The sequence below is a fragment of the Prunus avium genome, chromosome 5 (genome assembly GCF_965620075.1).
Source record: "Prunus avium chromosome 5, drPruAviu1.hap1.1, whole genome shotgun sequence".
Lineage (NCBI taxonomy): Eukaryota > Viridiplantae > Streptophyta > Magnoliopsida > Rosales > Rosaceae > Prunus > Prunus avium.
In genome coordinates, this window is record NC_142288.1 from 30,677,835 (window position 1) to 30,734,708 (window position 56,874).

At 38.3% G+C, this 56,874-nt stretch overlaps 5 protein-coding genes and 2 pseudogenes across 17 annotated transcripts; 2 read left to right on the plus strand and 5 right to left on the minus strand.

The window, feature by feature from the left end:
• The first annotated feature begins 1,864 nt into the window (after positions 1-1,864).
• LOC110745751 (Endosomal targeting BRO1-like domain-containing protein) lies at positions 1,865-10,365 on the plus strand. Of its 2 annotated transcripts, none has more exons than XR_015835960.1 (13): positions 1,865-2,320; positions 2,900-2,949; positions 3,386-3,657; positions 3,744-3,818; positions 3,905-3,963; positions 4,099-4,234; positions 5,236-5,332; positions 5,432-5,498; positions 5,709-5,807; positions 6,737-6,826; positions 8,754-8,908; positions 9,554-9,666; positions 9,822-9,964. XR_015835960.1 is itself a non-coding variant. In XM_021945886.2 (13 exons), the coding sequence occupies exons 3-13, from the start codon at positions 3,405-3,407 to the stop codon at positions 9,970-9,972; spliced, it is 1,284 nt and encodes a 427-aa protein (XP_021801578.1). In that variant the 5' UTR covers positions 1,869-2,320; positions 2,900-2,949; positions 3,386-3,404; the 3' UTR covers positions 9,973-10,365. The 2 variants fall into 2 exon arrangements, 1 of the variants encoding a protein (XP_021801578.1); XM_021945886.2 differs by having other exon boundaries at positions 1,869-2,320; positions 9,565-9,666; positions 9,822-10,365.
• A 278-nt stretch (positions 10,366-10,643) lies between these two features.
• Positions 10,644-14,430, minus strand: LOC110745775 (Cwf18 pre-mRNA splicing factor). The gene is made up of 5 exons (XM_021945914.2): positions 14,280-14,430; positions 13,348-13,507; positions 12,466-12,589; positions 12,239-12,353; positions 10,644-10,939 (listed from the first exon to the last, which is right to left on the minus strand). Exons 2-5 carry the CDS (start codon positions 13,503-13,505, stop codon positions 10,881-10,883), a joined length of 456 nt encoding a protein of 151 aa, XP_021801606.1. The 5' UTR covers positions 13,506-13,507; positions 14,280-14,430; the 3' UTR covers positions 10,644-10,880.
• Positions 14,431-26,842, plus strand: LOC110745740 (uncharacterized). 3 transcript variants are annotated; one of them, XR_002524866.2, is made up of 5 exons: positions 14,431-14,798; positions 15,148-16,048; positions 16,584-16,750; positions 17,797-18,061; positions 18,569-18,840. XR_002524866.2 is itself a non-coding variant. In XM_088253383.1 (4 exons), exons 1-4 carry the CDS (start codon positions 14,584-14,586, stop codon positions 26,624-26,626), a joined length of 1,521 nt encoding a protein of 506 aa, XP_088109509.1. In that variant the 5' UTR covers positions 14,431-14,583; the 3' UTR covers positions 26,627-26,842. The 3 variants fall into 3 exon arrangements, 2 of the variants coding, with proteins under 2 accessions (XP_088109509.1, XP_021801567.1); XM_088253383.1 differs by lacking the exons at positions 17,797-18,061; positions 18,569-18,840 and adding an exon at positions 26,389-26,842; XM_021945875.2 differs by lacking the exon at positions 18,569-18,840 and having other exon boundaries at positions 17,797-18,287.
• Positions 18,829-20,363, minus strand: LOC110745766 (NDR1/HIN1-like protein 6 pseudogene; annotated as a pseudogene).
• On the minus strand, positions 21,043-26,265 carry LOC110745850 (alcohol dehydrogenase-like 6; annotated as a pseudogene). Its single transcript, XR_015835941.1, has 11 exons — positions 25,334-26,265; positions 25,132-25,288; positions 24,866-25,002; positions 24,126-24,163; positions 23,905-23,935; positions 22,903-23,076; positions 22,742-22,817; positions 22,586-22,646; positions 22,228-22,323; positions 22,086-22,104; positions 21,043-21,603 (listed from the first exon to the last, which is right to left on the minus strand). The product of XR_015835941.1 is annotated as an alcohol dehydrogenase-like 6 (transcript).
• Positions 26,843-33,399: 6,557 nt separating the features above from the next.
• LOC110745784 (alcohol dehydrogenase-like 6) lies at positions 33,400-38,335 on the minus strand. Of its 9 annotated transcripts, none has more exons than XM_088253248.1 (12): positions 38,018-38,334; positions 37,751-37,887; positions 37,013-37,050; positions 36,768-36,792; positions 36,162-36,276; positions 35,943-36,014; positions 35,275-35,357; positions 35,114-35,189; positions 34,954-35,015; positions 34,596-34,691; positions 34,311-34,472; positions 33,400-33,714 (listed from the first exon to the last, which is right to left on the minus strand). In XM_088253248.1, exons 1-12 carry the CDS (start codon positions 38,067-38,069, stop codon positions 33,598-33,600), a joined length of 1,035 nt encoding a protein of 344 aa, XP_088109374.1. In that variant the 5' UTR covers positions 38,070-38,334; the 3' UTR covers positions 33,400-33,597. The 9 variants fall into 9 exon arrangements, with proteins under 9 accessions (XP_088109374.1, XP_088109372.1, XP_088109369.1 ...); XM_088253246.1 differs by having other exon boundaries at positions 35,943-36,050; XM_088253243.1 differs by having other exon boundaries at positions 34,608-34,691; positions 35,943-36,276; positions 38,018-38,335.
• A 441-nt stretch (positions 38,336-38,776) lies between these two features.
• LOC110745842 (S-adenosyl-L-methionine-dependent methyltransferases superfamily protein) lies at positions 38,777-42,741 on the minus strand. Its single transcript, XM_021945993.2, has 5 exons — positions 42,316-42,741; positions 40,510-40,652; positions 39,950-40,134; positions 39,204-39,317; positions 38,777-39,131 (listed from the first exon to the last, which is right to left on the minus strand). Exons 1-5 carry the CDS (start codon positions 42,631-42,633, stop codon positions 39,004-39,006), a joined length of 888 nt encoding a protein of 295 aa, XP_021801685.2. The 5' UTR covers positions 42,634-42,741; the 3' UTR covers positions 38,777-39,003.
• Between the last annotated feature and the right edge of the window lie 14,133 nt (positions 42,742-56,874).

Here is a 56,874-nt window from a genome sequence, read left to right on the forward strand (position 1 = left end):
TAGGTGTAAAAATAAAAATAAAAAACATAGCAAAACAAAGGGAAATATTAATTAAGAAAAAAGCATATGAAATAGCTGATTTGTCTACCTAAGACTAAGACTAAGACTAAGATATGGAATGAGTTGAGTTGCATCTCGAAGAGGAAACTCTTGTATGTTTTGCAGTTAACTGACTCAGTCTCAGTGTATCAATCATCAAACGCTTTCTTATGCTAACGACAGTTATGACACAAAAGATTACATTTTGATGCACAGAGGTCCCATTATTAACTCATGTCCTTTTTGAAATGTCTTATTCCTACGTTACACCTATTGTTACGTATTGTATACATGTCTTAGTCAATCAAAAGTGTACAACTAAAATTAACTATCTCCATACTGCAATGCATCCATATCTCTCTTAGTTTATGGACACTTGTCAAAACCCAATGACAAGTTGATTCTTACCCTCACACTCCTCAAACTCTGCTTTCATAGCCCCAAGAGAAATATCACAAGCATACAAGCATACAAATTTCAACCTAATTTTGTTTTAAATTTAGAATGGTGAAGAATCAATATGATTTTTTTATTATTATAATACAAGTGATATTTTAAATTAGTCTAAATTAATCTAATATGCAATAAAGAGATTCGAACTTGGATGCAATGCAAGGGGTACATATTCATTGTCCTAGCCAACCGACCTAACTCACGTATGCATGAAAAGGTTGATGTTTCAATTGGATGGATAACATATATACTACATTTAACTATGTAATGTGAATTTGATGATGTTGCCTCATAAAAAATGAAAAATGAAAAATGAAAAAAGAAAACTAAAATGGTTATCAAACAGATCCTAAAAAACTATACAATGACTTATAAAAGAGGTGGTCACTTCCTTATTGTCAATTAGTTTTGGGATTGCAATCTCAACTTCATTCGTGATATTAAAGTTGAGGGCCTTTATTCATTACCAATTGGTTTTGACTGGAGCAGACTTGTTGCATCTTCTTTCTCTTGCTTTTTTATTTTTCATCTAAAGAAGTTTTTGTTGACCAAAAAACAAAAACAGATGCTGGAGATGGAGTGCAGTTGTTCATGCATTTTTGGTGGGGAAAAACGAAAAACTAGTACGCAAATTAAGACCCCCAATGATCAAACTTAAAAAGCCCCGAAATAATCACAAGAGAAGAGAGTTGCAGGACACATCGATCCCCCAATAATTAAAAAACTCAATTAAATCTGTTACCTTGCAATGATTATAAAACTTGATAGTTTTGTTGACTCCCAATAATTAGGAGTTTGGTGTACCATTATTTGATTGACACTTGTCATTTCTTGTGTGAGATATTAGTCGTAGACGACTCGGTAATGACGAAGTTGATCCAAAGTCAAGTAACTGGCTTTCTTTTCTTTGTTCTGGAAAGACGAAAGAGCAAAAAAGAAAAGAAGAGTGCATTCCAATTTCAATCAACACAGGTTGGTTTGTCCATTCATAAATTCATATCATATGATATGCTGCCGCGGATTTAGTAAAAAATTGGTGAAAAGGTAAACATACAAGTGAAAAGTAAGTGCAGCAGAAATGACAAGAATAACAGACAGTTGTTGTTGACGTAGGAAAAGAGGGACCGACCGACTGATGGGTTCGGTGATGATGTCTGTATGATGATGAGAGAGAGAGAGAGAGAGAGAGAGAGAGAGAGAGAGAGAGGAGAATAGGAATTTAGGATTTGGGCAGAGTAATAGTACAGGGCGCCATTCAAACGCTATAATTAATTTAAAACCGGAAAAGAAAAGAAAAAAAAGAAAAAGAAAAAGAAAAAGGAATATATATATCATCATATATATGAAGAAAAGAAAGCGACTGTATGCCGATATATACGATACAAAGCTCCACCAAATTTCTAAAACCCACCCACCCAATATGCTGTGTTGAGTGTTGAAGTCGAACCCGCTTAAAGCTAAAAAGCTTTAGCCTTTAATAAGAATAAGAGAGTAGAAACAAAATCCCTACTATTTTTTATTTTTCCATTTCCAATACCCTCTTTGGCTCTTTCTTCTCCGGACGACTAAGGAAAAGGCTTTTCCTTTTATTATTATTAATAATTTTTGTTTTGAATTGAGAGTCTGTGATCTTCATACTGCACACCAATAAGCTTCGCGATGATTATGGTCCGTAGGGGTTCTGCCTAGGAAGGAAGGCATCTTTATGTTTAGGTTTGAGTTTTATTTGATCATCGAGTGTCTCTCTCTCCGACCAGGGACCTGACCTGACTTGAAAGTTGCAAATTTGCAATTGCCAAAACACAAACTAGTGGCTTTATGTTAGTTGGTAAGTATACAATTCTACTCTTTGGTAGTCAGAAAAGATGTTTCTTTTTTCTTCTAGTTACATTCAATTGAATTCTCAAGTTTTTTTTTTCTTTTGCTGTCTTTTGTGTTTCATACCCAAGACCCAGATAATGAGCATCCTCAAATGTTATTACGTTCGCTTTGCATTTTCTCATCTCCTCACTTTAATAAATAAATCTGCAATTGCTTGGAGCTGGAATTCTGGGTTTTCTTTCTTTTTTATTTTTATGATTTCCTCCAATTGTTGCTTGCTTGAGCTTGTTTGGAGAACCTTTACTCATAATCTTCAGCTCAAGTTAACTTTTTCGTGAGAGGTTACCAAATACCAAATGCCAATCTAGTTCAATTTGAATTCCTTTACTTCCACATTTCTACGTAATTGGTTGCACGAGAAATCACCCTCCTTATAAAGTTCGGTACACTTTTTCTTTTCAACTCTCCTACAATGTCATGGCTCATGCCTTTCATGTGATTCTCTTGCCTTTAAAGAAAATAACCTTCATTTTTCTTCTTTTAGCTCTAACCTCGAATTGTGGTATTCATTTTTTTCTGGGTGCAGAAACAACCAGAACTTTTGACCAATCAGTCAGCCATCTGTTAAGAAAGAAGGTGGGTTTAGATCAATTTTAGCCAATTGTTATTTATTTGTTTACTCAATCTCAATGTTATCAAACTAGTCCACTTTTGGAAATATAGAGATATAGTGTTTTAAAACACCAATTAAAGATATTAACATCTCAACTAGAGTTATACTCAGAGCCATTTGGGTGTCGCTCGTGAGCAACCTACTACTTGTGCTTTGTTGGTTGACATTTAATTACGGCTTGCCTACTGTTTATGCCCATGCCTATCTCCATTCTTTGGACTATAATATTTGAACAGCTATCATTTCTGGTTCATATACATTGGAACCTAGTTACCTGCACGCTGTTCTGAAATCACCACTGTTTCATGTAAGAGAGAGTTTACATACACGAAGCTGGAAATTCATTTACAGCTTCAATAGTGCGGATGCTGATTGACTAAATTTTATTTGGGTTGGCAGATATAGCAAGTCTTAGGATATGGGATGCCTGGTGTCAACACCGAAAGATACAGTAGGAAATAGGAGGAGGCCGGCAAATATTGGGGAAGTTTCTGTCTATGTTCCCGGTTTGCGAATCCCTAAACCTGTTGATTTCTCTCAGTCACTCGGTGATCACTTATCCAAGAGTTTAGTAGAACGCCTATCTGCTTTAAGAACTCGTATAGTTGTAATGGCTGGCCAAGAAGGTCCTACAATTACAAGAACAAGGAGAAAAACTGCTACCCAACATGGTTTGTCATGGAATCAAGTTTGTTGATTTTTCCTAATGATATGTGAACTCAAGTATTTCTACATCTGAATGAATTCTTGTCCTCAGGTGGTTCAACATTAGCCGATCTTCAGCAGGCTCTCGAGGATTACTTGCCTGTCCTTTTGGGATTAATGAAAGATGGTAAGTCTTGATCTCATGTCATCTCATTAAACTGTATCCACAAGTTTAGTTAAATCCTAAAGGCGTTTCTTATTTCTAATATGAAGGAAGCCAGCTACAACACAAGGTACAATTTGTGTGGGTAAATCAAGAGGATGATGCAGAGGTGGGCATGTGGCAGAGCTCTTAAGTTCACATTTCTCTGTTATGCATGTCATATATTTTTCTTTCCTCAAGTAGGGTTTAGATTCCATCATTTTGTCAAGGAAACCTGACTTGATTTGAATGAATAATCCTTCAGGAAACAGCTATGTCTAATGCATGGTACGAGGTGCTGTCCATCTTGCACTTAATGGCAATGCTATCGTTCTCACAAGCTAATTTGTTACTTCTTCCAAGAACATCTGCTGATGGTTATCAGCCAAAAGTAACAGAAGGTATTGTTATTTTTTTGGGTCTATGGAAGGTAGCATTATTGCATGAGACTGAGCCAGAGGCAATTAAATCTTGTGTTTTTCCATTTATCATCTCATTTGTTTTCTTACAATAGCTTGCTATATTAATGAGAAAGTTGTGTTGTGGGCACTTTCTAGAATGATTGTGGACCTTTAATGGTCATGAAGTCTTCTCTTTACTGAGCACTTTCTAACTTAGTGCAGCACTAAACCTGTCTGCTGAAGTTTAGAATCAGATGCAAACTGCAGTAAACTTTTCTGCTGACTAAATTGCATACTTTCAAGTAATCTGTCTTTGTGGTAGATTCATATGGTAGATAATAAGCATAAATACACATCTTTAGTTATAGGTTTAATACGTGTAATGTGTAGTTATATCCACAGAATATGCAGTCATATATTTATTGCTTGTTTCACTCCACTTCCCGGGCTTCATAAAGTATAAAAGTCTGGATGAAGTTGTGGAAAAATGAGATTTATCAGTTTTCCTTATCTTTCCTCTACATGGTTTCATGTGCTGACGGTGATTCACACCCATCAAAAGTATCAGTTTTGGATTGATCCTAGTATGGTTGACATGGAAATTGAATGACAAATAGAAAAAATTAGAAAACTAGAGATAGAAAACTGCAAATTCATTAGATTATGTCATTAGACCTTTAAAACAGAATTCTAATATGTTAAAAGGAGATGACTAAAACAACTGAAAAATGGGTTTCCTGATCAGTATACTTAAATCAAGATTCTTCTGTTTGATACTTCGTAGTAAGTTATTTGTTCACCTGTTTATGTTCTGTTATGCTGCTTGGGCTACTTCTTTTGAGAAGATCTTTTTTATTCACAAAAAAAGAAGAAAAAAGAACAAAAGAAGAAGAAGAAAACTTGTATATGCAGTAGTTGGTCATCAGTCAACCTTTTGGCTTTTGTCATGCTAATTTCTTCACTTGGTTGTGCCTCACATGACTTCTTTTGCTTTTTCACAGAGAGTAGACGAGCTTCAATTGATATTTTCATAAAGGCAGCAGGATACCTTGATTGTGCTGTCCGACATGTTCACCCACAGTTGCCTACTGAGCTCAAGTTTGTATCAATTGAAAATTATACTGATTTCAACTTCCTGTTTGTTAACATGTTCCTAATGCTGTTGTTCTTAATCTTTTGACTATTGATTGATTGCAGGAGAAACCTGCCAGTCGACCTAGCAGAAGGAGTTCTTAGGGCGCTTTGCCTACAAGCATTAGGACAGGTATTTCAAAGAATGGGCTGATCTGATAAACTGTTACATTTTATGTTTCAAACTTCATGCCTGAAATTGGACCAACCATCTAAAAGGCATATTATGCTACTATATAAAATTATGTTGGAACTTTGTGTCTTCTGATCTATGATCTTTCGCTTACCCTTTTTCTATTTTTCTTTGCTTTTTCTTCTTCATCTGTTCCAATGTCTACTGTAGGGTGTTGATATTCAACTTGGGATGGCAATTGATAGCACAAAAGCTACTCTTGCAGTGAAGCGAAGGCTTGCGTGTGAAATGGTGAAGTATTGGCAGCAGGTAAGAGATTTCTCAGCATTGATGGTGCGCTCTTCTCGATTAGTAATGTCATTTGAAGTCTCGGATTTTTGTAATAAATGTTCCATTCCATGCTTCCATTTGAAGTCTCCCATATTTCTTCATGTTTTTTTGGCTGTACATATATTAAAAATCTGCAATTTTTGTGAGTTAGAAGAAGAAAGATTAGTCCTACAGCCCAAATTACATCAGTTCAGGGTCTGAATTTGGATATTCTAGGTTTGAGGAGTAAAATAGTGATCCTAGAAACTCGTTGTGGGTACATGATGGATTCCATTGCACAGTGCTAAAACCAAAAATGTCAAAGTACCACTGCAGAACATTGATAATTAAGACACACCTCCATTTTTGGTTGATCCCCGACGACAGCTTACCCCATCTATACTTCTTTGCTTTATTTACTAGTGAGTGTGTTTGGTTCAGTAGTTTTTGATAATGTGCCATATTTGGTTTGACTTATGCTGTCATGCCTTTACGTGCATATCTGACACATGCACACACGGCCACATACCCAACATTTAGGATGGGCAGAAAAATATGAATTTAATATTCTCTGAATACCCCAAACAAGGGGATCTAACCATGTCCACTTTGTTCTTTTTGCCTAAAATATTTTCTTTATTAAATGTTCCTCTTAGTCATATAACCCTTTTTTTTTGGTTTGTTACAATTTCAGATTTTCTTTTGCCTTTCCTGATATTGGGTTATTTTGGCCATTTTCTATTCACAGTAGTAGTGAATAAGTTCCTCTATATTCCATATCAGTTACATGTCATATTTAAGTTGTTAATTCTGATGGTTCACTATGTTCCTCATGATTACACTTCTCATCCCAGATATGTTTGTTTAAATCACATCAAAATTGGTGATCCTGAACCATATATTGCTTTCTTTATGTCATTTCTTCACAGGCTCAAGATAACATTATGAACCTTCCATTATTAAATGGTTGGGGTGAAAAGCATCGGCTCTTTGTGAAGTGGAAATATGTTGAGGCAAAGGTACGCTGCAATTTTTTATGGGTCTTTGCTTATGCGCTCGCTGCTATCTGTATCTCATCTTCTGAGTTTTTGTTTCATTATAAGCATAGTATTTCTCAGATTCTTATTTTAAGGGAAAAAAATTATTTACATGTTGTTTTCCCTTATGGAGGAAAAAAATTGACTTCTAGTGATTCCTCTAGAATTTTTTTCTTCCTAATTAATGTTTTTCTTCCTAAAAAGATACCAAGTTGGTCACTTGTATTTTCCACTTTGGTGATTACTTGTTAATGCGGTTTGTCTACCCTTGGATTTGTTAAATAACTTGCTGCTGGATCTTGTTCTTTAATGTAACCAACGGCAATAGGCTAAACTAGCAAATATTAGAAAACTTAGACACACAAGAATTATACTGGTTCGGCAGAACTTTTGCCTACGTCCAGTTGTGATTTCTCTAGGTAGAGAAATCACCGCTCCTTTGATTAATAATAGAGATTACAGAACTTTTGCAAACCCTAGAACTAATCTCAAAACTCTTGGCTGTCTCTGGCTGTTTTCTCCCTCTCCCAAAATAAGCCTTGCCACACCCTATTTATAGATATAGAGTTGGCTTACATGTCCCAAGGCTGATTGAATTCCTATTCCTAAGTGGATTAGGAAATTACACTTATCCAAAACCAAATAGGCTTCTAGAAATCCAAATCTAAATTGAATAAGGAAAACTGAAATTCTTTCCTAATCCCTCTAGGACAAGAATACCTCTAATTTTCCTAAAACAATCCTAACCCAACTAGGACATATTTGACGAGCCAAAATCCTAACAATCTCCACCTTGGTGAGTCAAACCAAGTCTTGATCATTGCACCCCAGAGTATCTTTGAACCTCCTTGAAGCAGCTTTGGAAATCTTCAAGAGTTTTCACCTTGGCAATCTTCTTCTTGCCTCATTGCACCTCAAGTGAGGAGGTGCTCCACTTTAATCAATCAACGAGATTGATCAAGTTCAAGCAATGCTTGAACTTCTTGATCGGCACTATCTTTGTAAGGAAATCTGCGGCATTGTCATCCGTATGAACCTTTTCAATCCAAATCTCCTTAGACTCCACCCAATTTCTGATTCTGTGATATCTTGCTTCAATGTGCTTTGATCTTCCAGAAAATACTTGATTCTTTGCCAAGTAAATGGCACTTTGACTATCACACTTCAGCTTCACACAATCTTGGGTGATTCCCATTTGACTTACCAAGCCATTAAGCCAAATTGCTTCCTTTCCAGCTTCAGCCAATGCAATATACTCTGCCTCTGTGGTTGATAAACCTGTAATTGGTTGCAGTAGTGCCCTCCAACTGATTGGTCCTCCTGCGCATGTAAACACATAACCAGAAGTTGACCTTCTCTTGTCCAAGCCCCCTGCATAATCGGCATCTACATATCCCAACACCCCCGCATTTTCTTTTTGCATTCATCTTTAGGCTTTTAGAAATCCAAACCTGAATTGAATAAAGAAAATTGAAATTCTTTCCTAATCCCTCTTGGACAAGAATACCTCTAATTTTCCTAAAGCAATCCTAAACCAACTAGGACATATTTGACGAGCCAAATCCTAACAGGATTAAATTCTGTGTACGCTGATTTTGATACTTGTTCTTGGTTATGGTACGGTATTGTCTTTTCTGAGTAAGTGACTGCCAAATGAGAAGTAATATTGGAGATCACCACCATAGACTGTGCCAGTCTTTCTTTCACTAAAGTTATAATTTTCCATCAGAACTGTCTAACAACTTAACTATTCTTGAAGAGTTGTATGTCAATTGATTCCTCTATGTTGATCTAGCTGATAGAGAGGGGTCTTCTGCCACTAATGTTCAGTATTTGATTTCATTATGATTGAAGTTTGTGTTTTGCACAGCTGACCAAAGCTCATCTTTTTTACTCCAATATTAATCAGGCTGCTGCATATTATTATCATGGTTTGATCCTTGACGAGGGTAACACCGAAAAATTTCATGGGATGGCTGTAGCTGCTTTGCAAGCAGCAGATGAGTATTTTAAAGAAAGTAAGAAAGCATGTGACGCATTTCATGCTGCTCCTCCTTTGTCGAGGTAGGTAGAGCCCTATTTTCTTGTTCATTTGTGCTGATAGATGGATTATTCATCTTGTCGCATCTGGTGGAGTATCTGCTCTTTTTCTAGGATAAGTATCTAAGTTATCAGTTATCTTCAGAGCACCAAGTTCTTCACCTTTGAGAGCATGTAGACTATAGCAGCAACGAAGTAGTGTACTCCAGTTATTCAGCCAGACTCTGCTCAGGACATTGGGTTTGTGAAGCAGTTGTTTTTAGGCCGACTTTCACACGATGAGGATTTTGGGTCCAACATGAGCATGCATCCTTTTTCAAGATCAAAACATTTTAGAATTTATTTACTCATTGGTCATCTAGCTTGGTTCAGCTAGGTGAACTGTTAGCTCATAACTATTTTCCTCTGAAATAAATATGTTCGCTTCTTCTCCTTGCAATCACCATTCTTTTGGTTTTCTAGTCCTCCTTTTTTTATCTTCCTCTCACCTAAATTATGTAGTCTCTATTCCAATCTCTAGATATTTGTGTGCGTGTGTGTACTGAACCATGTGCAAGATCTATTATCTTGTAGCTAGCGTTGGTGGATTGAAGATTGATGTGTCATCAGTTGATCAGTTTCCTTCTTCTTTTTAATCATTTTCTTATTGAGTAAGTGCTTAATTGATAGACATTATGCAGAAATCCACCGCTCTGGGGAACCATGAAATATCTATCTGAAAAAATTCCAAAAGATACTTCGAGCAAAGTGCGGATAAACCGTGACCTCTACTCACACGAAAAGTATGTCCTACTGGAGAGAAGTATAACTGATAATATTTATGCCCAAATGCAATTTCCTTTTCACTCTTGGCACCTAATTGTAATCTCGTTGTTCTTTGTTGATAGAAGGAACCATAAGAATAATTAACGTCTGATTTTGGATATCTTGACTGCAGAATCATGGAGACAGCACCAACATTGCCTGACTTTGCTTTGGCCCTGAAACCGGATGAATACCAACTTCCTCCGGTGGACCCGTCTTGGAACATGGAGCACATGAATAAGGGACAGACTGGTTCCAACCAGCTCAGGAATGAAAGAAGATAGCCAAGCCATATATGATAGTTTTCTGCATCACAAAGTAACAGGGGCCGATCCAGAACTGTGGATGACCATTCAATTGTAGCGCCCAAGGTCCACTTGAGCTGTCCTTTTGTTACCCCCCTTCTTTTTTCTTCTTCTCCTTTTAATCCATTTTTCCTTATAAATTTCTTTTGTTCCTTCTCCCCATGCGCAATTTACTTATAGAGCTCTGTATTTATGTTTTCTGTTGTGTGAAAATTGTTAATTGGCTGCTACGGGGGAAGAGAAGAAGAATGACTTATATGCAAATTACCAAGAACGGGTATTTGCTCCATCAAAGTTGAAGCCAGTCCTGTCCGATTACGTTTGTCCATCTGTTTCATAAGTATCGTGTTTCATAGAAAAGCATTCTTTTTATTTGTTGTTTTCCGTATTTTGTTGGTATACTCTCTGTCCACACACATAAAAATATTTGAAGAAAAAATCAAAAAAAATGTTGAAGGTGTTGTGTCTGGCGGAGTTAGAATAGAATTCGTTCATTTGGTGCGCGCTCGCACACACGCTCTCCCTCTCTCTAGGTCCAAGCTTACATGTTACGGAAAATAAAGGATTCAAATTCTGAATTTTTAAATAAAACGCCCCAATTAATTGGATTCAACAGCGGGTATTTACTTTTGAAGGGCAACTTGTAAATATTTTGACAAATTCAAAATTAAATTTGTAAACAAAAAGCCCGAGTAACAAAAACTAACAAATAATGTTAATACAAACATCCCTAGGCCTAGCAAAACCAACAGCATCATGAAGCAGAGATCACAAATATCCTGAGGTGGAGAATCAAAGACCACACATCGCTCCAGGCTGGAACTGCAGCTGGTCATTCTATCCACTAATGCCGTTCGTTACATGATGCCAATTTGCAGCTGGCCATGCTAGTCTTCTGCACCATTTCTGCCATCTTCATCCAATTGCTTTTGCTTCTCTTGTTCCTCTGCCAAAAAAGAGACAAAACAAGAACCAGTAAAGTGAGTTCAATATGACTCTACATCTAATCTAAGTTACAGCTTTTTAAAGCCACCGAATTAAGCATTTGGTTCTCATTGTCACAAGGTGTAGGCTAATTAGTGTAAAGTGAAAAACACTTGCATTGCATGCTTTGCATTACAAACTTTGAACATGTTGGTCTAATAACTTCCATAAAAACGAAAAACATAAGCTAGACTAACAGGCCATAATAAAATTATAGCATACAGTAACTTAAAAGATATATCCTCTTATGGCACGTTTGGGTGAGGGTCTTGGAGATTGGATTTGAGGTAAGTGTTACTTCAAAACTCCATCTTAACCAGATTTGGCTAATTTAAAACTGGGACCTAGGGCGCTGAACCTTAGCTCTGAGACCCTGGTCCGGGTACCCAGTTCTCGGGAAGAGGATCCATGGCCAGAGGTCCAGGTCCAGGTCCTAGGCATGGGATCCTGAGTCCAGTGTCCTCGGTCTGAGGTTTCAGGACCAGGACACAAAACCTAAGTTCCTAATTTGCATTCCATGACACTTTATACGTTAACCAAACAAGTAAAACTGAAATCTTGGGACTTTATATCCCATCACTTTAAAATCCTGTCATTTTGCCATCCCTTGGCACTTTCAAGCCCCTCATTCAAACACAAGGTCAACAAGAATGAACTGGAAAACGCCACCAAAAATATAACATATTCTTTCATACAACATATAGCTTTTGTTTAGCCAGAGAATATATTCTTAACCAACTAGGCTCAGAGTGTTTCGAAGGCAAGATTGGGCCCTAACCTAGATGAAATGCAAGATATGCTTCCTAGAAACCTTTTCCCCATTTTCTAAACCCAAACTCACCCTCTACTGCATTGTTAGTCTGTTTACATTGTGGGGCAAGCACATCAAAGAAAAGACTGGATGTTTTAATGGAGAGGGCTGAAATGAGGCCCCAAAACTATGGTTCCGAAACTATTTACCCCCAGACAATGCAACAGGATATCCAAGGGGCCACCATTTGAGGTTTGATATAATTGCCCAGTAGGAAATAACAATCCAAATCATGCAGAAAAATTTCAATATCAAGGAATATGAAAAGAAAATGAAAAAAATCGAATGCTTTGTTTCTGAAAGTAAAAAATGGTCATAAGTTTTTAAACTTACGAAAACCACTCAACTGTTATCTATCCAACCAATTTAAGAAGAGATCTTTCATGAAATGCGTTCTGTTAAATTTTTCTATGGAGGGAACATGTTATTAAGAAAATGGTAATTCCATACCCATAAGTTTACACATTGCCTTTTGGGTTCGCCTTTCAAGCTTATCAAGCTTCTTCTGCACATCCCTGCGAAGTTCCCAGTTTGGTTTTTTAGGAGCAATATTCACAAACGGGTCCTGAACATTAATCAAGAATTAGAACATGTGACATAATGGACAATTCACCATGAAAGACACAGAAGCCAGTGATTAAGAGACTGAGTAAAGAAATTCAAAAGTAATGAAGTACCTCTTTCTTCTCTGAGGGAGGAGGTACTGCTGCAACAGGGTCTTCAAACTTTGGTAGGACAGGTGGAACAAGCTTTCCCTCCTGAAGCTTCTTATCATGAGGAACATAATTTCGGAATTTCATGCTGGTGTTATTGCACAAGTTGACAGTTAAATATTAAAACCTCATTTGAAGTATCCCTTGCCAATAAAATTACAGAACTTGAAGAACATAACAACCCTTTATGTATCATTAAAATATGACCGATCACATCCTAACCATACCTTCTAATATAATTCATAATCAACTATCTCATTAAACTAAATAATTGCAGTCATGACATGAAGTCAAATCCTATTACTACTACAAGTGAAGATATAGGTTTTGAAAAATTGGAAGCAGAAGTCTCTTATGCGTATGTGAAATTTCTACTTAACCTTCCCAAACTTAATTCAACTTCCCCTTTTGGACACTATTTCAGGTTTACTGTTTTCCTTATACTTAAAGATCTTGTATTCATGTTTTGAACCCATAATCCATAGTCATGCTAACCACAAAAATGAGAAAACCATAAAGCACCTGCATACATTGTTGAGGTATTTAAAGGATTAAATATAAACAAAAACCTTTGATGTATCATCTCAAATGACATATGAAAGCACAGCACACATATGCCTATAATTACAGAGTGGGTATGGGGGTGTTGGCAACATCATGGGATAAATATTGTACACAAATCTCACCGCACAAAATCATGAATTTGAAAGGAAGATGCGCTATAACACCTTCCAGGGCATTGAACTGAAATTAAAATCATGAACAAAACCCTAAATAAGACTAATGGAGAATTGGAGGGTGGTAAGTAAGTGATATTAACATACAAAAAGAATAGGATCTACTCACGTTTCTTCACTAGTTTCATTGTCTTCGTCAGCATTAGAGTCAACTAGAGAGGAATCCTCATCTGGAGTGTTTAACAGTTCCTGCGCAGCTTTAAGGGCTCTTAGCCTCTCTTGACGTGCTGCAACTGCTTGTTGAACGGACTCCTCTTCAGCGGCCATTGCTTCAAATGTAGAAGAAACAGTTAATATTTAACAGATCAGCAGTTTCATCTCCAAATGTGGCTTATCTCCTCTCAATAATGAATAATGAATAATGAAATGACATCAGCAATATTTTGCAGAGATCAAATGCAAAAGGCACCACTCTGTACAAGGTTTCCCATAATAAGGCATACGACATTACATGCTCAATTGGAGCTATAGCATCAAATACTCAGCCCTAACTCATTAAAAAAAATTATTTTCCACAAAAGACGTTCTTGAAACACCAAGAATCTATCTGGAGCAAATATACATAGACGCGAGTAGAAATATTTCATGAAAATTTTAGTCTTTCAGTACAAGCAGCGAGTCAGACACAAATAGTTCAAGAAGATTAAAAGCAAAGCCATTCCCAAAAAAAAGAAAAAAAGAAAAAAAGAAATGGTTTCTTGTTTAAAATAAATTTAAATAAAGTTTTTTTTTCCTCTCATATAATCAAGACCCACCAATATCTTCTTCAAAACAAAAGAAATTAGTAAATTGTTAGAACTTCTGATCCCCAGACTACCGAGCAAACCAACCCATATTCATACAAGCGCTTAGCATAATCAATCTAATACATAATTGATTCCTGAGTTAGGTTTCAATAAAAAACGAAGAGGAGCAGAAGAACCAGATACAAGACTGAAAGTGCGAGTTTTCTTCGCACTTGAGTCTCGAGTGATATATTTCTGGGCCCTTTTTTATAGTTACGGAACAACAGATAAAAGAAGAAGAAGATAGAAGTATTACCAGAGAAGAGAAGAGAAGAGAAGGTTCCGGAGTGTCGACTCGTCTGCTGCACTGCTCTGTCTGTCACTGAGGGGATTGAAGAAAAGAGAGTGAAAGTTGGGAGGTTAAAAAGAAAGAAAGAAAGATCGCAATTATTAGTATAGGCTAAGGGGCCTGGCCAGTCCAGTCCAACTCCAAGTAAGTAAAATGAAGATCAGAAGCTATTGGGCTTGTAATGGGCCTGTATGTCTGTCAAAAGCTATTGCTTTTGTGTCTTTGTACAGCACTAGACTAGCAGAAGCGAGAGCACGATAAGGAAGGAAGAATGAGGAAGGAAGCAGAAGCACAAGTGGAACTGGCAAAAAAGAGATGCAGAGATGTGATCTACCGAATAGAGGGATTGCCAGATTCCACCAAGATCACTGCTTCTTGCAGACGCACTCTTCTCAAATTGGCCCACTCCGAACTCACTTTCCTCTCCCGCTGTTGCTCCTCCTCCTCCTCCTCCTCCTCCTCTACTTCCACTCCCCTCAACCTCAGGTTTGCCCATTCCTTCCTTCTAACTTCTAAGATTTAATTCTAATGCACTCCTCCTCCTAATAATAATAAAATATCTTCTTTATTTATTTATTTATAATTTACTGCTCCTTTTTTGCTTAGGGTATCTTAAAATGAAATTGGAAATATAGGAGAAAAGGATATATATAAAGTTTATAAACAAATGAAACACAAGTTATCTGCTTTACTTACTACTCGTGTCGTGTCGTGTCGTTGTAAATGTAAAGTGCATCAGCAATCAAACGAGTTGGGTTGAGTTCTTGTTTTGAATGAATGGCAGTGTCTGTCTTGTTTGTAAACTAAATAGTAAACTAAATAGTAATTTTGGCAGTGTCAATATCGGGCACCTCGAGGCAGTTGTTCACCTTCTCCAGCAGCCTTTCATCACTGGTGTTTCCCGCGTTTGCAAACCAATTCCTTTGTCAACTTTAGCCCCACATCCACATGGGCAGAAAACCGACCCTTGTCTTAAAAAACTTGTCCACGTTGATATAGTTTGTACTCTCCATAGGAACCCTGTCTGGATTATTGTATCTGATAGGAACCCAAAATACATTACTTGGAGTAGCAGCAGCTGCGGATCCCCTTACAACAGGTATAAGAGTAAGGGCTTAAAATTGCGTATTCAGCAAGTCACTGCTGCTGCCCGGTCAGCTGTGGCACTGAAACCTTCCTCAATTATTCTCTTCTTTTCAAACCAAAATGGACTTAGCAGCATTGTTTGTGATAAACTCAAAGATGAATTTGGGGCCACTGAGTTTCAATTGGATTTTCCTGTTTTAGATTTTAATTTTGATTTATCCAAGGAAGCAGGTGAATGGACTAATGTACTTGTTGCGAGAACATATCAAGAGGCTTGTGCATTCGAAATAAAGGTTATTGATGCAAGGAACGCTGTTTTGAGTTCAGAATCTGATGTGAAGGATTCAAGCCTGGGAGAGGCTGCTGATACTGAGAAAGATCCGTCCGTCTCAACAGAGCACACAGAATTTTGCCATGCTTTCTCTAATCTTATTTCAAGAATGGAATTCTACTCATTGTATCTAAAAAATGGGGAATCCGCTCAAGTCGGGAGTCTTCTGGGTCAAAGTGAACTTATAAACTTTGATACAACTGCCTTGATTGCTCTTGTATCAGGTATTAGTAATGGTGGCACTCCAAAACTTTTGGCTACTCCAGAAAGTGAATTGAGGCAGCGGTTTAAGGGTAACTACGAGTTTGTGATTGGACAGGTTAGTTCTTCCTGATTGCACCTTTTGTTTGGAGTATTGGCTATTTCTTTCCACATTGTCAGAGAGGTCCCAAGTTTGAATCCTTCCTCCCCCAATTCAGAAAAAAAGGGATTGATATTATTAATTATACTTAGCAAGCGTGATAATAGCAGTTATTATAGTAAAGTTTTACTGCTAAAATCTTTTGTTACATTTTATGCTACCTATAAAGAAATTAATAAGTAGAAGATCATATTGCTCTCTCTCTCCCTTATTCCTCTTTGCCCACGAGCAAAATAGTCAAGTATTAAGACTTGGCAGTATGTTAAAATGACAACTTTTAAGATTTTAGTCACTGGTACCCAATACATTGAACTTCTGTATTCTGTTGATTAATCTTTTCCTAAAATGTTTCTTGTGGTAATAACTACCGTGCTGACTCACAAGGTTTGTTTATCTTCAACCATTTTTTTTTTCTTCTTGAAAAAAATATTGGCTTTTTAATAGATTTAGTTTGCATTAACATCCAGGGTACGGTTTCTTGATCTTCTGCCAGGTGGTGTCTGAAATTCAGAATCCAATTCTTGTTGAACTTGGTCGCACAATATCTGGGAAGAGAGGCATAATCTGTGAAAGTGTTCGTTCAGAGTTCAAAGAGTTAGTATTGATGTGTGGAGGGCCCAATGAGAAGTTGAGAGCTAGTCAGTTACTGAATTGTCTTACGTGAGTTTTTGACCAGTTTTTTCTTTTTAACTTCTTTGAATATTTGTTGTTGTCTGCATTAATTTCAAAGGGAAATAAACACTGGCATTATAGTGAGAAAAAAAAAACTAAACTAGTCAAAGTTGAGCATATGATCAACAAGGTCTGCCTTAATTGCATTGTGTGTAATATAGTTATTTTATTTTGTATGACGTTGTTCTTTAAGTTAATTATTTAAAGTAGCATGGTTATTTTATTTTGTGGTTCACATTTAAAGATGTTCTAATACAAAATAGTTTAGTGATGTCCTTCACAACAAACTCTTTTACTCCCCTTTAAGTTTTAACCTTTTACCAGAGGACCAAAAATAGCTCATTGAGGACTAGGACAGATTTGGCCAATTTGGGTTTCCTCAGAAGTTTGCTGAATTTTCTTATTTATTGCTGTCAGGGTTAATTTCTCCCAAGGGTTACTTATGTCCTACCTCTGGCCCCTGCAGCCTTGCCTTTGCAACCTCATTCAGTTAGTAGTTGTCGTTCTTTTGGGCTTTCTGTGCATGTGTGTTGTCTCTAGTATACTTATTTCTTAGAACTTCAAAAAATTTCGCTGATATAATTCACCTTAGGTTGCAGAATGCTTCAACTTATTTGGTGAGTTAATCTTGGATTCATGATTTAGGTGACCTTCTTAGATTGCATTTGGAGAATTACACTTACATATTTGCTTCCAAGGTTGGTAAAGTATGTAGATTCTGTTGCCCTCAGTCTAGGACATTAAGCATATATCTATAGGGTTTTTTTTCTTCTTCTATATATATGTAGGAAACGAAATTTTTTGTAGAAATAGGGAAACAAGCACAGTAGATATTTGTGAGAACCAACCAACCCTAGTCTGCAATCTGCATCAAGTCCAAACAGGGTTAAGCCTGTTCGAAAAAATTCGAGTTTCATTGACATTTTGTTTGATCTGTTTGATGATTTTTGCTCCCTTATATATCTATGGTTAATAGTGGTTAATTTTTTTTTTTTTGTATTATCCTGCACTAATAACCTTTAGGACTGGTATAGGGTTGTTCCTGATAGTCCTTCTGAACGCATGATGAACCTTCCAACCACTAGAAAACTGGCTTTGAAGAATAAGGTTGTTTTTGGTACTGGTGATTACTGGTGTGCTCCAACTGTAACGGCAAATATGGCATTTGTGAGAGCAATTTCACAAACTGGGATGTCCTTGTTTACCATTGAGCACAGACCTCGGGCTTTGACTGGTGATTAGTTCTATGTTGTCCTCAGATTAAGAAGTGAAGCATGCTCCCATGGATGGTGATATCAGGTATAGTTAATCCACGTTAACTATTGAAGTGATTGAATCTGTATCTACATTCATTAATAGCAACCTTTACACTTATAGAGAAACAAGCAAACACATTATCCATTCTAACTGTTACATCAAATGTGTGTTGAAACTGATTATAGGAATATCCTCTAAATAAATGTACATCTAGAGTTTTGTGAGAGTAATGGTTAGTTGGTTGCAAGGGTATGCAACTTTTGATGAATTGTTTCCTTCAGTCTGCAAAGTGGCTGAATTTAATTTCACACATAATTGTGGCTGCTAGTAGTAAACAGATTCTTGAAGAAATGAAAGGTAAATGCCATATATTATTTCAAATCCTTCTGATTATTTCCTAGGCCAGTTTAGCAAGAACCCAAGTTTCGTATGGGAATGGGCTATGGTTTATGGAATGACTCTGTGGCTACTTCTTGCTATATTGGGGTTTGATCTATGATGAGCTATTCCAGAGAGCGTAAAAAAGAAAATTCATTATTTCCTCTGTAGGTCATTGAGGGGTTTGAAGATCTGCTTGAATTTGGGGGGTGGCATTTTTGTCAAACGGGACCTGCTGGATCAGCTGAGACTTGAACTGATCAGAACGCCTGGTGGTTTGTGGCGCCCTTATTTTCGAGTCATTTGGGTACATCTAGGAGACAGTGTGTTCTCTGATCCTTCTAGTTATACAACTCAAATTATTGACGGACATGCCACTGTCATGTAAACCCTATAATAATGCAGGTTTGTAAAGCAGTTTTTATAAGATGTTTCTTTAGCCACACGGTATTGTGATTTTCATGCATTCGAGGATTCTCATCTTACAACAAGATTAAAAGGAGAGCAATGTGGAAAACAATCAAATTCAAACCTTCCATCTCAAAAAACAAAAAGGAAAAAGAAATAAAGAAAGAAATGCAATAAAGAGAAGGGAAGGGGAGTAAAACAGGTCCCATCCCATCTCCAAAATTGTAGACAGACAGACACAGACTTGATGCCGGATTAATTCAATCAAAGCTTCAATCTAAATCTACAATTATTAGCTTTAATGCTAATCAAGTTATTAGCAGTTAAGCTATCCACCACCAACAAGCATTCCCCCAAGATCCTTACCTTCCTGAGCTTCAATCTCCCGAGTTGGATTGCTACGGGTGCATCAACCTTAAGATCCAAGGGGATGCGTCCGGTTTGTTGTTGCTGTTGCAGTGCATTCATCAAAGTATTTCCGTACTGCGTTTGGCCAGTCAACGCCACGTTGAGTAGTGTTTTGTTCTGGTGACCTTGGTAAAACTTTGGCAGTGTCCCTTGGCAAAGCTTCATGTTTGTATACCACACGCTCATCAGGCCACCTTGCTCGTAGTGAATTCCGATATTTTTGTTTGGGTTATTGGCTGTTATCTTCACGTCAAATTTAGCATATAGAGTCATGCCCAAATTGAGCCTTAGATCGCTTATTTTCAAGCTATCAACCGAGTAATTTGGAAGTTTTGGCTGGAAGATAAGGTAGAGAATGCCAGCAGTGGCTCCTATTATGATGAATACAAAGACAAGGATGCCTATTGTGCAACAAATGCACCTGCTCCAACAAGTACATGAACATGTGCTTGTGCTTCTCTTTAAATTTGTTGGTGCCTTCTTCGCATGGATATTAACCGGAAGGCTACTACGTGCCTGTAATTGTAAAGGGTGATGCTCCTGCTGATCAATCTCCTCTTTCTGATCTTTCTCAAACTTTTCTTTCTCTGTTGTTGTTGTTGTTGTTATTGATGAACCGTGTCGGGGTCCCTGTGGCAGTGGCACAGGCAGGGTGGTGGGTGGCGCTTCCACATCCCCAGCAGGATGAACTCTCTGATGATCACCCATCTCTCTCTGTTATTTTAATTAGCTTTCACTCACAACTAACTGCGATCATAGATGATATTGATAGTAGTCTAGATAGATAGAGTAACTGAGAAAGCATTCTTAGTAACTCATGGATATAAATAGAGCTTTTGAAGTTTGAATTAACATTTCCTTCCTAATAGCATTTGCGTATGTGTTCTGCTTCCTTCCTAGGATTAGGATAGGACCTTTTTGGGAGAAAAACCAAAAAGGTTTGAACTGATCACCATCCTCACCTACTCACAACAACAAATACAACGCCAGGTACCGTATATCATTATCATACATGTGATATGGTATGGTAGTTCAGCTAAGTTATAATAAGAAAGAAGCATGCACTTAACACATACTTGAACTACCACATTTCCTTGTCTGTTATAAAAGCTCTAGTTTTGAGACACTTGCAACTTAACGTGCTCCTACGAAATTCCAGCAGTTAGCTAGCAAAAGCAAACACTTAAAAATTGAATAAGAGAGATATTGAATTTGAAACCATATGTCTTTATTTTTTTTAAATTTTTTCTCAAAAGAAATAGCGTTCCCCATCTGAACTTTAATTTGGATTTAATTAGAAGGCTTAAATGTCAAAATGGTCCTTGTGTTTTACCATGTTGGCTAATTTAGTCCATGTGTTTTCAATTTAGCCAGTTTTTTTTCCCATATTTAGCACTATTAGCCCATATGGTCCAATCCGTTAAGTTTACCGTTAAATAAACGATAGCCCCTTGGCACACGCTCACGCATGTGCCAATTGGTTTTCTTTTTTCTTTTTTAGTTTATTTTTAGTATTAAGAAAAGATAACATAGGTAGTTATGTTCCATAAAAGTAGGACTTATTATCTGATTTTGTTTTTTTAATATGAAAAAATGTGAATTTACCATATTATCCTCATTTAATTAATAATTTCAATTCTTAATGTTTGAATTAACCAATGACATTTTCTGGTATTTTGAATGTTTCACCATTCTCTGCCTTTTGCTTTATATATATAGATTATACACCTTTTTTTTTGTCCTTTAAAAACCTATAAACCTTTTTGAAATTAATAAAAAATTGAATTAACTTAAAAACATTAAAACATAACATTTGAAAGATCAGTCATTAAACATCTCCCTTAGTGCAAATTGGCATGCTTTCTTAGCATACACACCTTTAAAGCTGAAGAAAGAAATAGTTTAACACAGAAGAAATAACAGTGAGAAGGATTAGGAGGAACTTGTTCTAGTTGGTTTATAAATTCAACCTAAGAATTTGATACTAAGCAAAATTCAGATTATAACCCCACTACTTCAAACAAGATGATTTGATAAGTTTGTACGTTAGACATTTATCAAACTAAAACATGATAAATTGTTTGGGCATGCCCTGTCGCATTCTTGTAACTAGGACTAAACATTGTCAGTAGATTTTCCAGCTACATGAGGACACACTAAATTTTACAACAAGGGAGGGAAAAGGACACTTAATATTAGAAGGGAGATTGGACTTATTGAAGCTTCAATGAAGTTTTAGTTAGTATTACCTTTTTTGTGTACATATCTACTAATGAAGGGAGATCAGATTTAGGTTTCCATCCTCCAAATAGAGATCCCTTGAATGTTTTTCCAGTAAGAAATATTCCATAATGAGCTTACCTCTGGCTTCACTTTTGGCACCCCAAGGGGCCGTTTGGTTCATGGGAAAGGAGGCATAGGAATGGGAATTCAATTGCTTTCCCATGTTTGGTAATCCGGGAATGGGAAACGGATTCCTGGCACATGGGAAAGTAGGGGGGAAAGTGATGCCCCCCTCTTAACTTGGGTTTTGCTTTCCCTCATCATGGGAAAGTTTGGGAAAATGTGCCAACATTCAATGCACAATTTTCATGACTATTTTGTCCCTATGAACAATTTATAATTACAACGTATCATTAAATGCATTCTTTTTTTATTTGATTTAATATGGGTATAATTGGAAAATTATACAAATTTTGTTTTCCATTCCTACTCAAAACAAACATGGGAAAGGAAACAAAGTGAAATCTCCCGATTACTTTCCCAATATTACCAAACGTGGGAAAGGAATCTTTCATTCCCATTCCTTGGGAAATGACATGAGAATTGATTTCCCCTCAAATCCATTCCGTGAACCAAACGGGCCCAAGTGTAACTGTCAACCCCCATCCCTTCAAAGAAACGCCAGATACAAATGAGTGAAGTTCAATAAATAAGAACTCATCACATACACAAAAATAAATTTGAGATAGGCTTAGGGGAAAAAGGAAAACACTGAGATATGAGAAATTTACATCGCAACATGCCTGCAAAGCAGTAGTTACCATTCCAGTGTCACCTATACATTCAAATGAGTAATCAGCCCCTCCGCCTGTCAGATTCTTAATAACCTGAAAGAAAGTTGGCTTATATGTAAATTTCAAACTAAATGACTTCAAGTTCATTCATCATGGTTCCTTACACATATCACTGTTGCATTATAAGATTCACTATATCACCAATGAGATAGAAATTCCAATCACCTCATTCAATTTACCACCAAATCCCGCATCAGTTATGCTGGCTATTTAATTCTTTTTATTTATTTCATCATAAAGTTCACTTGGGAGGGGGGCGGAGGAGTATGGTTGTTTCTGTTTATTTCAACATTACCTGTTGAATAGGATTTTGCTGTCATGAGGGTTGATAAATGCTGTAATTCCAAAAGCTTTTGCTGTACAAATAAGAGCACTTATTTACCAACAAATACATTAGGGACTTGTACCATAGAACTCCAGATAGAAAAAGAAAAAACGAAAAGAAAAAAACCATTTTCTCCCTTTTCAGGATTAGTGTCAACACCAATTATTTGAGATGCTCCCCTAAGCTTAGCACCCTGTGCAACCTATCATACAAGAAATCATTACTGTTTAAGTCATGCTGCTGTCATATTTGAAAAGTGAAAACTGTTAACACGTCTCTGCACTTACAGAAAGGCCTACGGTCCCAAGACCAAATATCACCACACTTGATCCATTAGATACATCAGCAACATTCCAAGCTGCACCCAAGCCTAAAAATATGTCAACATATGTCAGCAACGTTTTTCCTTGATCAAGAATTGCAATCATATGTATGTGACTACGTGCAGGGGCATGTGAGGGCTATCAGATTCCTTTTCTTCTGTTCCTCCCTATCCCCCATCACCTCCAAAACAAAGGAAGCCTTTTTATATTATTCCCTGCATTTTAATTGTGAAGAAACTTATCATGAACGGAAAATTCATTCCTCTATTACAACATGAACACAGACAAACACTGACATGCATACGCGAACCAAATTATACGCCTATGTGCAGGGCAACTGCAATATTACAAACATCAGTGATTATTTGTGCTTTAGCTTTTTTATGCTCCCACTCAAAATTACTATTTGATTCTCATTCACATTCTAGTATTTTAAACTTCTATTTTCAGGTCATTTAGTTTGGCCACCGCAAAGAAACTTCTACCCAATACCAATAATTTCTAGCTACACCTGTATAGCATATCTGAGTAGTTGATCATCCTCACCCCACAAACCATTCAAACCTTATTGATATTTTCTCTACGCCTTTTTGTATTTCTTATATAAGTGAAACTGTCCTTTACTTCAAACCTAAGGAAATAAGTTTTGGTGCTGTAGTGTGTCACAAGAGCAACAGTTCAGTATAGCATGGTTATCTTCAACACACTCTGATTGTATCACTCCTAGAACAATGCTTGGCTCTTCACCAGTGTGGATGAAGGTAATTACCGATTTAAAAGCATGAATTGTTGAAAATGGTGGGGAGTACCATATTAAATTGTTGTTAACTATAATCATTTAATGTTGCAAAGATAATAGGAGAAAATGGTGAGTGTGACACCTCAGTAGGAAGGAAGTTCTTCCTCACCAGTGAGGAGCCAAGCATTGTCCTCACTTATACCTCAAGTATCACCTCTAACCCAAACCTGAGCATCCAATGGAAGGGCCAATTTAGCTCTACACATGTTACAAGCAAGGCATACATCTAGAATATAAAAAATTAACTAAGAAATTGACTAAACAATTTTATGGCCTGATAATTGGAAACCACTTGTGCATTATGCTATAGTTTCTCAATCTTACATAAGATAGCTAGTACTATAATATAAATATAAGTAGATGAAAAAAGTGTAGGGAAATAACTTACCCTGTTGCTTCATGGCCAAATATTCGAGGAAAAATAGCCTGCAAAATAACAGGGGGAAATGGAGTAGGATGAAATACCAGTATTCTCATGAATAAATTCAGCACCCTTTTCCCAAAGTTCTTATCAGGGAAGTATAACTGCATTGAAAGAACGTCGGTGTGGATGAAATACAAGTATTCTCCTGCTTCATGTGATGATGTGAGGGAGAAGGTAGACGATGCTCTTTAAGGAGAATCCATGTTCAGTAACCATCAAGGGGTATCCATAATAATCATATTTTTGGTATCAACATACATAAATAACTTTTTTCAGTAAGATGAATAGTCAGTTGATACTTAGCTCCTGATAGGTCTGAATTTCGAAAAATTTAAACAGGATATTAATTCATGGATAAGTTCATTACTTTAAACCAAGGTTTACTTCTTCTCAGTTACTTTAATGACTAATCTTGAACAATTGTTTTACAAGAAAATTAATCCATCCAGAAAGAAGAAAGCATGTCTGGCACTGGCAGTGGCACAAACAAAGTTTTAATTTTTCTTGGTCAGACAGAAACCATAAGTAATAGTTAAACGAATTTTCCTAGCCAGATAATGATTATTTTCCTAGATGTTCAATAAGTAGGAAACAAGAAAAAAAGAATTGAAGGAAAATTTGTATTGTTTTATCTCTATTTGTGTTGAAAAGAAGAAGAAAAGAAAGGGGGAAAAGAGGAGGACAAAATAAGAAGAGGAGAGTACCTGAGACTCCCAGGCAGTGATGTCACTGCGACAGAGAGAGGTGCAGACGACCTTGATCCTTATCTCCATTGCCTGAGGTGGATTCACATTCACTTCTTCTATCACCAAAGGCTTTCCAGCTTCCCATGCCACCGCAGCTTTTACAATTAAAAAAAAAAAAAACTATATAATACATGACTAATAACTATAATTAGAAGCAAATTCCATATTCACACTGTGAATGTGAAGATTGCAGCAAGCATGCATTGTAGAAATAACATACATACCTTTGCAGGTGATGACATCAGGTTGTTTCACGCAAGGCAATGACATTTGCATTTGTTGCGCAAAGCTTGACTTTCCTGAATTAATATTCCGAAGACAAGACAGACAGACAGACAGCGAACAATCAACAAAGAAGAACCAGACGAGGGAGACGACGAGGTTGGCTGGAGTGAGCGAGCAAAGCAATTGTCTTTAGACGACGAGGTTGGGAAATAGTACATGTTGCTGCTCTATAGGAGAGAACCAACATATTACCAACATCAGGTGGAGGTTCTGTCAGTTCCAGGTCAGGATCATCTTCCCATATGAATCAGAACCACCCTGGCACCCAGACCATAAACCCTAACGAACCAGACACCCTGGCACCCAGACCCGCCTAGCGCCGCCTAGAGCCGTCTATAGCCCCCTAGCGCCGCCTATAGCCGCCTAGCACCGCCCAGACCCGCCTAGCGCCGCCCAGACCCGCCCAGCGCGGCCCAGACCCTCCCAGCCCCGCCTAGACCAGCCCTGCAGTGTATAAGTTTGAAAAATCGCTAGGCAGTAGGCTTAAAGAACAAAAGAAAAGAACCAGACCCACCCTGGCACTCACACCCGCCTAGCACCGCCTAGACCCGCCTAGAGCCGTGCAGACCCGCTTAGCGCCGCCTAGACCCGCCCAGGCCGCCCAGACCCTCCCAGCGCCGCTTAGACCGGCCCTGCATTGCATAAGTTTGAAAAATCGCTAGGCAGTAGGCTTAAAGAACAAAAGGAAAGAACCAGACCCACCCTGGCACCCACACCCGCCTAGCGCCGCCCAGATCCGCCTAGCGCCGCCCAGACCCACCCAGGCCGCCCAGACCCGCCCAAGCCGCGTAGGCCGATTTTTCGTAATGCAGAGTATGGATTGGAAAGAATGGTTTCAACAAGAGGGGATATTTGCTTCCAAGGTTAGTAAAGCATGTAGATTCTGTTGCCCTCAGTGTAGGACATTAAGCATATCTGTAGGGTTTTTCTTTCCTTTTTCTATATATGTAGGAAAAGAAAAAAATTGTAGAAATAGGGAAACAAGCACAGTAGACGTTTGTGAGAACCAACCAACCCTAGTCTGCAATCTGCATTAAGTCCAAACAGGGTTAAGCCTGTTCGAAAAAATTCGAGTTTCATGGACATTTTGTTTGATCTGTTTGATGATTTTTGCTCCCTTATATATCTATGGTTAATTAATCGTGTTTAAAATTTTTTGTATTATCCTGCACTAATAACCTTTAGGACTGGTATAGGGTTGTTCCTGATAGTCCTTCTGAACGCATGATGAACCTTCCAACCACTAGAAAACTGGCTTTGAAGAATAAGGTTGTTTTTGTTACTGGTGATTACTGGTGTGCTCCAACTGTAACGGAAAATATGGCATTTGTGAGAGTAATTTCACTAAAATGGGATGTCCTTGTTTACCATTGGGCACAGACCTCGGGCTTTGACTGGTTATTAGTTCTATGTTGTCCTCAGATTAAGAAGTGAAGCATGCTCCCATGGATGGTGATACCAGGTATGGTTAATCCACGTTAACAATTGAAGTGATTGAATCTGTATCTGCATTCATTAATAGCAACCTTTGCACTTATAGAGAAACAAGCAAACACATTATCCATTCTAACTGTTACATCAAATGTGTGTTGAAACTGATTATAGGAATATCCTCTAAATAAATGTACATCTAGAGTTTTGTGAGAGTAATGTTTAGTTGGTTGCAAGGGTATGCAAATTTTGATGAATTGTTTCCTTCAGTCTGCAAAGTGGCTGAATTTAATTTCACACATAATTGTGGCTGCTAGTAGTAAACAAATTCTTGAAGAAATGAAAGGTAAATGCCATATATTATTCCAAATCCTTCTGATTATTTCCTAGGCCAGTTTGGCTTGAAGTGATTTTCTTAATGGATGCCCTTTACATGCATGTTAATTTTGTTTTTTGTTTTTGTTTTTTTTCTGCGGTGGCAGTTAATTTCATACGATTTGGAATTAATGGAAGTTCAAGAAATAAGAAGTCCTGCAAATGATACAACGAAGAACCCAAGTTTCATATGGTTTATGGAATGACTGAGTGGCTACTTCTTGCTATATTGGGGTTTGATCTATGATGAGATATTCCAGAGAGAACGTAAAGAAGAAAATTCATTATTTCCTCTGTAGGTCATTGAGGGGTTTGAAGATCTGCTTGAATTTGGGGGGTGGCATTTTTGTCAAACAGGACCTGCTGGATCAGCTGAGACTTGAACTGATCAGAACGCCTGGTGGTTTGTGGCGCCCTTATGTTCCTGTCATTTGGGTACATCTAGGAGACTCTGTGTTCTCTGATTTTTCTTGTTATAAAACTCAAATTATTGACGGACATGCCACTGTCATTTAAACCCTATAATAATGTAGGTTTGTAAAACATTTTTTTGTAAGTGTTTCTTTAGCCACACGGTATTGTAATTGATGAAACACAAAGTGCTGATGCAAAATAGCTAGAAATTACATCAGAAGCTCAAAGAGAAGGAGTCTTTGATAATAGAAAGAGCATAGCTCTGTTTGACATTAATTACAATTAAAATTCTTAATAATTGATCGTCTCCACAATAGCCTACAGACTCTTATTTAAGCTAAAACAGAAGTAAATGAAAGGACTCAAATATTAACTAAGATACATTTATCATGCATCTAAATTTATTCTCATGCACCACCCAAGACTTCTTGACTTCCCAATTAACTAAGTTACATGCATCTAAATTTATTCTCCTGCACCACCCAAGACTTCTTGACTTCCCAATCACCCCAATAATAGAACAGTCATTAAACATCTCCCTTAGTGCACTGCATCATACTCCTCCTGTGAGAAGAAACTCGCCCTCAAGTTTGAATTGAATTCACCAAGATATGCAGACAAGTCTTGCACATTAAAAGTAAGATGGGTACGGATATTCGAAGGCAACTCGATTTTGTAAGCTTTGTCATTGATCTTCTCCAAAATTCGACATGGACCAATTTTCTTTTCCTTCAATTTATTATAAGCGCTAGATGGAAAACGCTCTTTTTTCAAAAAAAACCCAAACAAGATCACCTTCACAAAATATCTTCACACGCCGATGAGCATTGGTAGCTTAGCTGCACTTCTCACTGCTTTCCTCAAGTTTCTTCTTCACATCCTCATGAACCCTTGCCATTGAAACAACAAAATCTTCTGCTTTCTTGCTGGTTATTGTAGGATTAGAAATGGGAACAAGATATATAGAGTTTTCCCATAGACAACCTCAAATGGAGTCTTTCCTGTAGAACGATTTACACTCGATTTGTAGGCAAAATCTGCTTGAGGAAGTACTGAATCCCATTGTTTTGGCTTCTTTGCGGACAAACTCTTGAGTAAATTGCCCAATGTTTTATTCACAACCTCAGTTTGCCCATTCGTTTGAGGGTGGTAGACACTACTATAAAGCAAATTAGTACCAATTCTCTTCCACAATGCCTCCAAAAATGGCTGAGAAATTTTGTATCCATGTCCGAAACAATAGACTTTGGAATACCATGATGCTTAACCACCTCTTTAAAATAAATATAAGCTATATTGGAAGCATCCATTGTTTTCTTGCATGGAATGAAATAAGCCATTTTAGAGAAATGATCAACAACCATGAAAATAGAATCATTACCTCGCTGGGTTCTTGGCAGACCAACTACAAAGTCCATGCTTATATCATGCCAATGGTCTGCTAGAACGGGTAATGGCATGTATAACCTAGTATTCTGTTTCTTCCCTTTGTTGGTTTGGCATATATGACACCTCTTCACATACTGTATGACATTTCGATATATTGCAGGCCAAAAATACCTATCCTTCACAAGGGGAATGGTCTTATCTTTCCCAAAATGTCCACCTAAACGTCCAGAATGCAGCTCTTTAATAATATACTCTCGTAAGGAGCATATTGGAATACATAAGCAATTGCCTTTAAAAAGATAATCATTATGTAGAATGTAATCTTCATGGGGACCCTCTTTGCATAGGCTCCAAATTTCACCAAAATCTTCATCTTGGACATACAGACTCTTGATGTGGGCAAATCCTTCATGTTGGATTTGCATAGTATTGAGAAGTGTCACCCGTCTGCTAAGTGCGTCTGCCACTTGATTACACCATCCAATTTTATGCTTTAGCACAAATGTATATTCTTGCAAAAAAGCAATCCACTTCGCATGTTTGCGATTTAACCCCCCTTGGCTATTGATAGTCTTAAGAGCTTCATGGTCTGTATTCAATATGAACTCCCTTTGAATCAAGTAAGATCGCCAAAATCGAAGTGCTTGCACAATAATGGAATAAAATTCCATATCATAGGTGGAATACACTTTCTTTGCTGTATTCATTTTTTTACTAAAGAAAGCAACTGGATGTCCCTTTTGGCTGAGGACTCCCTCAATGCCCACATGTGAAGCATCACAATCGACTTCAAATATTTTCTTAAAGTTTGGTATAACAAGTGTGGGGGCACTGGACAGCTTCTCTTTGACAATATGGAAACTTTTTTCAGCTTTTGGTGTCCAAACGAACCCTCCTTTCTTCATACAATCAGTCAAGGGAGTGGAAATGGTGCCAAAATTTCATAAGAATCGCCGATAAAATGAAGCTAATCCATGGAAACTTCTAACTTCCTGCAAGCTTTTGGGTATTGGCCAATTTTGGATAGCTTGGATATTTTCATTATCAACTTTTATTCCTGTAGGGGTCAATACAAAGCCCAAAAAAAACTAGGCTATTCCTCACAAAAGAACACTTTTTGAGGTTTACATAAAGCTTTGCAGTTCTTAAAGTTGTTAGAACGACTCTCAAATATGCAATATGCTCATCTTTGTCCATACTATCTAAGAATGTCATCAAAGTAAATGACAACAAATTTACCAATATAAGACAAAAGACTGGATTCATTAACCTTATGAATGTGTTGAGGGCATTTGAAAGTCCGAACGGCATAACAAGCCATTTGTAAAGTCCTTCGCGGGTCTTGAATGTGGTCTTCCATTCATCACCAGGTTTTATACGAATTCGGAGATATCCAATCTTGGAAAATAATTTTGCACCAGCGAGCATATCAAACATGTCGTCGATCCTTGGAATTGGAAATTGGTATTTGACAGTAATCTGATTAATTGCACGACTATCGACGCACATAAGCCAAGTTCCATCCTTCTTTGGTGTGAGTAAAGTTGGGACTGCGCGTGGGCTCATACTTTCTTTGATATAGCCTTTGCTTAAGAGCTATAGAACCTGGCTCTTCAATTCTTCATGCTCCTTAAGGCTCATGCGATAATGGGCTTTATTAGGAAGACTTGCTCCCGAAACTAAGTCAATCTGGTGTTGGATATCTCTAAGAGGGGGAAGCCCACTTGGGAAATCATCAGGTAAAACATCACTGAATTCTTCCAATAGAGCATGTACCACACTTGGTGTCTCGGAGACCTGCACACTTTCTTTAAAGACTAGCATGTAAACAATGCCACTTTCTTCACTTTCCTTCACAAATTCAGACAAAGTGAGAAAATTATTACCCTCCCCTTGAGGAGATGCACGAGTCAATTCTTCTTTGCAAGGCAAAAGAACAATTTCCACTTTTCCCATCTTAAAAGTGAAAGTATTTTTACCCCTGTCATGGATAACCTCCCTATCATATTGCCATGGCCTTCCCAAAAGTATGTGACACATCCATTGGCACTACGTCACACCATACTTGGTCCTTATAATTTTTGCCTATAGAAAATGAGACGAAACACCGTTTAGATATTTTTACCTCATTCTCTTTTTTGAACCAAGAGATTTGATAAGGCTTTGGATGTGGCTGAGTATCGAGTTTTAATTTGTTCTCCATATCTTTGGAGACAATGTTTTCACAGCTTCGACCATCTATGATAATAGTGCACACCTTGTCTAGACATTTACAACGGCTTTTGAAAATTCCTGAACGAAGCCAATCCTCTTCATGAACTACTTTTGGAGTCGTAAAAGCTTGTTGGATTACTAAGCACTCACCTTGTTCAGCTCAATCTCCCCACGCTCATATACACCCTCTTCATCATAAATAGGATGAGCCGTTTCATCATAAGTAGCCTCTTCACCTTCTTCTGCTACATAATTCGCACGTGCATCTACTTGTCTCCTAGGACAATCAGTGAAGCGATGACCAGGTTTACCACACTTGAAGCAAGCACTCGGGTTACGGGTATGATTAGTGGCTGACTTTGGAGCAAACTTTTCAGTTTTCTCATTTTTATAGGTGCTACTTGTGGTAGGTGGAGATTCACCCTTGAAAGATGGATAAAAGCTGCGTACATCAACAAATTTCTTTGTCTCACAACAAGTGAGTTGGGCTTCAATCTTCAATGCTAGTTGGTATGCATCAGTGACTTTCCATAGTTGGTGCACCTCCACTTCATCTCGGATTGGGATTCTTAGTCCTCCAACATATCGAGCAACCAATTGTTCTTCAATTTTTCGTGAATATCATTATGAGCCAAGAGTTTATAAAACTCTTCAGTATATGCCTGCGCACTCCTTGATTCTTGGTGGAGATTATTAAGTTGAGAAAAACTGATTTGAACAAAATCCACGGGCAGAAACTTCTCTGAGTCTGGACTTCATCTTGTCCCAAGAAGAAATCTTAGATTTGCCCTTACGAAGCCTCATCTCCTGTGCCTTGTCCCACCACGCTGAAGCATAACCACGAAGTCTTAGCGCCACAATCTTGACTCTTTGTTCTGCTGGTGTCTCTTTATAGTCAAAATACTTCTTAATGGAACTAAGCCACCCAAGGAATTCTTCAGGATAAAGACGACCATGAAATTCTGGTAGTTCATCTTTGAAAGAATCATGATAATTCCTTTTATGGTGCTCGAAAGGATTCACCTCACCTTTATCACTGGAGGACCCAAGACTCGACCCGCCACGCTTGCTGCGAGCTTCTTGGCGTTCGACTTGTCTTCGAAGTGCCTGAATTTCTTCATCTCGCTCATCCCTAAACTCGTGGTCCCCCCTTATGGTTTCCATGCCTTCCTCTACCTCTTCTAGCTGCCATTAGAATGGAAGCAGCCCAAGAGCGTAGCAAAGCTCTGGTACCAAATTATGAAACACAAAGTCCTGATGCGAAATAGCTAGAAATTACCTGAGATGCTCAAAGAGAAGGAGTCTTTGATAATAGAAAGAGCATAGCTCTATTTGACATTACAATTGAAATTCTTAATAATTGATCCCCTCCACAATAGCCTATAGACTCTTATTTAAGCTAAAACATAAGCAAATGAAAGGACTCAACTATTAACTAAGATACATGTATCATGCATCTAAATTTATTCTCCTGCACCACCCAAGACTTCTTGATTTCCCAATTACCCCAATAATATAGATCAGTCATTAAACATCTCCCTTAGTGCACTGCACCAGTGATTTTCATGCATTCGATGATTCTCATCAAACATTAAAAAATGTGAATTTACCATATTATCCTCATTTAATTAATAATTTCAATTCTTAATGTTTGAATTAACCAAGGGCATTTTCTGGTATTTTGAATGTTTCATCATTCTCTGCCTTTTGCTTTATATATATATATAGATTATACACCTTTTTTTTTTGTCCTTTAAAAACTTGTAAATCTTTTTGAAACATAACATTAAAACATAACATTAGAAGGCTTAAATGTCAAAATGATCCTTGTGTTTTACCATGTTGGCCAATTTAGTCCATGTGTTTTCAATTTAGCCAGTTTTTTTCCCATATTTAGCACTATTAGCCCATATGGTCAAATCCGTTAAGTTTACCGTTAAATAAACATTATACACCTTTTTTTTGTCCTTTAAGAACCTATAAACCTTTTTGAAATTAATAAAAAAATGAATTAACTTAAAAACATTAAAACATAACATTTGAAGAGAAAAAAAATGTTATTTGCCTTCATCTGTTAGTTTTTCCACAAAAAGAAATCATGTGTTTGGCACATGTCACATTTCCAAGGGGGTGGTAGTCATTTTACACCATAAACACCAACAGGGTCTAGCTATGTGGAAAATGGTCTTGACTTGCAAATCATAGGTCACAGGTTCGAACCCCCATGGCATCATTTGTGTGTGGGTGTCTGTGAGAAATCCCCCTCCCCTCTAATTTAGACTATCGCTTGTACTTAACAAAAAAAAGGGGAAAGGAATCTCTCTCATGTTAATTTGATACGTCAAACCATATGGGTTTTGTTCACCTATCAAACACGTTGCACGTATGACCAAGAAGATTGAATTAAAACTGTCTTCTCAAATCCCATAGAATGCTAGTGTACATGCCCATAAGTACTTTAAGAATAGTTTTAACATAGAAACAAACAAGTAATACGGCGGGTTATGTAACATAGTAACAAACAATTAACTCTCTCACGTGTATCCAGGCAAGGCAACTTCAATATGACAGAAGAAGAGAAATTACTTTGCCATGTGGATGACACAACGCAAACACTTCCCTTCTCTCATGAGATTGAAAGCTTTGTTGACATCTTCAAATGGCAGGTTATGTGTTATGTACTCGTCGACTTGGATTTCCTGCAGGTAGATTTTTTGGAATTCAAACTGGCTGTGCATTTCATTTTGTGAATTTAAAAATGTAACAAGTAAATATTTTTTTCTTAAACTAGAAGAATAATCATGATCGGCCAATGGGAACATGTTAGCTGTTTAAAACAGAGATCAACTGTTAACATGAAATAAAACAAAAGAATTTAGCATCATACTGGCTGCAAATTGGCATGCTTTCTTAGCATACACACCTTTAAAGCTGAAGAAAGAAATAGTTTAACACAGAAGAAATAACAGTGAGAAGGATTAGGAGGAACTTGTTCTAGTTGGTTTATAAATTCAACCTAAGAATTTGATACTAAGCGAAATTCAGATTATAACCCCACTACTTCAAACAAGATGATTTGATAAGTTTGTACGTTAGACATTTATCAAACTAAAACATGATAAATTGTTTGGGCATGCCCTGTCGCATTCTTGTAACTAGGACTAAACATTGTCAGTAGATTTTCCAGCTACATGAGGACACACTAAATTTTACAACAAGGGAGGGAAAAGGACACTTAATATTAGAAGGGAGATTGGACTTATTGAAGCTTCAATGAAGTTTTAGTTAGTATTACCTTTTTTGTGTACATATCTACTAATGAAGGGAGATCAGATTTAGGTTTCCATCCTCCAAATAGAGATCCCTTCAATGTTCTTCCAGTAAGAAATATTCCATAATGAGCTGTTACCTCCGGCTTCACTTTTGGCACACCAAGTGTAACTGTCAACCCCCATCCCTTCAAAGAAACGCCAGATACAAATGAGTGAAGTTCAATAAATAAGAACTCATCACATACACAAAAATAAATTTGAGATAGGCTTAGGGGAAAAAGGAAAACACTGAGATATGAGAAATTTACATCGCAACATGCCTGCAAAGCAGTAGTTACCATTCCAGTGTCACCTATACATTCAAATGAGTAATCAGCCCCTCCATCTGTCAGATTCTTAATAACCTGAAAGAAAGTTAGCTTATATGTAAATTTCAAACTAAATGACTTCAAGTTCATTCATCATGGTTCCTTACATATATCACTGTTGCATTATAAGATTCACTATATCACCAATGAGATAGAAATTCCAATCACCTCATTCAATTTACCACCAAATCCCGCATCAGTTATGCTGGCTATTTAATTCTTTTTATTTCTTTCATAATAAATTTCACTTGGGAGTGGGGCGGGGGAGTATGGTTGTTTCTGTTTATTTCAACATTACCTGTTGAATAGGATCTTTGCTGTCATGAGGGTTGATAAATGCTGTAATTCCAAAAGCTTTTGCTGTACAAATAAGAGCACTTATTTACAAACAAATACATTAGGGACTTGTACCATAGAACTCCAGATAGAAAAAGAAAAAACGAAAAGGAAAAAAAAACCATTTTCTCCCTTTTCAGGATTAGTGTCAACACCAATTATTTGAGATGCTCCCCTAAGCTTAGCACCCTGTGCAACCTATCATACAAGAAATCATTACTGTTTAAGTCATGCTGCTGTCATATTTGAAAAGTGAAAACTGTTAACAAGTCTCTGCACTTACAGAAAGGCCTACGGTCCCAAGACCAAATATCACCACACTTGATCCATTAGATATATCAGCAACATTCCATGCTGCACCCAAGCCTAAAAATATGTCAACATATGTCAGCAACGTTTTTCCTTGATCAAGAATTGCAATTACATATGTACGTGACTACGTGCAGGGGCATGTGAGGGCTATCAGATTCCTTTTCTTCTGCTCCTCCCTATCCCCCATCACCTCCAAAACAAAGGAAGCCTTTTTATATTATTCCTTGCATTTTAATTGTGAAGAAACTTATCATGAACGGAAAATTCATTCCTCTATTACAACATGAACAAAGACAAACACCGACATGCATACGCGAACCAAATTATACGCCTATGTGCAGGGCAACTGCAATATTACAAACATCAGCTTTAGCTTTTTTATGCTCCCACTCGAAATTAGTATTTGATTCTCATTCACATTCTAGTATTTAAACTTCTATTTTCAAGTCATTTAGTTTGGTCACCGCAAAGAAACTTCTACCCGATACCAATAATTTCTAGCTACACCTGTATAGCATATCTGAGCTATATGTGTATGTACTCATTTATCATATGCATGTATTTACATAAATACAGTGAAAGAATAAATGGTCATGGTATCATGTGATTTGATGGCAATATCATGATTTGAAACTCTACCTGCAGCTACTCCACAACTGAGAAGGCATACTTTCTCCAGAGGCACAACTGAGCTGATTTTGACAGCACATCCTGAGTGCACCACAGTATATTCACTGAAACTTGAAACTGCACAATAATGATAAATGGGCTCCCCATTAATGGAGAAGCGCGTCCTCTGATCACAGTGCATTACACCTCTCCTTTCCAGCCCCAGTACTTCACATATGTTGCTTTTACCTGATGTGCATTGCCTGCATTTCCCGCACTCTCCAATGAAGACTGTTAGCACATGGTCCCCTTCAGTAAACTCAGTAACTCCCTGCCCAACACTCTCGACAATCCTGAAAAATAGCTATTGGGAACTTATATCACCTGAAGAAGTATAGCAAATTAGCAATAATAATATAATATCACAGCACTGTGGAGTAGTTGATCATCCTCACCCTACAAACCATTCAAACCTTATTGATATTTTCTCTACGCCTTTTTGTATTTCTTATATAAGTGAAACTGTCCTTTACTTCAAACCTAAGGAAATAAGTTTTGGTGCTGTAGTGTGTCACAAGAGCAACAGTTCAGTATGGCATGGTTATCTTCAACACACTCTGATTGTATCACTCCTAGAACAATGCTTGGCTCTTCACCAGTGTGGATGAAGGTAATCGCCGATTTAAAAGCATGAATTGTTGAAAATGGTGGGGAGTACCATATTAAATTGTTGTTAACTATAATCATTTAATGTTGCAAAGATAATAGGAGAAAATGGTGAGTGTGACACCTCAGTAGGAAGGAAAAAGTTCTTCCTCACCAGTGAGGAGCCAAGCATTGTCCTCACTTCTATACCTCACGTATCACCTCTAACCCAAACCTGAGCATCCAATGGAAGTGCCAATTTAGCTCAACACATGTTACAAGCAAGGCATACATCTAGAATATAAAAAATTAACTAAGAAATTGACTAAACAATTTATGGCCTGATAATTGGAAACCACTTGTGCATTATGCTATAGTTTCTCAATCTTACATAACATAGCTAGTACTATAATATAAATATAAGTAGATGAAAAAAGTGTAGGGAAATAACTTACCCTGTTGCTTCATGGCCAAATATTCGAGGAAAAATAGCCTGCAAAATAACAGGGGGAAATGGAGTAGGATGAAATACCAGTATTCTCATGAATAAATTCAGCACCATTTTTCCAAAATTCTTATCAGGGAAGTATAACTGCATTGAAAGAACGTCGGTGTGGATGAAATACGAGTATTCTCCTGCTTCATGTGATGATGTGAGGGAGAAGGTAGAAGATGCTCTTTAAGGAGAATCCATGTTCAGTAACCATCAAGGGGTATCCATAAATAATCATATTTTTGGTATCAACATACATAAATAACTTTTTTCAGTAAGATGAATAGTCAGTTGATACGTAGCTCCTGATAGGTCTGAATTTCGAAAAATTTAAACAGGATATTAATTCATGGATAAGTTCATTACTTTAAACCAAGGTTTACTTCTTCTCAGTTACTTTAATGACTAATCTTGAACAATTGTTTTACAAGAAAATTAATCCATCCGGAAAGAAGAAAGCATGTCTTGCAGTGGCACAAACAAAGTTTTAATTTTTCTTGGTCAGACAGAAACCATAAGTAATAGTTAAACGAATTTTCCTAGCCAGATAATGATTATTTTCCTAGATGTTCAATAAGTAGGAAACAAGAAAAAAAGAATTGAAGGAAAATTAATATTTTTTTTTATCTCTATTTGTGTTGAAAAGAAGAAGAAAAGAAAAGGGGGAAAAGAGGAGGACAAAATAAGAAGAGGAGAGTACCTGAGACTCCCAGGCAGTGATGTCACTGCGACAGAGAGAGGTGCAGACGACTTTGATCCTTATCTCCATTGCCTGAGGTGGATTCACATTCACTTCCTCTATCACCAAAGGCTTTCCAGCTCCCCATGCCACCGCAGCTTTTACAATTTAAAAAAAAAAAAAAAAAAATAATACATGATTAATAACTATAATTAGAAGCAAATTCCATATTCATACTGTGAATGTGAAGATTGCAGCAAGCATGCATTGTAGAAATAACATACATACCTTTGCAGGTGATGACATCGGGTTGTTTTACGCAAGGCAATGACATTTGCATTTGTTGCGCAAAGCTTGTCTTTCCTGAATTAATATTCCGAAGACAAGACAGACAGCGAACAATCAACAAAGAAGAACCAGACGAGGGAGACGACGAGGTTGGCTGGAGTGAGCGAGCAAAGCAATAGTCTTTAGACTCTCTCCTCTTTACAAGTCAACAAATAATCTGTAGCTGTAGTCTGTACAAAAGCGGGGGTTGGTGGGTAAAGGTTTTCTTCACCTAACCGTTGCATAGGGCTAGGCTGTCTTTTACCGGACACTCCACTCCAACTTGTTTTTCTTCTTAAATAAAAAAATAAAAAATCAGGTACTAAAATTTGAGACATCTCATTCAACAACATTGGAATTGGAAACAAAAGTACTGTTAAAATGTGAAAGTGTTTTAGTTTGGGTTTAGATGATCGAATAATAAAAATAAATTTTAGTTCTATATGCACAAAAATATTGGCGACTGGATTTTATTCTAAATTACATTATTCATTAAGTAATTCCTTTTATTATTGGGTTGGTAGCTGTTCGTAAGGCACATTTGCACTGCATATCATATCATCAAGGAGAATATGAAGAGGGGACTTAGAGAGTTGGGGAAGACACAGATTCTACCCATACTCTATAGACACCAATCAAAACGATTTAGAGAGTTGGGGAAGCAAAGGTTGGTGACTGACTGGCGAGTGATCTGCATCATATTTCTCTGACTCAAACAAGTTAAAAAGAAGAAATGTAACAAAAGTTTGATTCCAAAATTGAAGCATTCTCCTCCTGGCATGGCATCACTCAAAACTGAGACTAAAAGAGATGAATACAGGCCACAACTTAAGGGCTTTCCTCTCTTTTTCATGAATACAGGTCAATGAAAGTGAATTACATGACCATTTATGATTGAACTTGTATTGGTTATGAATTACCCATTGATCATTTCCCACCCTCAACTATCACTTCTTGACGAGAACATACAAAACAACACGACTGCTGCAATAGTCTGGATGCCATTGTCTTTGGTCCAAACGCCCAATTACAAAATCCTTCATTGCGCACTCTAAGAAGTATTCAAGGACAGCATCTGCAGTAGAAAGTAGAAATTGAGTACACTACAGAAAAAGGACATTCAAATAATATAAAAGGCAATTGTTACCATTTCGAAGTTCTCCAGCCAAAAAGATTGTTGTTTCACCTCCACAGAGTTGCCGCAGTGTAGACAGCAAATCCAAAACTGCTCCCTCACTATAGATTACATCAGAACCTAGCACTGGAATAACATTTTGGTAAAAATACAACTTTAACAAAATTTGGTTTTGAGTATTGATATTATTCAATAGCACTTTGACCTAAAAAGAAAGAACATCAAATGACTTGAGATTGATTCTTGTCTCAAAGCATTCAAATCCAGGTTCATTACTATGATCGAAATATGAGCAGTGGAGCATGCAGTAAACTAAGACGACTTTTGGCGTACCATAGAGATGCTGTCGTGTAAGAGAATGCAACAAAGATACCAATTTTTTCTCACAAAATACAAAAGCTGCTCCTACCACTTACCATAGAAAGAAATATGCCTTTATGCTATAAGTACTTGATGACAGAATCCTCAATGATTCAACTACCCTTTGGGTATTCGAAGAGAGGTTATTATGCTTTAGCATTCGAAATCATGCTTGGATTGAATTTGATTCTAGAGCAGATAACTCTCAGTTGGACTTTTACAAAAGTTTTTGCCATCAAAATGTGTCCCATTTTGCAAGAGGTTTTTCTCTCTGTTTTTTTTCCTTCTCCAATTTGGTAAATTTTTTTATTAACAATTAACCATCCAAGTTTTGATGTGCCGCACTGCAAGGGAAATAGTACATGTTGCTGCTCTATACGAGAGAACCAACATATTACCAACATCAGGTGGAGGTTCAGTCAGTTCCAGGTCAGGATCATCTCCCCATATGAATTCCATCACTTTTGCTGAACCTCGCATATCTTCATGTCTCAGATTGACTTCAATATTCTTTCTCAGTAGTCTGAGTCTATCAGGAAGATCTGTGAGGACAACTTGACCACCTAGAAGAGCTGCAATGCAGCTGCAAGAAAAAGGAAGAAGAAAAGAACGATAGCATACAGCGAGTAAGAGAACCATTATTTCAGCCTGGCATATAAATTAGAAACTCAAGCCAAAATCCAGATTTATGTTTTCATGGGGGTAGGCATATAAATGCCAACTGTATCTTGTTAGCATGGCCTATCAATCAACCCAAACTGCAAACAAGTAGAGTTCTGTTGGATAAGGTGATCTAACAGTACAAGCTTCAAATTCTACCCATTCAAAAGCTAGTCTAATAATAGAAAGTACTGATAGAACAGTCCAGTTAGATATTCTAGCATATGAAATATTTTCTGACAGAAATTAGAGAACAAAAAAAGATAGATGTAAAGAAAGTGATTGTAATTATAATTACCCGACTAATCCACAGCCAGAGCCCAATTCAACAACTTTCTTGCCTTGAAGAAGTAGCAACTCTGAGTCCGAAGCATGCTCTAGAAACTTCCCCAATATAACTCCACTGTCCCACATGACAGCACCAGTTACTCCAGGTGTGCTCTACAGTTCAATAAGTTAAATTATTCAAGAAAAATTTGAATAAACATTGAAAATTCTAGAAGGTTAAAAAACTTAAAAGTGAGTGGGATGTGACGATGGTGGAAGCTTTAAAATTCATTCAATCAAAATCTATTCTGATACAATCATCTAATCCTCTGGGAAAAAAAAAACAGATGTTGGAGAGCACCAAAAAAGGATTGGTCTTTATATTGCATCTGTATGCCACAACAAAATTAAAGCACATCTTCATTTATTTAGGGTTTTTTTTTTAAAATAATTTTTTTTTTAACAATGACCCACATTGGCATTGTTTTTCTGCTGCATTCTAATATGTAAACTGCAAGACACTTTCCAGTTGCCCATCTTACTTGATAACAGTAACAGTAAGCCAAGACTCTTTATTCCTTTCTTTAGTTTTATGATAACCTGCAGCTAAGTTTCGAAAATGGTTGTGCCCCATCATAACATGGTACTACAGATAGTCCAACACTTCTGCATTACAATATTCACACATTCAGTCTATACAACTCATTATAAAAGCTTATGTCAGCAGCCTTTGATCCTGTAGATGTCATAGCCAATGGGCATACTACCTTCCCTATCATGGTCAAGCAATGCTTCATGCTGCTGACTATTATGTAACGCTACCAAAACTTCACTCTTTATTATCAGATACATTCGGATGAGCACTCTAGACACTACAATGGGTATAATGTCATCTAGTTTTATTGCACATGCTTCCACTTAATCGAGAAGCTCTATGATGTGCTCTTCCCGTTGACATAGAAGCATGGTGCCACCAAGTACTACCAGTATTTAACTGTCAAGGGAAAAAGAATCCAATCTGCCACAACATCACACCTGTAGCCCCATCAATGTATTTCTTCTTTAATTGCTTCTCATTTCTCAGCTAGGTATTGAATTTCATCTCAAGCTCGGAACAATATTACTGTTGAACTAACATTCAATTGTATAGGTCACAGGATTGGGAGCATAATGGAATGCATACCTACCGCAAAATGTGGCACAATGGGGGTACGAGTTTTACAGCTCGTAATGAAAGCTGTATCCAAGTCATGAAATTGTCAGAGGTTTATATAGGCTTACCTTGTGCACCCCCAGAACTTCAAAATCTATGAAATTTCCATACTAGGTTTTATATTCTAGTATTTAAAAATGGAAACTCAGTTTGATTTTTTATCTTTATTAATCAAAGGCAAGGTACAGTGACTCTCAAGTAATGAAAAGTAATTTCATAAAAGCTCTATATTGGTGTTTTGGCATGGAAGTATACATTCCTCCCAGCCACAGTTACCTCTGTGGCCCAGAAGTCATCAATCATACATTTTCTCACAGCCATAATCTCCATAATGACTGGGGAAAACAAATATTTGTTTCCAGAAACTAGCTACAACAGTAAGTAATAAAGCGTCCGGATTTCTACTAGGTAGATTTCTTCTTATACTTCTTTCTATCTACGTATCTAGAATGCTATTTTGCTATTTTTTTAGCTTTCAAGAAGTCTAGGTCACACTGAAATCCAAGTTCTTCATTAACTAGACAAGAAGCATGCAAATGACATAAAGCAACAAGCATTGAAATATTTGAACGGTAAATTAAAATTATTGTAGAAAGACAAGCAAAAAAAATAAATAATAGATACCAAAGAAGAAGGGGACTGGAAAATGGAGAGTGAGTGACCACAGACATCGAGTTTCAGTTGAAGAGAAGATTGAGAAACGAATGCGTTTGGTTTGGAGAGAGTTGGCTGTTGCATTCCCCACAGCAGCATTATCTCCTCTGAAGCTGCGGTAGCAGCAAATGAGTCCAATTCTTCTTCTTCTTCTTCTTCCTCCTCCTCTTGTTCTACTTTCACCCTCAGCAGCCTAACCATCCCTTTGTAGGATCCCAACGTAACCATTCTTTCCTTCTCTTCTTCTTCTTCTTCTTCTTCTTCCAATACTAATTCTTCTGTGGCCATGACTACGGGACTAGAGGCCTTCGTGGTGGAAATGGAATTGGGAATTAATAATGGGATTTTAGGAGAAGCAACTTACAGCCCGCTGCCAGCCCCTACGGGCTTCGAGAGCTCCTCTGAGGAATTCTACCGTAACTTTGTTACTCAAAAGCTAATCTTGGCCGTCCCTTACCACCAACGGTTAGGATTATAACAAACCGGGTTATTATATGCTACCTATGCTTATACTTATATCTATTTATATATTTAGTCAAATACCCATTCTTAGCACTAAAACTATAAATAAACCATACACCATTTAATTTCTATAAACAAATCCAAGAAAAACCCAAAAAATGACATTTGGCCCAATTTAATTTAATTTTTATTATTAAATTACTTTGATGCCCTATTGAGTGTTTTGGAATTTTTTTATGAGGTATTGGGGTTGGGTTTGTTTTAAGAAATCAATGACAATTTTGTAATTTAAAAGAAATTAAAAGCATTTTTGTTGTATTGTAAATGGGGCTTTGTGTGTGTTTCTAAAGTCCATTTCATATAGGAATTTTTTATAACCTCCTCTATTGGGAATAATAGTGAATCTCCCTATATATAAAGCAAAAAGTAGAGAATGGTGAAACATTCAAAATACCAGAAAATGTCATTGGTTAATTCAAACATTAAGAATTGAAATTATTAATTAAATGAGGATAATATAATAAATTCACATTTTTCATATTAAAAAAAATTAAAATTAAAAACAAAATCAGATAATAGGTCCTACTTTTATGGAACATAACTACCCATGTTATCTTTTCTTAATTCTAAAAATAAAATAAAAACTAAAAAAGAAAACCAATTGGCAAAACAGTCACTAAACTTTAGTCCGATTCGCATTTTCGTTATTTAATTTTCAAAATGGTTGCAGTGGTCCTTAAACTCTATTTTCATTAGTAATAAAAGTCATGCCATCTGTTGTGTTAAGTTTTCTGTTAAATATAGGTGTAAATTGGTCTTTTTATGTTAGTTTTAGGGTCCAACTTTCTTAAATCCATCTTCCGTCACAAATCTGTTGTAAACCATGCCCAAAACAACCGCAAATTGAAAACCCCTTCCTATTTTGGCTAACCTTCTTCTTCATTCATTTTTCTTCTCTTTTGGGCTCACCCTCGTCAATTCAAATGTAAATTTTGTAAGATGAGTTTTTCTTTTCATGCTTGTATCTATCTTCTGTCATTGTGTTTTCCCACCTAGACATTTTTTTGTGTTTAGAAATGAGCTAGAAATGTATCAAATGAAATAAGGCATATAGAGGAAGTTGGAGGTTTATGAGAAAATAGGAAGAGTTGTGTCTTCTTGTGTCTTCTAAGAGAGAATCAAAAGCTGCAATGGAATTGGAGGGTGTGGAAATTGTGAAAATGGACACTGTTTAAGCTTAGCAAATGTCGAGATTTTCTGGATTTTTGGAAATGAAGAGAAGGAAGCATGAAGTTGGACTCAAATTGCAGTCAAGTTGGACTCAATTCGGTGAATTGGTCAAAGCCTAAGCCCCGATACTCGAAACCTCTTCATTTTTTGAACTATAGCATATCTTCATCTTCACAAATATGTTAAAAGTCTTATTCGACCCTCAATTGCTCCCCATACTCATTTTTGACAAAAAATCCTGACAGAACTGATGGAAGGACTTCTATTGCTAATGAAGGTTCCTCATTGAATTTATGGAATCGGAGGTTCCTCTATTGCTAATGAAGGTTCCTCTATTGCGGTGATATGAATGAAGTTGCATGGAGCCATGAGAAAGAAGGTGGTGCCCCGTGGAATCCCAGAAAACGAAGGTTCCTCATTGAATTTATGGAATCGAACTCTTTGGTGGACTTGGGCTTCAGTGGTCAGTGCTATACCTGGGAGAAAAATTGTGGAGACAACATGATCGTCAGGGAAAGACTCGACCGAGCTCTCGGTAATGCTGATTGGTTTGTGCGCTGGCCAAATACACAGGTTTTGCATGGCCTGAGATTGGGCTCAGATCACTGCCCTTTAATTATTGATAATAATCCAATTGTTTGCAAAGCCAAGAAATTGTTTCGCTTTGAGGCCAAGTGGGCTGATGATCCTGCCTGCAAGGATATCATTCAATCTTGCTGGGGAGAGGAAACAGAAGGCTCTGGCATCACGAACTGGAATCGAAAGTTAGCTAAATGTACAAATTTGTTGGTTCAGTGGAGCAGAAATTCAGGTGACAATAGTAGGCTTCAAATTCAAAAGCTGTTAACAGAACTTGAGATGTTCCAGCAGATTGATGGATCTCTACTTAATCAGAGTAAGCAAGACAGGCTAAAAAAGGACCTTGACTCATTGTGGAAAGCAGAGGAACTGTATTGGTGTCAGAGATCCCGTGTAGATTGGCTAAAAGCAGGGGACAAAAATACTCGCTTTTTTCATCTATCTACCATTCAGCGGAGATAGCACAATCGCATCCTGCGACTTAAAAATAATAGGGGGATTTGGCTTTCTGGAGAAAAAGCTTTGGAATCAGAATTTCGGAACTACTATTCTCAGCTTTTCACCTCGGTTGGTCCTCGTAATTGGGGGGATTCTAAATTGTATTCCTGCTTGTATCTCTAGAGAAATGAATGTGAGGTTTGTGGCCCCTTTCACTGAGGAGGAAATTTCTATGGCTGCCCATCAACTTGGAGCTCTTAAATCCCCTGAGCAAGATGGTTTCTCTAGTATGTTCTATCACAAGTTTTGGAACGAGGTAAAGGAATCTGTTAACCATGCTGCTATGGACTGGTTTAACGGTTGTGCTCAACTTGGAGAAATTTTTTTGTACCATATCTGACCCTCCACTCGTACAACGACACGTGGATCTTATAAACTCGCCCAAGCACCCAAGGCCTCGGACAATCAGCATAGGCTACTGATGATATTGTCTCAAAGCAGCAAAAGATCATTACAAGCCCAACACAGCCTACAATCGGTATCCCCTACCGATTCTGCGGAATCAATCTCGAAGCACCCGCCTGAAATATCTAAGGACTCGTGTCAACCTCATAGGGCCTTCCCACGAGTCCCACATCGAAAATGAGTACTAAGAGCACACAAGATGCCCTCTATAAATGAGCCCCTTCACTACAATACATGGGTAAGACTTTTCAGCTTGACTTTTATACTTCTATATGGTCAACAGCAAGAGCTCTTAAAACAACAAACTTACTTTGGCATCGGAGGGTCTTAGGCTGGTTCCACACCGGTTCCATAGACCTTACGAGTCTCGATTTCTTTCTATTCAGGATCGGCATCCAAGGACAGGAAGAATCGGCATCCAACATCCAATCGATCTCTCGATCGTCCATCTCGCTTGTAAGTTGCACTCATCTCCATCTGTTCAGTTTTTAGTGCCAACAAAATTAATAAGACTTATATTGCACTTATCCCTAAAGTTGCTGCTCCTGATTCAACGTGCCAGTTCAGACCAATTAGCCTCTTCAACACTTCTTATAAAATCTTGTCAAAAATCCTTGCCAACAGACTTAAGCAAATCTTGCTTGAGATTATATCTGACTCCCAAACTGCGTTTGTTCAAGGAAGGCTGATTCAGGATAATATTGTTGTTGCTCATGAGGCTTTCCACTATTTACTCCTCAAGATGAAGGGTAAAAACTATGAAGCTGGTCTCAAGGTGGATATGAGTAAGGCTTATGATAGGGTAGAATGGGACTTCCTTGCTGCAGCCATGGCTAATATGGGTTTTGATAATTTTTGGATTCACCTTGTCATGACCTGTATTTCAACAGTCTCTTTCTCCATTCTCCTAAACGGGAAGCCTGGAGCCCCTTTCTCCCCTTCTCGAGGTCTCAGACAAGAAGACCCCCTGTCTCCTTATCTTTTTCTCATTATCTCTGAAGTGTTGTCCCTTAATCTTTCGAAACTTGTTAACGATGGTGAAATTGTAGGAGTAAAAGTGGCTAGAGGAGGTCCAATTCTTTCCCATCTTTTCTTTGCAGATGATTCTTTGTTCTCCTTTAAGGCTGATGCTTCTAATTGTGCTCATCTTAAGAAGCTCCTCCATGAGTATTATCTTGCCTCAGGTCAAGAAATCAATTTCCAGAAATCTTGTATTTACTTCAGCCAAAACACCCCTCCTCATCGGCAAGCTAGTATCTGCTCTTCAATGGGTATCATTGGTATTGACAATCCTGGGATTTATCTGGGTCTGCCTTCAATATGGGGAAGATCAAAAAAGTCAGCTCTTGGCTTCATCAGAGAGCGCATTAAGAAACGATTGGAAGGGTGGAAATCTTCCTCTCTGTCTCTAGCAGGAAAAGAAACTTTGATTAAAGCTGTAGCTATGGCAATCCCTGCTTATCCAATGATGTGCTTTAAGTTCCCCATTGGTTTATGTCAGGAGATCAATAGTGACATTGCTAAATTTTGGTGGGCTAATCAAGACAAAGATCACGGTATGCACTGGAAATCCTGGAACTCTTTAAGTAAATGCAAGAAGGAGGGAGGCCTGTGTTAGGATTTTGGCTCATCAAATATGTCCTAGTTAGTTTAGGATTGTTTTAGGAAAATTAGAGGTATTCTTGTCCTAGAGGGATTAGGAAAGAATTTCAGTTTTCCTTATTCAATTTAGGTTTGGATTTCTAGAAGCCTATTTGGTTTTGGATAAGTGTAATTTCCTAATCCACTTAGGAATAGGAATTCAATCAGCCTTAGGACATGTAAGCCAACTCTATATCTATAAATAGGGTGTGGCAAGGCTTATTTTGAGAGAGGGAAAAATAGCCAAGAGTTTTGAGATTAGTTCTAGGGTTTGCAAAAGTTCTGTAATCTCTATTATTAATCAAAGGAGCGGTGATTTCTCTACCTAGAGAAATCACAACTGGACGTAGGCAAAAGTTATGCCGAACCAGTATAACTCTTATGTGTCTAAGTTTCCTAATATTTGCTAGTTTAGTCTATTGCCGTTGGTTACATTAAAGAACAAAATCCAGCAGCGGGTTATTTAACAATTGGTATCAGAGCCAGGTTCAAGGGTTCTACGATGTCTAAAGGGAAGATGAATGCGGATCTCAGACCCGCGTTAAAACCTTTTGACGGCAAGGATGACTTCACGGATTGGCAAAGGATGATGAAGAACGTACTGATACAGCATGATTTGGATGATGCACTCAACGGTGAGAAGCCGACAAGCATGACAGACACAGCATGGACTAAGGTTCTCAAGAAGGCCAAGAGTTCCATCGAGATCCATCTCACAAGATCAGTTCGGTCACACATCACCGAAAAGATGACTGCCCATGAAGCATGGACAAAGTTGGAGAATGTTTATATGGGCAAAACCGTGTCCAATAAACTTTTTCTAAAGGATGAACTATTCGGACTTCGACTGGAAGAAGGAGGTGATATTGAAGATCACGTATGTAGGTTCCAGAATTGCATAACTAATTTTCAAAAGGTCGAAGAAACTTACAAAGATGATGATATGGCTATCATCTTGCTGAGGTCTCTACCTTCGTCTTTCAAGCACTTTCGAACAACTCTAATGTTTGGAAAAGAGTCCCTCAAGCTTGAAGACGTAATTCAAGCTCTTCAGTCATATGCTAAACTAGATGATATAACTGAAAGCTCTCAAGGCCTTAATGCCAAAGGCACGGAGATGGGGCGGGAAAAGACCAAGGAAGAGAAAACAGGCAACAGAGGTAGGTCAAAATCCAAGAAGAAAAAGGAAAAGAAGGAAGGTTGCTTCGTATGTGGTTCAGCCGATCATTGGAAGAGGAACTGCAAGATTTGGAAAGAGAAGAAAGCCAAGATGGAAGGAAGCTCAGGTTCAGCTAGTGCAGTCACCGAGCATGAGAGTGACGGGGAGCTTCTTTCAGTAACATCAGGCTCCAAGGTTTTCACAAATTGGATTTTGGATACCGGATGCACTTTTCATATGTGTGCAGTAAAAGAATGGTTCGATACTTACAAAGAAGTCAGCAGTGGGGAAGTTTTAATGGGGGATGATTCTGCATGTCCTGTAAAAGGAATCGGCACTGTTCGAATCAGAATGTTTGATGGGATGATACGAGCTTTGGGGAACGTTAGGTATGTCCCTAGACTAAGAAAGAATTTGATTTCCTTGGGTACTTTAGATGAGGCCGGCTATGGGTACGAATCTAAAAAGGGAAGACTCAGGGTAGCCAAAAGATCACTGGTGGTATTGCGGGGTGACCTACAACCCAATAAGCTATATAAGTTAATTGGGACCACTATAGTCGGGGGAGTAGCTGTTTCTGTAAATCAAGGTATGGAAGACAAGACTGAACTCGGCATCATAGGCTCGGGCACATAAGCCAGAAAGGGTTGCAGGAATTACACAAGCAAGGCCTGTTGGAAGTCGTGTCATCTTGCAAACTGGACTTTTGTGAATATTGTGTTCTTGGAAAGCAATGGAAGGTATCATTCGTGAGTAGCAGTGCAGATAACCGAAGCAACGAGCAACTCAGCTATATTCACTCAGATGTTTGGGGCCCTGCACCAACCAAATCAAATGGTGGAGCTAGGTATTTTGTTACTTTCATGGATGATTTTTCTAGGAAGGTTTGAGTTTATTTCATGAAGCAGAAATCCGAGGTTTTTGCGAATTTCAAGGAATGGAAAATAGAAACCGAGAATCAAACTGGAAGAAAGATCAAGTACTTGAGAAGTGACAATGAAGGTAAATATACAAGTAATGAGTTTACCGATTACTGCAAGCAGGAAGGCATTGTAAGGCACTTCACAGTAAAGAAGAATCTCCAACAAAATGGAGCTGTCGAGAGGATGAACCGAACTCTCATGGAGAGAGAGAGAGGAGCATGCGATTTCATGCAGGATTGCCTGATAGTTTTTGGGCAGAGGCTGTTAATCATGCAAGTTATTTGATTAACAGATCACCATCTTCAGTTCTCGGTTTTAAGAGTGCAAAAGAGGTATGGTCTGAGAAGCCGGTGGACTATTCCAATCTCAGGGTGTTCGGCTGTAGTGCTTATGCACATATTCCAAGTGATGAAAGGTCCAAGCTCAAACCAAAGTCTACACATTGCATATTCTTAGGTTTTGAGAAAGGAGTGAAGGGTTTCAAGCTTTGGGATATCAAAAACAGGAAAAGGGTTGTCAGCCGAGACGTTGTCTTTGATGAGACAACCATGCCTCTGAATAAAGTCGAGAACAATAGGGAGAAGAAAGACGATGCTGAAATTGAAGCAACAAAGATTCCGTTACTCAGTTCAGATGAAGAAGCTCAGGTGGAGCAAATTGAGCAAGATGCCGAATCTGATGGTTTTGAGGAAGAAGAAGAGCACCAGCATCGTTCACCAGTTAGGAATTAGGTGGAGCAAGAAACAGGGCAATTTGAAGGCACTCTAATCCGGCAGACATCCCGAAGGGTTCGAACTCCAACCAACAATCCACCTGCATTCCAGAGATGCATAGCACTGGACAAACCTAATCGAAACAAGAAGAAACCTGACAGGTTTGGGTTTGACCAAGATGAAGTTAATTATGCTCTCAACATTAGTCAAGGAGATCCAACTACTTATCGAGAAGCTATAGCAAGTGATGAGTGAGATAGTTGGATAAGTGCTATGACAGAAGAAATGGAGTCTCTTTACAAGAACTCTGTTTGGGAGTTGGTTCCTAAGCCCAAAGACAGAAAGCTAGTTGGATGCAAGTGGGTATTTAGGAAAAAGGAAGGACTACATGAACAAGATGCCGTGAGATTCAAAGCAAGGCTCGTGTTTAAAGGGTACTCACAAAAGGAAGGGGTGGATTATGATGAGATCTTTTCACCCGTAGTCAAGCATACTTCTATCAGATTGCTTTTAGCAATGGCAACTCAACATGACATGGAGATTGAGCAGATGGATGTGAAGACGACATTTCTTCATGGGGATCTAGAGGAGACAATTTTCATAGCTCAACCAGAAGGATTTGTTGAATATGGGAAAGAGAACCTAGTATGTCAGCTAAGGAAGTCCCTGTATGGCCTGAAACAGTCTCCAAGACAGTGGTACAAGAGGTTCGATTACTTCATGCTGAAAATCAATTTTAGAAGATGTTTATATGACTGTTGTGTGTACTATCATGTGTTCCAAGATGGGATGATCATATTGCTATTGCTATATGTGGATGACATGCTAATCGCTTGTCAAGACAAGTCTAGAATTCAAGACTTGAAGAAGATGTTGAGCAAGGAATTCGACATGAAGGATCTAGGTACAGCACAGAAGATCCTTGGCATGGAAATTCAGAGAGATAGGACTGCTGGAAGGATCTGGATATCACAAGCCAAGTATATTCAGAAGGTTCTTGAGAAGTTCAACATGCAAGAAGCAAAGGTAGTTTCGACTCTTTTGGCAGCTCACTTCAAGTTAAGTGGGCAATAGTGTCCTAAGTATGAGGAAGAGCAGCAAGTAATGGAGAAAGTGCCTTATGCTAATGCCGTGGGCTGCCTTATGTATGCAATGGTATGTACACGTCCCAACATAGCTCAAGCAATCAGTGTTGTTTCCAGATACATGGCAAATCCAGGAAAGCAACATTGGGATGCAGTCAAGTGGATTTTGCGTTATTTGAAGGGTTCTTGGCGACGAAGGATTATGTTTGAGAAGCAAAAAGAAAATGCGGGGGTGTTGGGATATATAGATGCCGATTATGCAGGGGACTTGGACAAGAGAAGGTCAACTTCTGGTTATGTGTTTACATGCGCAGGAGGACCAATCAGTTGAAGGGCACTACTGCAACCAATTACAGCTTTATCGACCACAGAGGCAGAGTATATTGCATTGGCTGAAGCTGGAAAGGAAGCAATTTGGCTTAATGGCTTGGTAAGTCAAATGGGAATCACCCAAGATTGTGTGAAGCTGAAGTGTGATAGTCAAAGTGCCATTTACTTGGCAAAGAATCAAGTATTTTCTGGAAGATCAAAGCACATTGAAGCAAGATATCACAGAATCAGAAATTGGGTGGAGTCTAAGGAGATTTGGATTGAAAAGGTTAATACGGATGACAATGCCGCAGATTTCCTTACAAAGATAGTGCCAATCAAGAAGTTCAAGCATTGCTTGAACTTGATCAATCTCGTTGATTGATTAAAGTGGAGCACCTCCTCACTTGAGGTGCAATGAGGCAAGAAGAAGATTGCCAAGGTGAAAACGCTTGAAGATTTCCAGAGCTGCTTCAAGGAGGTTCAAAGATACTCTGGGGTGCAACGATCAAGACTTGGTTTGACTCACCAAGGTGGAGATTGTTAGGATTTTGGCTCGTCAAATATGTCCTAGTTAGTTTAGGACTGTTTTAGGAAAATTAGAGGTATTCTTGTCCTAGAGGGATTATGAAAGAATTTCAGTTTTCCTTATTCAATTTAGGTTTGGATTTCTAGAAGCCTATTTGGTTTTGGATAAGTGTAATTTCCTAATCCACTTAGGAATAGGAATTCAATCAGCCTTAGGACATGTAAGCCAACTCTATATCTATAAATAGGGTGTGGCAAGGCTTATTTTGAGAGAGGGAAAAATAGCCAAGAGTTTTGAGATTAGTTCTAGGGTTTGCAAAAGTTCTGTAATCTCTATTATTAATCAAAGGAGCGGTGATTTCTCTACCTAGAGAAATCACAACTGGACGTAGGCAAAAGTTCTGCCGAACTAGTATAACTCTTGTGTGTCTAAGTTTCCTAATATTTGTCTGCCGCGCAAATCTCACGGCCTGGAGTTCCGGGCCGAGGGGATGTGCGTTGACATGCGGTTTCCTGCTTTTGGGTGCGGTGCGGTTGTGCGCGGGCGTGCCAGCACGGTCTACCGTGCGTCAAGATGTTGATGAGTGTAGGATGAATAAGTGGTGCGCCTGTTTGAACTCGTCTTCTAATCAAACGATTGTAGCCGAGAGAGGAACTAGTCTCGGCTGTTAGGTTCACAGCTTGAACTACAAGGCCGTTGAGTGATGATGTTGGTGGTGGGTTTTGGGCGGTGCTCCGGCGCATCGCTCAGGGAGCGACGGTCGTATGATATATGGGGTGAGGGAACGAACAACAGAGATGGTGCTCCGGCGCCTTGAAAATCAAGGGTCGTATGATATATTGATGAATGAATTTTCCTTACAGTCTAACACTACTCCTAGGAAAGTAAGTAAAGATATTGAAAGTGTATTACAGGAAAAAATAAGCTGCTTCGTGGGAGGCTTTGGTTTGGTGTTTGAACCGTTGAATGTAGCTTGAGCCTTGTATTTATAGGAAGAGTTCCTGGATGAGTAATCGAGGCTGAATTTACGCATAGTGGAGTCTAATTAGCGTAAGTGGGTGTCCAATCGACATTTGGGATCGTGAAGCATGGTGGTGTGACCCCATAAATCCTGGTGAATCTCGGCCGCTGCCCTAATCGTGGTTTCTGCGCAGCTGGCCGTGGAGACGCATTTATTGCTCTGATAGCTGGTGACCTAATCTCTCAAGCTGCAAGAATTCTTGTGAGAATGTCTACGTCTAATCACTCTGTCTTCTGTCGCCACAACCTGACTTCAGTCACTTCCCACCTTCCCTCATGCATTAAATGCTTATTTGTGGCCAGTGGGTTTGCTGCATTAAACAGGCGCTACTTCATTAAATGAAGCATGGGTCCCTGCTATCACGTGATGATCTGACTTTAATATTTCTGGCCACGGTTTTGCTTGGCCTCGGCCTCGGCCTGCACTCGAGGCCGAGATGATCATGCCTTAGCATTTTTCTTTTGTCTTCAGGAAGGCAAAGCACCTTGTTGAAACGCTGCGTTTCAGTTTTACGAGCAAGTGCCAGGGCCGAGAAAGGGGGCTCCTTCGGCCAGCTCATGGCCGTGATTTATTAGGCAGAAACAATATTTGCTAGTTTAGTCTATTGCCGTTGGTTACATTAAAGAAAAAGATCCAGCAGCGGGTTATTTAACAGCCTGGGGTTTTGAGACTTGATGGATTTCAACCTTGCACTTTTGGGGAAGCAATGCTGGCGCCTTATCCACAATCCTAATTCTCTATGGGCAAAAATTCTTAAGCTAGGTACTTCCCCGAGGTCGACTTTTGGAATGCAGAAGTGGGTCACCGATCTTCCTGGTTATGGGCAAGCCTTATTGCAGGTGGGGACGAGGTTATTATGCATGCTAGGGTTCAGATCTTAAGTGGTCATAATACTCGTATTTGGACGGATAGATGGCTTCCTCCTCCTCACGAAGGAACCATCAACCCTATTCAACCTATCCCTCACGATGCTCCGCAGTTTGTTGCTGAAATTATGGATAAGGACCTGCATAAATGGAATCTTCAGAGAATTGGGCACCTGCTTGATCAAGATTCTATTAACTCAATCTTGTGTTTACCTATTGGCAATGTTAGCCATCCTGATCGTATTGTGTGGCCATGGTGTGTAAATGGGCTTTACTCAGCAAAGTCTGGATACCATCTTATTCATGCCTTGAGAAATGTCTCTATAAGCAATGGAGGTCAGTCTTCTCACTACGTTAATCCGATAGTCTGGAAAGAGATTTGGAAAATTGTTACCCTGCCAAAAATCAGAGTCTTTTGCTGGCGAATTCTCTCGAAGGCCCTTGCCACCAGATTAAATCTTTGCAAGCGGAGAGTGAATGTGAATCCTATATGTCCTTTGTGCGATGACTAGGATGAATCAGAAGAACATTTGTTCTTTCTCTGTCCCTGGGTCAAAATGGTCTGGTTCTGTTCAACCTTTAACTACTGGGTCAATCCCCAAAGTTTTACTACCTTTGATCAGTGGTTCGAAAGCTTAATCCAAATGAAGTTTCCTTCTTCTCTTGATAAACGTAATTTCTTAACCAACATCAGCTTTCTCTTATGGTCTATCTGGAAAGCTCGATGTCGGTTTATTTTTGATGGCTGCAAACCTGAGCCTATTCACGTCCTTCAGTTGGCTAACTCAGCGGCAGGGGACTTCCTCGAGGCGTGTCTTCCCTCGATCTCTAGTGGGATAACTAATATGGAGGTCCTCCCTGCTTAGCCCCATTGGTCTCCTCCTAGACTTGGCTGGTCTAAAGTTAACTCTGATGGTGCATGGAAGTCGAACAAAGCTGCAGGTCTGGGAGTGGTTATAAGAAACTCTGAGGGTGCTTTCTGTGGTGGTTTAGCAAAAGGTAAGGTGTGTCAGTCTGCCCTTGCGACTGCAACTGAGGCTGTTCTCAGTGGCCTAAAACTGGCTCTGTCTTTGCGCCACTGTAAGGTCATGATGGAAACTGATTCTCGAGTTGTGAAGTCTGGGATTTCTGGGAACTATGGAAATCAAGCTTGGTCTATTCTCCCGATTCTCTTAGAAATCCGAAGAATGGCGACCCTCTTTGATTCTGTCGAGTGGTGTTGGATCCCTCGAAACAAAAATCGTGCGGCTCATTTGGCGGCCTCGATTGGAATTGGAACAGTGCATAGGGTAACCTGGCTTAACCAGCCACCACCGTCCTTCGTTCGTGTTTTAAGTTTTGATGGGCTTCCATGCCCCCTGTAATGTAACTTTTTTCCTTGCTGGAACTGCTTCATACACTAAGCTATGTTTGGTTAGTGTCTGCAGTCTCAGCTTTCTGCTTGCTGTTTTCAGCTTTCTGCTTACTGTTTTTAGGCTTCCCTTGTTTCCCGCTTTGGGGTTTAATGAAATTCTCTTTGACCAAAAAAATTACTAATGAAAGTGGAGTTTAAGGACCACCGCAACTATTTTGCAAATTGAAAAACCAAAATGCGAATCGGGTAAAAATTTAAGGATTATTGGACCTAAAAACACCCCTCTGTTTGAATGAGGGAAAATAACTCGGAATTTAGTTAAAAGCAGGGAATTTAAGGGGAGAAATTAACAATTCCATTGTTTGGTAACTTAAGCGTAGAATTTATTAAATATCGCGGAAAAAAATCGTGGAAATTGGGGCATCAATTCTCGAGTTTAATTTCTACCAAAATAGGTGACATTTCACAATTTTCATAGTGCCATTTACAAAATTCTATCATTTACAAAATGTGACATATATAACTCCAAACACTGAAATCTTTCATTTCTGAAATGATGGAAATCTAAATTCCGTAAATTTAGAATTCTATGTAATTTTCAATTCCTTCATCCAAACGGGGGGTAAATTATTCCATAACCCAATATGTGGGAGATTCTCCAATATGCTTATGAGAGAGAAATGTGATATGCAGGTTTTTTTTCAATCAAATAGAAACTTCATTAGATAAACTTCAACGGTACAATCAAAGACACCAACAAGACATTTAAAATACCAATCCCAAGAGGGCAACAAACAAACATGCTAAAAGCAAAACTAACGCGGACAAAAACCACACTAAAACTACTAGCCCACATGTTTCATTTTCATTTTACCTAGATTACCTACCACCAAGATTCATGACTCCCAAGAAACCTTAGCTGCTCTTTCTCTTTGTGAGTCCTAAAGGAAAACTTCATAGGGGGAGGAGGAAAAAGCTTCACTGCCCCTCCTCCCCCTCTTTTCTTCTCGTCTTTTCCTTTTAGGTTAGTGAATGGGGTGTTTTGAAAAAAAAGCCCATTGTGGTGGTTTCTTCTGAGTCGTGGTTAGATTGAAGTTCCCCATCACCCCTTTTAGTCTATATTCTCAATCAAATCATGCTCTCAAAATTCTCTCCCTAATGCTGCTCATGGTCTGTAAATTTGATTCTACATCGTCTTTGACGGAGGTTGCTGCAAATCACCCAATTGTTCTTTGGCAAAGTTGTTGTTTTCCTTTATTTGATTGCTCTTATGTGTAGGTAGATCGTTAGAAATCATATTTCCCCTAGATTTGTTATGGATGCGGTGGTGAGTGTGGCCCCGACGACGCTTCTTCATATGGTGGTGTTAAGGTTCGTCTAGGCTCATGGGTTGTTTTAGGGTTTGGTTATGTTGGGTTTGTGGGCTTTATTTGGGCTTATCGTTAATTGTGGTGATGTGAGCTAGTAGTTTTAGTGCGGCTTTTGTCCGCATTAGTTTTGGTTTTAGCATGTTAGTTTGTTGCCCTCTTGTGATTGATATTTTAGATGTCTTGTTGATGTCTTTGATTGTACCGTTGAAGTTTGTCGAATGAAGTTTCTATTTGATCAAACAAAAAAAAAAACCTATTAGCCCGCATCAACACAATTAGTCATAAGCCTAAACAAAGCCCACAAACCCAATATAACCAAAACCCTAAATCAACCCATGAGCCTAAACAAACCCTACCACCACCACCACCTGAAAAAGCGTCGTCG

What these genes read in the sequence shown, in the direction of transcription:
- LOC110745775 (XM_021945914.2), bottom strand. Translation starts at nt 13,505, where the DNA reads ATGGCCGCTGAAGAGGAGTCCGTTCAACAAGCAGTTGCAGCACGTCAA. An exon ending in AATGAAACTAGTGAAGAAAC is followed by an intron (nt 12,590 to 13,347) that starts GTGAGTAGATCC and finishes CAATAACACCAG; the next exon opens with CATGAAATTCCGAAATTATG. An exon ending in CTCCCTCAGAGAAGAAAGAG is followed by an intron (nt 12,354 to 12,465) that starts GTACTTCATTAC and finishes ATTAATGTTCAG; the next exon opens with GACCCGTTTGTGAATATTGC.
- LOC110745740 (XM_088253383.1), top strand. Translation starts at nt 14,584, where the DNA reads ATGAGGAAGGAAGCAGAAGCACAAGTGGAACTGGCAAAAAAGAGATGC. An exon ending in TCCACTCCCCTCAACCTCAG is followed by an intron (nt 14,799 to 15,147) that starts GTTTGCCCATTC and finishes TAATTTTGGCAG; the next exon opens with TGTCAATATCGGGCACCTCG. An exon ending in ACGAGTTTGTGATTGGACAG is followed by an intron (nt 16,049 to 16,583) that starts GTTAGTTCTTCC and finishes ATCTTCTGCCAG; the next exon opens with GTGGTGTCTGAAATTCAGAA.
- LOC110745842 (XM_021945993.2), bottom strand. Translation starts at nt 42,633, where the DNA reads ATGGCCACAGAAGAATTAGTATTGGAAGAAGAAGAAGAAGAAGAAGAA. An exon ending in TGAACCTCCACCTGATGTTG is followed by an intron (nt 39,318 to 39,949) that starts GTAATATGTTGG and finishes ATGTTATTCCAG; the next exon opens with TGCTAGGTTCTGATGTAATC. An exon ending in GGCTGGAGAACTTCGAAATG is followed by an intron (nt 39,132 to 39,203) that starts GTAACAATTGCC and finishes TTTCTACTGCAG; the next exon opens with ATGCTGTCCTTGAATACTTC.
- LOC110745784 (XM_088253242.1), bottom strand. Translation starts at nt 38,069, where the DNA reads ATGCAAATGTCATTGCCTTGCGTAAAACAACCCGATGTCATCACCTGC. An exon ending in CGATGTCATCACCTGCAAAG is followed by an intron (nt 37,888 to 38,017) that starts GTATGTATGTTA and finishes AAATTGTAAAAG; the next exon opens with CTGCGGTGGCATGGGGAGCT. An exon ending in TTTGGCCATGAAGCAACAGG is followed by an intron (nt 36,793 to 37,012) that starts GTAAGTTATTTC and finishes TTGGATGCTCAG; the next exon opens with GTTTGGGTTAGAGGTGATAC.
- LOC110745751 (XM_021945886.2), top strand. Translation starts at nt 3,405, where the DNA reads ATGGGATGCCTGGTGTCAACACCGAAAGATACAGTAGGAAATAGGAGG. An exon ending in TTTGGGATTAATGAAAGATG is followed by an intron (nt 3,819 to 3,904) that starts GTAAGTCTTGAT and finishes TCTAATATGAAG; the next exon opens with GAAGCCAGCTACAACACAAG. An exon ending in TCAGCCAAAAGTAACAGAAG is followed by an intron (nt 4,235 to 5,235) that starts GTATTGTTATTT and finishes GCTTTTTCACAG; the next exon opens with AGAGTAGACGAGCTTCAATT.